The 71755-nt window shown below is 40.7% G+C and overlaps 2 protein-coding genes across 5 annotated transcripts; both read left to right on the top strand.

Moving 5' to 3' along the window:
• The first annotated feature begins 15015 nt into the window (after positions 1 to 15015).
• SKIL (SKI like proto-oncogene) lies at positions 15016 to 41785 on the top strand. 4 transcript variants are annotated; one of them, XM_016202995.2, is made up of 7 exons: positions 15016 to 15033; positions 17600 to 19396; positions 31612 to 31709; positions 33449 to 33681; positions 36037 to 36278; positions 36566 to 36790; positions 37435 to 41785. In XM_016202995.2, the coding sequence occupies exons 2-7, from the start codon at positions 18299 to 18301 to the stop codon at positions 37588 to 37590; spliced, it is 2052 nt and encodes a 683-aa protein (XP_016058481.2). In that variant the 5' UTR covers positions 15016 to 15033; positions 17600 to 18298; the 3' UTR covers positions 37591 to 41785. The 4 variants fall into 4 exon arrangements, with proteins under 4 accessions (XP_016058481.2, XP_087674455.1, XP_016058480.2 ...); XM_087818329.1 differs by lacking the exon at positions 15016 to 15033 and adding an exon at positions 15960 to 15998; XM_016202994.2 differs by lacking the exon at positions 15016 to 15033 and adding an exon at positions 16793 to 16874.
• A 10482-nt stretch (positions 41786 to 52267) lies between these two features.
• Positions 52268 to 66706, top strand: CLDN11 (claudin 11). The gene is made up of 3 exons (XM_016202977.2): positions 52268 to 52559; positions 55730 to 55894; positions 65476 to 66706. Exons 1-3 carry the CDS (start codon positions 52334 to 52336, stop codon positions 65706 to 65708), a joined length of 624 nt encoding a protein of 207 aa, XP_016058463.2. The 5' UTR covers positions 52268 to 52333; the 3' UTR covers positions 65709 to 66706.
• The last annotated feature ends 5049 nt before the right edge of the window (positions 66707 to 71755 follow it).

Genomic DNA, 71755 nt, shown 5'->3' with positions numbered 1-71755 from the left:
CATTACCTCACTCCTAGTTATATCACGATTTCATAATTTTGGTTGTTAACAGAGTACATTACTATAACTATGCCAATTTTATTCACAGCAGAGCCAGGTAATGTATTATGTTTTCTGTTCTTGAATAACTTTTTGTTTTCTAGAATTAGTACCTTAGAAACTTTGCTTAGTTTTCTATTTACCTACATATGACTCATTTATCTTCAAACTTTCTCACTACACAGTGGCTCTCTCACATGTTCACGTGTTAGGAAATGCGTCACTTTTCTGTCGTCTCTCATCCTCTGCACTAATCTGGACTGGAACATGCTTGTCACCCGGGGGCGTCCCTTTACCAGCGGTCTCGCATTTCCCTTTGGCCGCATCTCTTGCAATTTTTTTTTTTGCTCTTGTGGATTTATTCACTTACTTCCCTTTTTATGAGGGTTAAGAAAAGTACAGATATTATTTTTTCAGGAGGGTTGCTCATTGGATAGTGGGAACATGACATTTTCCAACCTCGGCCTCACGGAGTAAAAGTCACAGCCGCCTCATGGGAACAGCAGCATCTGAAAGCCACGCCGGCGCAGCGCTGGGGACACCCCGGGGAGAAATGCCTCTGCCACCTGGAGCTCCTCCAGCCATCTGTGTGACACTTGGGCTTCATGGTCGAATGTAGTCCTCTTAAGTGTTAGTAACACACTAATTTTGTTCTATAAATACCAGATTTAAGTAACTCAGATCAAATCATTTTGTAAGTTCTGGAAAGTAGCTCTTAGTCATATGAGAAAGTAAACATGTTAATTGTGGATCATTCATTCCAAGACCGACAGCAACTCCTATGGCCCAAAGTGGAACAATCTGAGCAAAGCCAGGCTCTAATGGACTTGGATATGTAAAATATGCTTCAATTCCTGGGTTCACAGGACATACAAAATAATCAAAACCCAAAAAACTCCTTGGCCTCTTTTGGAGGATGTTCATTATTCTGAAAACTGGTAAATAAAAGGAAAAAAAAAAATCAACATCTTGCCTTTTCTGAAAGACAAACAAACAAGCTATACCCAAAGTAACCAATAGATGGTAAGAGAGAGAGAGTTCTTAGAAAACATTTCCAGCTAATAGAAGAGTATGGAGCAAATGACATTCCAGCCCCTACTGAAACGATGGATCTGGGCAACGGTCATCCACTGCTGCTGAGCACTGACAGGGCACTTTATAATGGATGGGTCAGGCTGACACCTGAAAACACTGATTAATCTTAATATTACAAAAAAAAGAGGCAAACACATTATGTGAAGTAAGTAGGAAGTATACAACACTGCCAATAAAACATTCTTGCCAACAAATCACAAGTAATCCAACCAAGTCTCTAGATTTTACTACCACCCAAAACAAAATAGAAGGAGCAGGGACATGACACATTGACATTATAGGGATGTAGTCAACAAAATCATCAAAAATCAGAATATAGGAAACTCTACAGGACAAATGACACAGTTTCTTCCACAAATAAATTGCAAAGAAAAAGAAGTACCTACGGATTAATAGACTCAAGAAACATTCAACTGTAGGATGTGGATCTTGATTAAACACATCAACTATACAAACAAGCAAAGCTTTATGAGACAACCAGGGAAATGTGAACACTGACTAAATATTTGATACTATCAGGGAATGATTGTTACTTGTTTAAGGTATGACACTGGTATTGTGATTGTGTTTTAAAAGAACTTCTTGTTGTTTATAGATACATTCCACAGTGAAGAGGCTTATTTCACTGGCCTTCTCTGTCCCACTAACTGTTATGCCATAGGGTTGACTCTCTTTACAACAGTCAGAAAGCTAGTGTAGGTGCCCAGGCCCCCTCTGGCTTGTCACAGAGCCTGCTCTGTGTGGGCCCTTGGAGTCAGTCTAGGTCTTCAGAGGCAAATAAGATCCAGGGTAGCTGGCCACTGTGAATGTGTGTAATTGCTGAGTGTAAAAATGTGTGTCAGGGCCAGCAATAGGGAGTGGTGGGGCCACTCCCTATTAAATGATACATGTTCTATCTGAAGGCACTAAAATTCAGTGTCTGGGGGTGGGGAAGAAGCCAGTGAACCCTGGAGATCAAAAAGAGCTCAGCTCCAGGCTATATCCTTTAGCCAAATTCATGATCCCCGCAGTAGACCTAAACCTATACTTGAGCTGAATCTTGATTTTTCTTGGAAGTACAACTTTTGGACATATCTGTGTCTCTGACTATCAGAAAACTCTAGCACCCAGTCATAGTGGATTTAAAAATATTATGCTGATCAAACTGACAAAGCAGGAATGTGTAGGAAATGCACTACCAGGAAAAACGCGGTCCCTTGGGGAGCCTGACTGTGTTGACTTAATGATAAGAATCTGAACACCAAGGGTGTCAGCCAGCACAGGAAATCCATCCTGCTGGAGAGTCAGAAGTGCCCCAGTCAGGACTGTGGCCACATTGATCGGCTCCAAAGGGCATACTTGATACATACAGGCAAAGGGCATAACTAGACTTCCCAGTCATCAGAAAGTTTCCTGGACACTAAAAGGGAGTAAAGGGGGTGGGGTATTGAGGGGCTAAGAAAGAGGCCGGAAGCCTACTTCTATTTTCCTTGTGACTGGCTGGGTTTTATTCAGTTTAAAAATAATTCTGAGATTCTTCCTAAATACTAGAGAAAATATCAGAATGTGCTAGGAAACTATTACAAAACAACAGCAACAACACACACAGGATTTTTGGTGTGTTTCAGTATCTCACTCACCAGATAGGATTGTAATTTATTTGGTGGGTTATCAGGAAGGCTGACTGTATCAGCTTCTGCATTGTCGAGAACAAATGCTTACTGAGAGTTCCATATTAAGGAACTATACCAAGCCCTGTGGGGGATACAGAGAAACAGAAGATGCCCTACCAGATTTTACTATATAGATGAAGACCTTAAGGCTCTAAAATTACATTCTAAGATATAATGTAAAAAAACATAAATGGTTTGACATTAGGAAAGACTGAGGCGGACAGACACAGCTTCTCAGAAGATCTGGGAATTGACTCCAGCTTTGAAGGGTGGGTCAAGTTTCAGTTGGTGTTAAGGGAAGAGAGAGCCCCCTGCCTGTCTAATTCTTTCATGGTGTACTAGAAGTTTCCAGTGCCTGCTTCTCTGTACTCCCTCCAAAGAAGCTGCCTTGACCAAAGGCTCTCCTAGGCAGTCATGTTTTAATGTCCACGTTAACCCCTGTTCCAGCAGGTTAGGCAAGAGGTGGTTGCCTGACCCAGGACTGTCACTCCCAGGTGTGGCCTGACCAGCATAGCCTGGCTTAGAAAGCTATTTTGAGATCATGACAGGATTCTTCTTTAAATGCAGAAATGTGGGAAGAGCTCATGTGAAAGGATGCCACATGTAGGTCAAAGTAAGAAGAAAAAAGGTGGTACCAGGCTACCTAGAAACCTGAGGACTTCCTGGTTCCAGTTACAGGTCTCCTTGTAATCCTCCACCTCTAAGTGACTGAAAGTAAACGAAATGGATATATGTTTCTTAACCAAATGATCTGACTAAATTATATGGACACGATGAGAATGGAAGTAGCAACAGGTTCTTTTCTCTCTCAGCTCTGAGACTCTTTGTACAAATACCTTGAAAGTCACCTTAGTGTTTATAAGTTGTGGTCATTGCCCTTATATTGGTATATGAAAGTAATCAACAAATGCCATAGGTTAACCAGAACTTCTGGTTTCTCTTTCTCTTACCTCCAACTTCCCTCCCTCCCTCCCTCTCTCCCTCCTTCCTTGTGTCCTGGATGAAATGAGAGCAATGAGAAATAAAGGTGGGAAATAAAATCAAACTAGGCATAGAGTCAACACAAAACTGTGGCTAGAGGTAGCCTACAAATTAGATTCCAACTCCTAAGGAGCTGGGGGAAAGCATGGTTAATAACAACCTTTTTAGTATTTGTAGGGTAGAAGCAGCACAGTTGTGGCCCAACGGAAATTTCTCACTGGGGTCTTCATAAAGTGAACCCCACGGCACCCTTAACCAACAAAGGGTTTTCTTCCTCAGACAGTCTCTTATGTAAATGAAGGGCAAATCTCTTATCCAGAATCCTAAGGAAAGGAACTCTCCTTGTTGTAAGGATAAACATTTCTGATGGGTTTGTTATTGTCGTAATTAGCTAGCTAATATTAATATGGGAAGAGAACAAGGGGAGGCCAGACATTATAAGCAGACATTACAGGCAGCTTCATCAGGAAGCTACACTCCACACTCCCCAGGGAACCACCAATCCCTTCCTTGCAGATCACTGGGGGAAGAAATCAAACAAAGGGGGAGATGGGTGCACGTGCAATGAAGTCGGGGTGATGTAGGGAAGGTTCTTGCCTAACAGTCTAACCTGGGAAAAAGATCATAGACTAGGGGTGCGGAGCCACTGTAAACTTGAAAAATCCTGACGAGTTAATTAGTTAAGCTCCTAGTTATAATCCCCATGAAAAAGAATCTCTCTCTTGCTTTGTTCTTGCTCCATGACCTGCATTCACCCACCATGTGGCCTTAAGCAGTTGCATGGCCCATGGCCATTCAAACCGCACATGCAATGGACTGCAGCTGGGAACACAAGCTAAGCTAGCCAGATGCTGGGCTAAACTGTGCCTTAATATGGAGCAGAGACTCGGGGCAGTGGCTTTACACCTAGACCTGCTGAAGGCAAGATTGGACTTTTTCCATGGCAAGACAGAGATGGGACCTTGGAAGGGAACACCCTTAATTTTACATCATTAATAAAGGTTTCCATGATACCTCATCCTCTCATGGGGGGGCCTCAGGAAATTCCTTTCTCCACAGCACCCCAATGTTTCTACTTCCTCGGGTAACAGGTGGGGACAGAGGGCACCCCGCTGATAACAGATTGATTTGATCCAAGGAAAATGGGGGAAGACTATAGCATGCCTGTGAGAGTGGATGGCGTTCCAGCCCTCTAGGCAATCATTGATGAATAGCAGGCCTCACAATTGTGCTTTGACAAGAATTAAAGAGCCGAGAGGTTATATCCTGAAGGGCAGGAATTGGATACAGTCGATTAGCAGCAGATGCATATTTCTGACCCTTTGATATGTGGAAAATCAATGGAGCAGGTGTTAATGGTGTTAATGGTTGGCATCATTTTCTGGAAGCAAAGAGCCAAACCAGTAGAGGTGACACTACATCTTCCGGTTTAGGTAGCAGTCTCAACTGCACGTCCGAGCAGGTGTGGCTGCTGGTGGGGTTACAGAGGCCTGTGGGAGGCTGGACTTCTATTTCCTGTTTATTTTGGCCCACCATGATCATCTCTGTAGTCTATGTTTCATGGAGGGTCTTAGGAGTCTACGTTAATGTGGATGATTGTTGACAATTAAGTAATTTTGTAACATTTATTGGCTAGTTGTTCTCCATTTTCCTAAAGGTATGGTAATGCAGTGCTTATTTTATTTATTTTTAAATGTGTAAAACATACTGAATTCTTGGCACTTGTCCATCCAGGAGTAAGTGACTAAAGCACATGAGGAAAGTATTATATAGAGCTTTATTTGACAAGCTGATTTATTTAAAATCAACAAAGTGGCTAATGCAACTTGAGGGCAGTAATTTCACATTTATATTAACATTTAATGAGCCCATGTGGTTTCTTTAAAATCTATATCACCTGCGTAAAGAAAATCTATTCATTAGAAATACAGTCTCTGATTTTGGTAACAGAGCCAATATTCATATCCCACAGAAGCCAATTCTAGTGAGCTTTGAATTGCAAGTTATTTACCTTTGTGAATATAAGGCTTTATTATCAAGAGTTATTTGCCATGCTGTCAATTGAAAGAATATGTTGACCACCTACTGTAACTAATTTAACTGTTAAATGGTTGAGACAGTAATGGATAAAACAACAGTGTTGTTAGTATTTTTCTTAGGTATATTTGCAAATAATCATTTTACTTCCTGAGGTTTTAATATACAACTTTTTAATTAATTTATTTAAAAATGTATATGTCAATTCCAATTGGCCAATTCTGTGTTTTTCTGTTAAATTGTAAAAGGAGAAAAATCTTATTGGCCTAATTAATTAGTATCAACCCCTCTGGACCAGGCTTTTGGGGTCAGGCTAAGTCTAGGTGTTGGCTAGCATGTGGTTCACTTCCCCACTCCCAATCCATTCCATGACTACCCTTTGCTCAAAGAAAAGTCTAAGGCCACAGGAAGGGGCTGTGAGCAGGGTGGGTTCTATTAGAAGACGGTGAACAAGTTTCATGCATCATGATTGGTGTGTTTCATGTCAGAAGTTTTTAATTTTTCTGTATTGTAAACAACACTGATATATATCCTTGTTATATATATTTTTGCAAATGTCCACTAACTTTGTTAGGATGGAATTATAGAAGAGTGATTGTTGAGTCAAAGGGTATGAAAAAATTTAATTTTGCTACTTATATTGACATATTTTTACATTTCTCTTAGTTTCTTTTTTTTAAAAAAAATCTTTATTGACTTCAGAGAGAGGAAGGGAGAGGGGGAGGGAGAGATAGAAACATCAATGATAAGAGTCACTGATCAGCTGCCTCCTGCACGCCCCCGACTGGGGATGGAGCCTGCAACCCGGGCATGTGTCCTGACCGGGAATCGAACTGCGATCTCCTGGATCCTAGGTTGATGCTCAATCGCGGAGCCACGCCTGGCTGGGCTGCTAGTTCTCTTATATAAATGGCCCAGCCAGGCCATTTCTCTTAGTTTCTTAATATTTCACTTACTGAACACCAAGAATATATTACTCACTCTCCATATATATAAACATATAAGAAATAAAAAGTTTCATTTCTGTAATCAGCTCACAAAAATAGTTAAGCCTTACAACCTTGCTTTTCCCCCCCTTTTTTTTTTATGACACTATTTATGAAAGAATTTAAATATTATTTTGGAAAATATTCATATCTCTAGAATGTTTTTTACTTCAAGAAAAGGTTAGGGTGGCTCAACTGCTGTTAGGGAAGCTAGAATCCAGGAGAGAGAGAGATAAAATTCCAGGTGCTCTTTTTCATTAATTTTGTAAAGATGTTAAAAAAAACACACAAACTGCCCTCAGGGTGGTGGAACAGCTGACAGTTTGGAAAGTTGGGCCTGGTTGTTCTCTTGGGAAAGTCTGCATTGTCCTCTGTCCTGCCTGCCCTAGTGGCTGGTCTAAGTCATCCGGCTGCAGTAGGTTATCCCTTGTCTTACTCAGGTAGAAGAAATTATTTTTTCTTTATACGTCCCTTGCTGTAGAGCTTCAGCAAGTGGGTAAAGAAGCTCCTGGGGTATATTCAAAGTTCAGATTCCTGCACTCCAACCCCTGAGATTCTAACTTGGTAGTTCTGGGGCCCAAGAATCTATATTTTTAACAAGATCTTCAGATAACTCTGGTGCAGGTACTTGGTAAATCCCACTTTGAGAAAATTTGCTTTGGGGACTTCATGGGGACTTTTTGGATGGGAGGAAATAAAACTTAAAATTTTTCTATTTAAAAAACTTCTTTAAATAAAAAAAAATTGTTTCAATATGTCAATTCTGGGTGTCACCAACAACTTTCTTATAGAAGATATTGAACTCTCTCCCTGATACTTCCCAACAAGAATGCTGCTGGCCCTAACTTTCCCCTACTATTCCATCCTGTTAAATGAACTCCATCTGGCTCAGAGTCTTCCATTCCTAACCCTGCAGGTTCTTCTGTTCTTATTGGGCCATGCCAGGATCCATCGAGGAGCCCTAGAGCTTCTCCTGATCCTACTTTAGGAACTAATATTTTGAAGAAAAGTTCCTGGGACAGGTCCGGGAGTGTAGAGAGGTCATTTGACTGCCAATTCTGACCAGCTGCTGTTATCTGACTTAGAACCTGGCTCTTTGCCTAGAAGATTTTGATACTTGATTTTGTCAACAAACAAGACTGGATCTGGTCTGTGAGCAGATTCACTCTAATCAAACTGAAAGAGCCTGGTGCACACTACCAGCAACCATGCATCTATTTACAGCTAGAAAGGACCTGGAACATTTGCACTGGCACGGACCTCCCACATGCGAGTGGCTTTGGTAGACCAATTATAATCAGAAGTTTGCTTCATGGGTAAAAAAATCAGAATAAAGGAGGTTAAATACATAATTTGCTTTCTGGATACCTTGAGGCTGATGCATTCATCGTCACAGTGGAGATGGCCTTGCTAACCTTGCTGACTGCTTATGCCTTCTGAGGGATACACGTATTTTGTGGATTTGTTAATGCAACCAGTTAAATTTTACTTTGACCAGAGAACCATTTTATCTCTTCAAAGTGACTTTGCCTCTCTCTGCTTCCTTCCTTTCTTCCTTCCCTTCTTTGTTCCTTTCTTTTTGTTTGTTTTACAGTTAATTCTTATTATTCTTTATCCATCTTAATATCCTTTCCCCAAGTTATTGCACAGAGTGGGAGGTAGGGATGTAGTTTGCAATCACTGGGTCAGGCACATCATAGTTGTCCCCTAGTGTTTCTGCACTACTCCCACTTTCCTTGTGATTCTTGTCTTTACACTGCAAACCAACTTTACTATTTGCATCTTGTTACAGAAGAAAATCTATTTTCAATAGTTAGAGAGCTGCACTATCTGATATGGTAGCCACTAGCCACATATGGTGGCTATTTAAAACTATTAAAATTAAATAAAATAAAAATTCAGTTTCTTAGTTGCACTAGCTACACATTTCAAGTGCTCAACAGCCACATGTAGCTAGGGGCTCTTTATTGGACAACATAGACATAGAACATATCCATCATTATAGGAAGGCCTAGAGGCCCCTACATTTAAAAGAAGCCAGAGGATCCTTAAATATTTTGCATGCCATAGGCAAAAAAAAAAGTGGAGTATTTGTTTGATTTGGGGGGGTGTATTGAAATATCTCACACTAGTGAGATTTGTCAGTTATAACAAAGTCCAATGATGCATAAAACTGAAGTGGACAGGTCTTTCTGCTACTACCTTACTTTCCATTTCTTCCTGACTCTTTTGGTTGCAAGTAACAGAATTCCACTCTAACTCAAGAAAAAAAAGAGAATTCAGTTCAAGATTGCAGGAGCATCCAAACACAGGAATACAGCTCAGCCTGGGAACAAACTGGAACCTAAGACTTGAGTCTTATCAGCACTCTATCTGCCCCTCTCTTTGCACCTGCCTTATTTGGGTTTCTCTCTGCAGACTGGCTTACAATGCTTTTCCACTCCAAGAAACAGCAAGTGTGACCATGAATAGCTCCTGAGATTATATATTTTTTCCATTCAATACACTAGCCAGGCTGAGGCTAGACTCAGTGCTCATTGCAAACATCTCTAGGAAGGTGCTCATGGGCCTAGCTTGGCTCAGGTGTCTATTCCTGGCCCAACTGGCTGTGACTGGGGCAAGGTCAACCATTGCTGCATGGCCACTGTGGTTCAGAGGGTGGGGCTGGAGCCAGGAAGAGACACGGAGCAGGGCACCCAATCAACCCCATGGGAGTCCACTACAATTTCCATTCTACCTTCTGGTGGCTCAGGACAGCCCACTGTGATCCTTTACCTGAGTTTCCCTCTCTGAGTCATACAATGAATGCATTCTATTTCTGCATTCTTTTCTAATCAGTTTCTTTATTTTGTGTACGATTACAATAGGCTTCTGCTACATGACCGATTAATGTTATAGACAGCAAACTGTAGCAAAGATTTCAGATTAACTCAGAATATCAGTTTTCTCATCTAATAAGAGGAGATAATATTGCCGAACTTGAAGCAACATCGTAAGGTTTACAGATAATAATAATAATAATAATAATAATAATAAAGAAATGCTTATTCCTTTCTAAGTAATACATTATCAGTTTAACTTGGATAGTAATGGATTTTTTTTAGGATCCTCTATACTGTTTTCCATAGCAGCTCTACCAATTTACATTCCCACCAACATAAGGGGTCCCTTTACTCTACATTCATGTACCTTTTGTCTTTTTGATAGTCATTCTAACAGGCATGAGGTGGTATCTCATTGTGGTTTTAATTTGCATTTCCCTAATGATGGTGATACTGAGCATCGTTTTATGTACTGTTGGCCTTTCGTATATCTTCTTTGGAGAAAATGTCTATTCAGGTCCTTTGCCCATTTTTCAGTTGGGATATTTGTTTTATAGTTACTGTGTTGTATAAGTTCTTCATATGTTTTGGAGATATATCAGATATATGATTTGCAAATATTTTTTCTGTTCTGTAGCTTATTTTACTTTGTTGATGCTTTTATTTTTCAGCCCCACTTGTGTTTATCTTTTATTTTGTTGCTCATGCTTTAGGCATCACCCCCGCCCCCAAATTATTATCAAAACCAATGTCAAAGAGCTTTGTTCTTCTGTTTTCTTCTAGGAGTTTCATGGTTTCAGATCTTTAATGCATTTTGAGTTATTTTTGTGAGTGGTGTAAGACACGGGACCAGTTTCATTCTTTTACATGTGAAGATCCAATTATTCCAACACTACTTATTTGAAGAGACTAGCTTCAAATTCTTGGCTCCCTTGTCAAAAATTAGTTGACTGTATGTTTATAGATTGATTTCTGGGCTCTCTGTTCTGTTCCATTAGACTATGTGTCTGTTTTTATGCCAGTACCACACTGTTTTGATGACCATAGTTTTATAATATAGCTTGAAATCAGGAAGTGTGATACCTATATGGTCTACTTTCTCAGAATTTCTTTGGCTATTTGGGACCTTTCATAACATGAACTTTAATCCTATTTTTTTTATATCCAGATTGAGCCTACATAGAACTCAGGTTTGAAAATCATGTATAATCTTTTTCACAATCCAAGTGGATGCATTTATCTAGCTATGTGATCTTAAGCACAACTCTGCCAGTTTCTTCATCTATAAAATGGGGTCCTAACAGTCACTACTTTATAGGGTTGTTGTGAAGACTAAATAAGTTATTATCTGTGAAGTGCTCAGGGTAGAGCCTAGCAACAGTAAACACTATGTAAGTGTTAACATTATTATTCTTTCATACATTGTTTCTTAGTTGCAGTGCATTAGTAGTGAATTGAAATACAAAGAAACAGAATACAGCAGAATAAAATATCAGAGAGCCGTTGCACATAGTGAGGGTTAAATATTGTTATAAATACGTATACCGCAATGCTTGGTGCTACCTATCCTGTAAGTTTCAATATTTGCTCTGTTTCGGCAAACTGGAATCAGTCCTTATATCTTATTTGAATGAACACCAAGAGGAATGAGGAAACAAAGAACAGAAACTCCACTGATGTGGGTCAAATGCTTTGGGTTCTAACCCTTGTTCTGCCCCCACCAGCAAAGTGGTTTGGCACGTGACCTAAACCCTGCCTAGACTTCTCCTTTGTTAAAAAGGGAATTTCTCATTAATGGCTCATAGGAAAGCGTGAAGCGCTTTGAGCTTCTTATAGTCCAGCCCTTACATATTAGGCAAGACCTCTCAACTTGCGGGTTTTGAATTATTGCTTGGTAACATCAGAGCTAATTATGACTCCTCCCATTTCTTGGGAGGGGGAACCCACAGAGGAAAGGTCTTTGATTTGCAATAAATCAAACTTTGCCAAACTTTCTAAACACTCATGAAATTCCTAGAATTGACAATGCAATACACTTAATGTGTCGGTTACATTGATTTTACTTCATTGCAATTTAAACCTTGAAAAGTCAAAGATCTCTAACATTCTCTTTCTCTGTTTTACCATTTCTGGCTATTCCATTTTGCTTTCTTCCTCTCACTTCCCTTCCAGTTTCACAGAGGCCAAGTTAAAACCTGAAAAAAAGCTGTGTGACACTGTTCAGGAAGAGGAGGTTAATAGTTTTTAAGCATCTGGTTCTCATCTTATTTAAAACATGAAAATGGGAATTGGGATCTTGCACACCCAGTATTGACTTGGCAGAGGAGAGAGTAGCCCCGAGGAGAAAGCCTAGTCAGTGACGGGGGGACTTTGCACTGGCAGGAACAGCAGCATTAAACTAACACGGGGAGTAAAGTGCACAGGGAAGGCAATAGGTAGGAAAAAGATTAAAGCGCGGTGAGAAAGTTAAAGAGCATCATCATCATTCTGACAAGTAGAAATAAATGAAAAGCTACAGAAAAAAATGAGATGGAAAAGGAAAGAGTTGAGATTCTTCCGTGAAACTGAAGGACTTTGTATCATCTGATTTGCTGCTAAAAATGTTCTTCAAATTTTTTTTTTCTTTGTTGAGGATCAAGGAAGGGGAGAAGGGAAGTACTAGAACCATCACGCTGCACTGATTTCTCTTCTTTGGAAAAGAGCAAAAGGTGTAAACAAAACACACGCCGGTGTTTGTACCCCCCCCCACACTAACATTTACTTGACTTTTCTTCCCCCTTCTTCATAAACATAAAATGACTTCACATGGAATGTTTGCACTTTACCCTACCTTTTTTGTTTTCATAGACTTCATAATTAATATTAGTAGGTCTTCAGTGAAAGAAGCCAGTTGGAGAAAGACAAATACCACATGATTTCCCTCATTTGTGGAATCTAATGAACACAACAAAGTAACAAACAATAAAGAAACAGACTCATAGAAAAAGAACAGACTGACAGCTGTCAGAGGGGAGGGGTGTTGTGGGGCTGGGTGAAAAAGGTGAAGAGATTAAGCAAAAAAACCCCCCAAAAAACACACAGACACACAAAACCGCAAAAACCAACAAAACACACACACACGCACAAAACCGCACAGACACAGGCAACGGTATGGTGATTACCAGAGGGAAAGTGGAGTCGCGGGAGGTAGAAGAGGAAAGGGGGGGATAGTGGTGGAAGGAGACTTGAGTTGGGGTGAACACATAATACAAGATGCAGATGATGTGTTATAGAACTGTACACCTGGAGCCTATATAATTTTATTAACCAATGTTGCCCCAATAAATTAAAAAAAAATTAGGTCAGTATCAGTAGATCCGTAAATAGGGACAAGAGGGAAGCATTTGCCCCAAACCATTTCTCAGGTCACAGGGCAGAACTGGTCTTGAAGTTTATAACCTCTAAATTCTTGGTTTCTATTATTACCAGATGGCCATAACTACTGAAGAAGAAATTTTAGACTACCTAGTCTAAACTACCTACCAGTTAATTTGGATCTTTCATTGGTACTGCTTGATGGAACATGAGACAATGGGTAAGGTCCCCCCACCCCTCACTCATTTGGAATTCTTACACGCACACAGGCCCACGACTCACACAGTGGCCTTGCTCAGCATCTGCGGGCAGCCAAGTCCATGGCAAACCCGTCTGATAGTCATGTACTAACCAATACTTGAGTTGACTTTTCAACACCAGTGACAATAAGACCATCAATATGCAGGAATTACAATATTCATTACATCACAGTGCTTATTTTTTCTAAGGCCTATATTCTCTGTGTCCATTCAATTCTGTTTCTGAGATAAAGAACCACTGTCATTTGTTTCGGTGTTTTAAAAATTCATACTGTACAATCAGTTTTACTGAAAATTTCTGAAAATGCTTAAGAAGGCCTGCAAACGTGGCTTAGTGTGAGCCTCCCCACCTGCATCAGATTTGGGTAAAATAAACCGTGCTTCGCGGCATTCAAACCAGTACCTTTGAGGCTAAGACCCTGGGCATTCAAGGGCAAACTGAATTTTTACCTTGCTACATTTTGTACTTTGATGAAATTTTCAGTAAAATTGATTGTACAGTATGAATTTTTAAAACACCGAAACAAATTCAGAAACAGAATTGAATGGACACAGAGAATATAGGCCTTAGAAAAAATAAGAAAAAATGCCCTCAAATCTTAGTTCTTGCCACATTTGCCTGTCATTATTTCTCAAACCACTGTACATAAAATCACTGGCACAAAGGATACTTCCCTCAAAAAAAAAAACACAGATTCCTGGGGAAAGCAAATCAAAAGAGCAGGGAGGAGATAATGTGCTTGATTTCTTAACAGTCTATTTACGTCCAATTTATTCTGGTCCTTAGGCCTTTGGACATGTTAGCAAGTGATTATTTTTATGGCTGATAAAATGAGTACAAAACAGGTATCTTTTTATTTTTTTAAATGTCAGTTTGGTTTCTAAAAATTGTTTCTTCTCGCTAGACACAATCCAGATGCCGGGAGCTGAGCGGGCGCCGGGTCTCAGGACTGTCCCGTCTTCCACATCAGCTCTTCCGCGGCGCCTTCTGAATATTCTCGTGCTTAGAAAAAGCGAGCCCCCAGCCTCGCAGATGCCGTTCTCCCCCCACCGGCTCCGCACAGAACATTATCATCTTTGCCGAGCTTCTGTCTCTATGGCAATAACAGATGGGAAGTGCTGCGGCATTATTCATGCGCAGGAAAGGAGGCAGCCTCGGAGGAGGGGAAGGTGGCGGGTGGGCGAGGGGGCGCGACCCGGGGCCCCGCGACGGGGGCGTCAGGGCAGGAACTCGGGAGCGGGGAGAACGAGAGGCTTGTGAGCCTGCGGTAGGCCCGCTGGGAGGAAAAGGGGGGGGATCTACGGCAGGCTCCAAAGGTGGACCCCATAGGAGCCACCTAGAAGCAGTAAAACCAGGAGAAATTGTTCGAAAATGGGCAAAAGGAAAGAAAGGGTTAAAGCCGGAGTCCTCCGAATTCTGTGCGCTGCGACTCGGTGGACTCTTTCTGTTCCTGGTCTTGCGGTGGGGTGAAGAAAAGGGGATTTCTTGGTGTTTCCACATGTGCCCAGCCCCCCCGCCGGATTCTGCATGCTAATGGTTAACCCTGGGAGCCCGGCCCAGGGGGACCACCCGAGGGCCACAGCCGGAGGCTCTGAAGTCGTGTCCTTTCCAAGGCTCCTCTCCAGTTTCCCTCCAAAACAAAAAACAACCCCCCCAGTATACACCGTAGAAACATGTAATTTCTACCTCCGTTTTGGAACCGAGAGGACAGTCTGGTGGGGGCAGGAAGGCTGAGCAGTAGGGGCAACACTGCTCGCTCCCGGCTCCGGAGAAACTTGAGCCCGCACTGGCCCCACGCGGGCGGAGGTCAGCCCGGGGAAGGCGTCGGGGCGGAGGCCGCCGGGGAGGGGCGAAGCGCCGGCAGCTGGCGGGGTGGCCGGAGGCGGGAGGCCCCGCGGGGGCGGAGAGCAGCGCCGGCGCGCCCGGGGAGCCGGGCCCACACAGGGGGCGCCGCAGGGGGGCCGCCACCCGGCTGCCTCCGGGGCGGGGCGGGGCGGGGCGGCCCAGCTGCGGCCCGCGGGGGGAGGGTCGCCCGTGCCTGACCTCGGGCAGCGGCGCTCGGCCCGACCGCTCCGCCTCCGCCCGGCGGGCTGCTGGGGTCGCGCACAGTGCACCGCGCGGCCGCCCTGCCCCCTCCGTCCCTCCGCGCAGGGGCCGAGCGGCCCGGGCGCCCCCGGGTCTGGACAGTCACCAGAGAGCAGCGGGTGGGGCGGGGGCGGGGCGGTGGCGGCCCCAGACAGCCGGCTGGGCGACTCGAGGAAGGAAGGAGGGCGGGCGGCGGTGGGGGTGGGGCGGGGAGGGAACATCCTGTCTGCGCCGAGTGCACCGCAGACAGCGCCGCGCGCCAGCCGCCCAGACGGCGCGCGGAGCCAGGAGCGCCGAGTGCGCGCCTGGGGGGGAGGAGGGGCGCGCGCGCGGCGACGGGGCGGGGGAGCCCTGAGGAGCCACAATAGGCCGACGGCGTGCGCGTCCCCGAGGGGCTGGGAGCCGCGAGGCAGCGGGGAGGGCGGCGGGCCCGCGCGCGCGGTGCCGCCGCTGGCTCCGTTCCCCGCCCTCCCCTCCCCCTCCCCGCCGCCCTCGCTCTCCCCCGGGCGGCCGGAGACGGCGGCGGCGTCTGCGGGAAGCCGTGTGTCTCCGCAGTGACGTGGGCGGGCCGAGGGCTCGGTGACGTCAGAGGGCTGTGTGTAGCGATGTGTGTGGGGTTCGGAGCGGCGCCGGCACAGCTGAAGGGAGCGGGAGAGCGGCGGCGGCGGTGGCGGCGGCGGGCACAGGTGCGGCCCCGGCTCTCTGGGGAGGACGCGACGGGAGGCTGGGGGCACGGGACCCCCGGGGAGCCTGCGGCGGCGGCGGGGGTACCGGGGAGTTAACAAAGCTCGTCGAGCTTTCCTGGGGCGTGGAGGCCGGGGTCGGGGGTCCGGATGCGCGAGTCCCGGGTGGGGTCGGGGCCAAGGGGGCGCGGGGCCGCTGACCTACGGCGGATCGTGCCTCGCTGACCCCGGCAGTGGGCGTGGGCAGGGCAAGGGCGCTGCACTTGACCCGAGCCGTCGGAACCCGGGAGACTGGGACACCCGTCACCGTCCCCCCTCCCCGCGTCGCCCGTCTGCGCTCCGCGGGGATGCCCGGGGCTCAACCCAGTCTGTCGGCGCCGGGCGGCGCGGGGATCCCGGCTCGGCGCCCCACCCGCTCGCTGACCCTTCTCTCTCTGGCCCCGGGCGGGCGTAGGTACAGCCTTAGGGGTGCTGGGGTGACACCCGAGAACTTCCCGGGGAGAGGGTGCGCGGGGGATTTCCACAGTCCTCCGCGCGGCCTCCGCAGTGGGGCCGGGTTAGGAGGGCACTTGGGGTTGTCCCGAGACCGCGGGTGGGGGTTGGGGGACTCCTTTCCCTCCACTTCCCCCACCCCCTTTCACGCCCAGGGCTCTGGGTTCCTCGGCCTCCAGTCCTCCACTCCTCCTCCCCCTCGGGGTTGAGATGGGTGGGTGGCTTTGCGCGGGTGGAGGATTTCAGGGTTTCGGGGACTCCCCGGTTCTAGGTCTTGCCTCCTGCCGCCTTCCTTGGTTTGCGTTGGCTTAGGTGTTCCTGTGGTGGGCGAAAGTCAGTACGTTGGCTAGTGGCCTTGGTCTTTTAACCCTTTGGGTCTGTTTTACGGTAAATTGCTAGGAGTTTGGGAGACAAAATTTTCTTCATATTGGACTTCTTTTGGGTTTTCTCTTTGGAAGGAAGTGGAGGAAGAATATTTTCTTTTTCCCTCTTCCTCCATTTGCATTCTTTGTGAGGTCTGTCTGCCTTGTGCTTTTTGTCCTGGACTAATCTTCTTCAAGGATGGAGGTTCCCAGGCATGGAGGCCATAGCATTTTGGCTTCCATTAAGCAAATTCTCTAACCTATTAAAGGAAAGTTAATTTTTGCCTACAGTCATTCCAGAAAAATAGCATACACTGACTAAATGAATTAATGCACTTAAGATTGTAACTTTGTAACATGTGGTAGATATGCTAACTTGTATCCGATCTTTTGGATGAAACTGGGTGTTTCTTTTTCTTTCTAATGGATTGTTTTAGTTAAAATGGCACAATTGAGAAGCCTCTGGTACTGAGTTTTGGGTGAGATGATCTTTTTCAGTTCCTTCCTATTCTGAATTGGAGTAGCCCTCCCTTTTGAGGGATATTATTTCCCTTTACCCGTTCTCCAGATTGCTTTCCTATTTAATTGAATGTTCTTCTAGTTAAATGGTGTTACAGGTAAAGAAATCACTCAGGTGTCACCTTTGGTAAGGTGAACTCAGTTTAAGATTAAGAAACTGGTTTCAAACTGACCCTTTGGCCTCTGGAGCAAATTCAAATGTAACTCTCTCCCATCCCCCTTCTCTTCCAGATTAATTAAAAGAAGAATGAACAGCAGTTCTTGAAGATAACGGGGCAATTTTTCTTTAAATCATCTTTAATTGTAGAAGTTCAAGTGGAGTCAGAGGCTCTTTTTACTGGTGTGAGGATTTATACAAGCCTTCAGTTTGTCAACACAGACTAACAGATTATCATTTTTAGAGAAGATACTTTTTTCCTTTTTTGGTGTCTTGCTGCCAAAATTTAAATTTGGATGCATCATTTTGACTTGTGTCTGTGTCTAGGTTTTATGACACAAGTAATTTCATAAACTTTTGACTTGTTTCGCTTGAAACCAAACCAAACCATTGCGTTGAACCTGGAAATCTTGAATTGAGAGAATTGGTAGCTTTATTTTAATACATATATCTGAAGAATTAAAAATACAAAGGCTTCCCCAGAGGTGTGCCCCTTAAAATTCTTTATTATTGGAGACAAATTTTATAGCACTTGCAGTGAAATTATGCTAGAGCATAAGCAGAGCAAAAACAGTTGCAAAATCTATTGAGTAATTTAGGGAGATCTCTCTTTGGAAACCTAAATTTTCTCTGAGTTACCATAGAAATTTTCTATAATTTACCGTATGTAAGTTGCCATATGTTTTGGTATACTCTACTTTTCTCTCTTCACATAAGCAGCTGATAACAATGCAAGTGTCAGACTTACTTATTTAACACAATAGTTTTTAGCAATGGAAAACCTACAGAAAAATTTCTCCTTGGTTCAGGGCTCAAATAAGAAAATGAATGGGATGGCAGATGACGGCAGCCCTCCAGTGAAAAAAATGATGACAGACATTCATACAAATGGAAAAATGATGATAAACAAGATGCCAGCAGTAAAGAAGGAACACTTGGATGACTATGAAGCGCCAATGGAAACTGATGGAGAGCTTGTCAAGCGAACCTGTACCTCGGTGCCTGAACCTTTACATTTAAATCCCAGTTTGAAGCACACTTTGGCACAATTCCATTTAAGTAGCCAGAGCTCTCTGGGTGGACCAGCAGCATTTTCCGCGCGGTATTCCCAAGAAAGCATGTCACCAACTGTATTTCTGCCTCTTCCATCTCCTCAGGTTCTTCCTGGTCCACTGCTCATCCCTTCTGATAGCTCCACAGAACTCACCCAGACTGTGTTGGAAGGGGAATCTATTTCTTGTTTTCAGGTTGGAGGAGAAAAGAGACTCTGTTTGCCCCAAGTCTTAAATTCTGTTCTTCGAGAATTTTCACTCCAGCAAATAAATACAGTGTGTGATGAATTGTACATCTATTGTTCAAGGTGTACGTCAGACCAACTTCATATCTTAAAGGTCCTGGGAATACTTCCATTCAATGCCCCGTCCTGTGGGCTGATTACATTAACTGATGCACAGAGACTATGTAACGCTTTATTGCGGCCACGCACTTTTCCTCAAAATGGTAGCATACTTCCTGCTAAAAACTCATTGGCTCAGTTAAAGGAAACTGGCAGTGCCTTTGAAGTGGAACATGAATGCTTGGGCAAATGTCAGGGTCTGTTTGCACCCCAGTTTTATGTTCAGCCTGATGCTCCATGTATTCAGTGTCTGGAGTGCTGTGGAATGTTTGCGCCCCAGACGTTTGTGATGCATTCTCACAGATCACCTGACAAAAGGACTTGCCACTGGGGCTTTGAATCAGCCAAATGGCATTGCTATCTTCATGTGAACCAAAAATACTTGGGGACACCTGAAGAAAAGAAACTGAAGGTAGTTCTAGAAGAAATGAAGGAGAAGTTTAGCATGAGAAATGGAAAGAGAACACAATCTAAGGCAAGTTTTTTTAAAACTAGCAATTTTGAATAGTAGTAACGCTTTACTTTGAGATCAGAAGTTTATAATATAATGTGTGTTAAGGAACTGTTAATGCTCATGCAATAACAAAAAGTAGTGATGTATGTAATATGTTTGTATCACACATTTTAGGCTTTATTATAAAAGTACTTACCTGTGTGTGCACTCATTTGAGCTTCCAAATAACCTAGTGAGTAAGATTATTCCCATTGTACAGATAAAGAGACCGAGGCTCAGATTAAGTGGTGGCTTTCCCAAGATTGTGTAGCCAGGGAGTGGAGGTTTGGGGCTTCTTTCTCCAGTCATGTCTTCTCTCTTTAACACATCCTGCTTTTTGATGTCTAAATCTGTTGTTTTCCTAGGATTCAAGATAATTTACACTTTGGTGTTATCTCCATTTGCAAATGGTGTAATAGCTAGTCAAAACAGTTCTGGTGATGGGCCCCAAACAGCATTTTTCTAAGGTAGATCTAGGATTTCTGACATTGCTAATATAGTTGGATATTTAGGCTTGATCTTAATTGGAAACAAGTGGAATTGAAAGATTTGCCTGAAGAATTTGTGATTCTAGTAACAAAGATTTTTTTTTGAAGAAAGGAATAATTTTAAAAATTGTGTCAGAATAAATAAAAGACTGTTAACATAAAAGCCTATCAGTCAAAAGATCTTAAGTTTATTTGTCCCACTGCATTATCTTGTGGGCTAAACTAATATATTCATTCTAAGAGTTTGAATGCCTGGGTAATAGACAGGATTTGGGTTATTAAATACTTGGTTTGTTGGTGTGGTTTTAAATAGATTTTTCTACTTGGTCAAAATCAGTGTAATAGCTAATACTAGGTGTTTAAGATGTAGCAAGCATTGTTCTTGAGCAGTTTTACATGTGTGATTTTTATTTGATTTATACAACAAAAGGTTAACCATGCTTCATTTTAAGAATCTCATTTTTCCAGTTAGTTTTTATTCCTTGAAACAATCTCTGCCCTTTCTATTTCACAGAAGAAATGTATGAAGCATATTAAATGCCAAGGTTATTCACAGCAACATGAGAACTTGGGCTAGAATCTAAGATTTGGTGTCTTGTGCTTTATTATGGTGCCATTAAGATTTTAAGGGAAATTTAATTGCAGTGTAGTTTTGAGACAGTTAATTTGCTTCTAAGGCCCCATGAAGATATGATTTTAAACTCTAATTCAGGGTAGTTTGCTACTTGCTGCTTTCAAAGGGTTCAGCATGCCTTCAGAATTCCTTGTCTGTGTCTACTAGATAAGTTCATGTTAAAAAAAATTACTGATTGATTTGGGGGGGTTGGTTGAGACATCGATTTGTTGTTCTACCTATTTATGCATTCATTGGTTGATTCTTGTATGTGCCCTGACAGGGGGATTGAACCCAGATCCTTGGCATATAGGGACGACGCTCTAACCAGCTGAACTACCCGGCCAGGGCTAGATAAGTTCATATTGTTCAGGTGCAGTTATAACTTAATTTTGAAGCAGAATTGAATTCAAGCCAGTTCTCAAATTGCTGGACTTGCTTACAGCTGCACTGGTCCCATGCTGACGCTTCTGCTTACATATTTTCTATTCTCAAAATGTGGATTGCCCCTTTCGATATTTGTGATGTCTTGCTATTTAGGGGCTCTGCCTTTACAGGTCATAGGTGGTCACATTATTTGCCAGATATTCTTGCTCCAGTTTTTGTTGCTCTGACATAAGCATTTTGGGATAAATTACTTTGCGTAGTTTACCTGATCTGTGTTTGAGAAAAATATCTGAGAACCATGATGAAGGTTAAAAAAAAAAAGAGAATGAATTTACTTAACTGAAACTGAATGTGCTAGGGTTTGGTTAAAATAGAAACCATCCTTCATTTGGATGTAGCCCTTTATTGTCTCAGAACTTAATAATTTGAATTCATTTTTTATTTGGGGAAGGTGTGAGTTTTTTCCATCTTTTTGCTGTTATTATTTTTTGCAGTATTTCCTACTGGTGTATTTTGGTATTGTTTCCAATTTTATATAAATTTTAAGCCATTTAAGGGAACTTAAAATTTCTAGCAAACCTTTTTAAGAAAGGAGATTTATGGGGGGGTTCATGTGTAATACATACTTGAGTGGTGGTTTTGTTATGCTTGCCACTTTGTATTTTAAATATTTACTCCTCAAAACTTTGTGAGGTGTTCTTTTTGAAGGTCTGTTGAGCAGGGTTTCTTAGATGAACCAATCCCAGATGAGTCACATGCTCCTGGTTGTATAACTGGTAGGTGGTAGAACCAGGAGTTGAATGCAGGTCTTCTTGACTTGAAGCCCTAGTAATTTGAACTCTTTCCCCCTGAAGTTAATTTAGTAGCAGAAACTTAATTTTGAGAAACATTATCTATAAAAAAAAAATAACTTAGCTCTGTATAATGGTTCTTAAACTCTGTATTAACTTGCATATAGAGTCAGATGTTTAACTGGGAAGGGGGCAAGGAGATAGTCCTTGACTGGGGAACATTTTTCACTGACTTCTGTGAATTAGTGAGCTAGTTGCCAAACAAACCAAATTAAATGTAGAAGAAGCTCATTTTAATAAGTTGACAGGCTTTTCTTTTTTTTTTAAATAAAAGAATATACTGAATATATTAGCTTCACATAAAGGACTCTGTTTAGTGTGAATACTAGTGTAATTTTATATGTTTATGTAGTTTGTGTCGTCAAAGTATTGTTTTGGATTAAAAAAAACCCTGAAACTCAATAGGCAATTATTCGAAATGTAGCAACTGTTAAATTATTTCTAAGAATGGAAATTATATTAGTAATTATCACCAAGCTATTTGCATAACTAATAGCTATATTTAGATGGGAGAAGTAAGTGGTGTAAGGTCAGTGTTCTAGGTGAAGAACTGACTGTATTCTTCGTAGAAACTTAAGTTATATTTTGACCTTTCTTACTCCGATCACCACCACAAGAGATATACTTGATTTTAGATCTGCCTAGGTTGCTTTGCAAAATAGTGTTATAAACTATTTATTTCTTCATATCATTTGAGCTTTCTGTACTGTTTTGTTAGCAAAGTGGTTATTGTATTTAAAAGTGCACAAATATATGCAAGAATATAATATTCTGGATTTTTTTCAAATCCTCAGTGGGTATTATTTATTTGTCCTAATTCTAATTTTGTTGACTCTTACAGTTTTGTCTATGGGAAAAGGTTGTGAAGCAAATTGATAATTTGTAAATAACATTTGAAGGGTGATATTTATTAAGATTATTTTCAAGCACATTAGAAAAGCCTATTTGTAGTAGATTGATAGATAATTATAGTTGATTCTTTACAGTTACAGCATGTAACTGACAATCTTCACTAAGTTATAATGGTGTATGTTCTTATAAGTATATATATTTTTAAATTAAAATTTAGATTTCTAGTGTTTAGACTTGAGTATTAGGTTAAGTAAAATAATACAGTTTTTACTCTGCTTAGGGAAAAAACTATAGATTATCTGTGATGCAAATAGATGACCTAAAGATATCAACTTAAACATTTTTCTCTTAAAGCTTATTTAAGAGAAAGCTTATTTCTCTTATAGTTAAATATTTCACTGTTTTTAGTTTTGCATTTTTAAGTTCACTTCTGCAGAGGTCATTGGAATAATGGTACAAAAAATTTCTCCCCTCTTGTAAGCTATTACATTTTTGTTTAGGAAGTAAATACACTTCCTTGTTTAGGAGGTAAGGAAATATACTGGAGAGAATGGGCAACTGTAAAGGGTAGTGTCAGGACAAAATGTGTTCCTGTAATAATTGTGGTAGATTTGATGATAATTTGTTTTATCAGAGATATAGTTTGCATTTTGTTATTAGCATAAAATTTGATTAAGTGGGGTTAGGTCAGAATCAAATGAATTATTTGTGCTCATATGAGGGACCAGTATGAATATTTTTGTCTAACTTTCTAAAATTAAAAATTATCTTCATGGCTTTAGAGAGTATCTTTTCCTGTTTTCCCAGAACATAGTTTGGTGCATGGCATGTCAGAGGCACTCAGTGAAAAAAAATTTTTTTTAACTTAATACATTTTTTAAAAACACCACCACATTTTATTTTAGAATATTTGGAATTTACTGGAAAAATTATGTTTTAACTTTTAATAAATATAATCTGAGAATAAACTGTTGGATAAAATAACTGTGATCAAATGAAGGAATGGATATGAAGCATTTTGGACATTAAGAGTCTAGAAATGCAGGATAGTACTTCCAACTATTATTGAAATATTGACTAGTATGTATTTGGGGATTTTTTCTTTCCCCAAACATCTTGACTTATCTAGAATTGTGTGAAGATTATTTCTAAGACATATGATGACTGAGTATTGGGTTCAAATGTGTCTCACTCGTAGTTGTTTGTACACAGTAATTACACTAGTTGGATATTTGCTTACTTAATTAAAATGAAGTGTGCAAGAAGAAAGTGCAAAACAGGTTATGAGAATTATTTATAGGAAGGAACCGTTCAATGAAATCTTTAGAATGGCTTTGGGAATAGTGCCCCCTTATGGTTTGGGAAATACAAAGTCTACATTTATATTCATTTACCATTAAAAATGGTAAAACGTTTAAAAATGTTAATGTTAATGTTTTTAAAAAGGTCTACGATTTAAAAAAACTTAGAAATTTATTGTTTTGGTTTGAAAAATTAAGAAACTTCAACAAAGTGGGGGGGAAAGGGGATAGACCTGAATCAGTTATAGTCAGCCAATGTGTTCTCATAGCTATGCATACATTATAATATGCCACTGGGAAAGTAAGGAAGTAATCAAGAATTGGGTTAATTTCAAACCCTTTAGAATTCTGGGAATGGAAAGTGATTGTGGAGCCAGAACTCAATTTGTTCAAGTAAAGAGGTAAAACTAGTTTGGGAATAGCTTTAGTACTGGCTTGAAACCTGAATTTTGTCCACATGTAGAATTTTGGTCTATTGAGGATTCAAATACATAAAATAATTTAAGGATTTTATTAGACTACAAAAAGCAAAAAGAATATGTAATTAAACTATAAACCTTTTTAAAGGTGTAGTTTGCATCAATCACTAAATAAGTATTGCAGTACCATGGTAGGCAGAAAGAGGAATGATTGGGAAAGATATACAATTAATTTAAAAGTCATTTTGATTTCTAGACTTAGAAGTGGGTCACGGAAACATGTCCTTTAAGACTACATGGAGGTGCCGCACCTAAGGCAGGAATTCATCTAGTTTCTTAATCCGAAATGTAGTAAATGCTAAATAAAGGATTGGATAACTGAATGAAAAAATGTTAGCAGCTCTATAAATTTACCAGTGATTTTCAAGGAGGAAAGTAGGATTAGTTTTAAAGCAAAGCTAACCTTTTGTTTTTATTTGTGATAATGAATTAATTTTGAGATTCCAGATAATACTAAAAGTACGTATTTTGTTTATTTTATGGGGACAGGGAATAAAAAATGTTTAAGAAACTTACTAAAGACCATTTGGTAAATAGTACTAGGGGTTTTATTTAATGTTAAAAATGGAGTGACACTTTTGGAATTCATTCCTTTTGCAAAAGCAACTACAGAACGCACAAATGTTATTAATACAGGACTAGTTGTTGAAATAGTAATATTTTGGGACCAATTTTAAGACAGTTCATTTAGAACAGCGTTTTTCAAATTGCATTTGTCAGCCATGCAGCCTTTCTCATCTGGGGTTCCCTGAGAGGAGAATTGAGCCCTACAGAAAATGCCTTGAGTGATGGTTTGTGATTTCTCCCAAGGATGGTATATAGTACCATTCTAAATGCTTTGGAGAGAAGTTAATTCATTGTATACAGTAGATATTTTGGGGCATTTGGGCTTAATTCTCTTGAGAACCTCAGTTGAGAAAGAGCCAGGAGGCTCATGAAATCAATTTAGTTGGGTCACCAGCATTTATTAAAAAACAACAACACATGACATAGAATAAAAAATCGAGCACATTGCACATAGTAAAATTAGTTAATCTACATTTTGCTGTTGGCAATTTACATTACTTTAAGGCCAAAATAATCTGAGATCATAATTTTTTTAAAAGCATATGCTGAAATGGGATAGCTAACCCTTAGCTTTATACAGATTGAAACTTGACAACAGATATTTTAGTGAAAGGTATGTATGACATGGAGATTTCCAGGTATTTGCAGTGTTAAATGGATTGGGCGCCACATCATTTCAGTATAAAAAATTTATTTTTAATAAGCTGACAAAATAGAAACAGGCATGGATACATGGAACAGACTGACCGCTGTCAGGGGCGAGAGAGGCAGGGGTGGAGGAGACTGAAAGAAGGTGATGGGATTAACTACAGAACATGTATGTGTGACCCATAGACACAAACAACAGCATGGTGATGACCAGAGGGAAGGGGCTGTGGGGCTGAGCGGGGATGGGCAAAGGGGGGAAAATGGGGACGTGTGTAATAGTGTCAACAATAAAAATTAAGTTTAAAAACTTATTTTTAAAAGTCCCAGGAGCTAACAGGATTTTTTTATCAGTTCTTTTTTCCCCTCCAAATTGTAAAGGTAGTGATATTGTACTGCTGACTTCATGTGGCTTTTTTCCACGAAGGATTTAAGATAACAGTTGCACGTGTGTAAGAATGTGAGCCTTTGCTTATTCTGTGAACATTTTAAGCACTGTAAACCTAAAACTGGGTTTGTGAGGTAGGTGGTATGATCTTTCAGTGGGCGGGAACAGCAGACATTGCTCTAACTCCTGAAGATCTGTCTGATAAGTCAGTGGAGATGCTTAGATCATATTGTTCCAGTTTTGCATTAGGTTGATAAATTCTATTAATTACAATGAAGTGAGACACAGGACTAAGTCTTACAATCTCTTAAGTAGCTATTTGCTACCTTGTAACACTATTCCCATTTCAGTTGTTGAAAACACTCATTCACAAGATGTTGGAAGTATTGAGGAAACTTGATCCTGTATTGAAAGATTCTATTTCTTTCAGTAAGAGTTGTTGGCAGCTGTCTGGTAGAGTGTCTTTTGTGTCCTTCTGAAATCATTGACCACTTGAATGTCTTACTATTACACACAGTAAAAAGACCCTTACAGGTATATTCACTTTATACCTAAAGAGTTGTTGCTTAACTATGTTTTCAGTCATGTGTTTAGTAAGGTTGCTAATGATTTATGTTGTAATGTGTGTTTAATACGCATTATATTTTATTTCTTGTGTAATCACACTATAAGGGGGATAGGCTGTTAAATTTGGCAATCTATTAGTCCTAATACCAAAATGTATGGTCTTTATCTTTTATATTCTTAAAAATATTTCCACATATTTTTAAAAAATGTAATTCTGGTTAAGTTTTGGGAGGATTTTAGAAATCCCACCGATATTTTGAAGCATTGTCTTGATTTCTTTAGTTCATCAATGTTTGTCATTAGACTTAATGAAAGGTCATAAATATTAACTTAATTAAAGGTCATAAAAATGTTACTGTATTAAAAACTAGAGTGCCACCTAAAAGCAAAGTTTGTTATTGAAGATAAACTAGGAATTTTAAAGGGTTTTGGTTTTTTTTTTTTTATTACATATTGGAATGTTTGTATATGAATAATGCTGAGTGGGTGAAATTGCTTTTGTATTTCTAAAAGTGGTGGCAAAAATGCCTATTGGGTTTTTTTGTAAATGAAATCAAGTTCTCTAAATTATTTCATTGTGAGACTAATAAGCATTGTACTACCAAAATACAACGGTTCTTTATTAGAAAGTCTATTTATCAAAGGGTCACGTATACATAACACAGTGAGTTGAAACTTAGAGAATCTTTCATTAAACATTTCCTAAGTTTTACTTATTTAAAATGACCTCTTCCATACATTTTGGGATTGCTTAATTTTGCTTTCATAGATATTATTGATTGTTTTATGACTTAGAGAAAGAACCTTTAGAATGAAATAAATTGTCTAAAATTTTTCTTAGGTGTTTCAGTTGATGCCATCTGTTCATTTTGTGGTAGATAATGGTGGTGAAGTTGGGTGATAAAAGCATTTAAAAATGTTAGGGCTCTAACTTAAGCTACTAAATAATCTCCTCTCCTTTGCCAAGTAATGTAATGTTCTCTATTTTAATATTTAAATGCACAAAGGGAGTACATTATTCCCATATTGAGAGGTAAGATAAACGGCAGTAGTTGCTCATCTCTTGGTATCTTAATTTTTATTCCTAATCAGTAGTAGCATTTCTGCTGTGCCATTTAATTGTATTGTTCTTTTTTGGAAGACCTAATTTGTATGTTGAAACAAATGCAGAATAGATGAAAAAATCTGGCATGCCTGTGAATGTTCTGTTGTATAATATGTGCTTTTCTTAATTATTTTTAAAACACAGTTAGGATAATTTATTATAAATGTGTTTATGGCTTATTACATCATATTAGGTAAAATTAACTCCCAGCATTTTATTATGGTTATTAGTGTGGTCCATTTCCCCATCATTTATATTATTTAATTTGTAGATCTGATCTCTAAAAATACATCCCAAAGACCTTTGGCTTCTTTGGTCCTTCATGGAGTAGGATATGGAATGTGAAAGAGACTGTGAATTTCTTGGTAGCAGAGTAACCTTATGAAAAGCCACCCTAGGAGTTAATGAGCTACGTTGTCATCCAGAATTCAGTCGACAAATATTTGCTGAATCCCTACTACATGCCAGGCATGGTGCTAGGTACTGAAAATATAAAAGTAAGTAAGACAGTCCTTGGCCTCAAGCTGCTGTTCAAGCAGAAACTGGATAGCCCCTTGTCAGGGATTTTGAAGAGGGAATTCAAACATAGGCTAGGGGACTGCACTAGGTGGTCTTTAGGGAAGATTTCTTTAGAACTCCTACTTTGTGACTGTTAGTGGGATTGTGTGAGAAGAGAAAATAAAATAAAGGACAGCAAGTACAAAGGGATGGATGTTTAAAAATAGAGGGTAGGGCAAAAGGAGGTTAAAAATACAGGGTAGGGCAAAAAGTTGTGAGTCTGTGAAAGTTTATTCTTATATTATTATTTATGAATTACTGTATTATTTTCCACAGAAACAACTGTAAACCTACTTTTGCTCCACCCTGTATACAGATGCACTAACAGTTACTTAAGGCGGCATCTGAAGTGTAGAGACATCATACAAATAAAGATAAAGCGAGTTTGGGTCATGAATAAAAATAAAACTTATACAAATCAAGCTGTAGAGTTTTGAAATGATCAAAATTGAGTTAGATTTCAAGTCAAGATCTTTGGTTGAAGAAGTTTAGAATTTGCTTTTCTGAAGATTTGAGATTCCAGATATCCATAATAGGGAAAACTTTTGAATATGTAAATCAATTTTAATTTTAAAAATCTGGTAGCGGTTGATTTCTTGAGCAGTACATCCAGGATTGTGTCAAATATAAAAGTGGAGCTTGCTTTACTTTCTAAATAATGGGCTTAACAAGTGACTTCTACAAAAGAAATTCTCATTTCATTAAAGTGAATCTTATATTTCATCGATTTGTTAGCATGAGCTTATTCATGCTAATTAACACCTTTTATCAGTGTTGGGGTGACAAATGTTCTGCACTAAGTGAATTTTCTAGATAATGAAGCTACATTTTTCAGCATTAACTGTGCTTTTTAAAACCTTAACTTTTTTCAGGAATTTTAAAAAGTCAAATAGTTTTCTATTTTTTTCACATGGCATGTGATATGTTATATATGTATGTGGTATACTATTTATATATAGTATAGTATAGAGTATAGTTTATGTCATATTGATTCAAGACTTCTTAAATATCAGTTACTGTACTCGTGATGAGGGCAAGGGAGAGTTGAGATACATTAAATTATTTGCCCTGGCTTATGTAAAGCCCTCAAATTGTATTGTTTTTTGAATAGTTTTTAGGTTTGTGTCCTATAATTCACCTCTTTAGGCAGTCAGCTGTCACCAGGCATCTATCACTTAGTATTTCTGTTTCCAGCAGTCAGTTCCCTTTCTAACTTACTGGTAGAACTCAGCTGTAGGCTGAGAAACTATGTAAACAAGTGATTGGTTTATTTTATTAATAAGCAGTTGATTTTGCCTCAGATTTTGAACTTTTTTAGAATATTTGATCAGGATTAGGGTTTTAAAAAAATTCTACTCTTATATAGAGTCTAGAGGCCCTCATCGAATATGTAACTCTTAAATCCTTTCAATATATAATTCTTTTCCCTATAATCTTACAGTCTTGTTAGTCTTTCAAATTCCTTGCCCGGTAATTTTTTTTTTTTAAGATTTTTAAATTGATTTTTAGAGAGAGAGAGGAATGGAGATGGGGAGAGAGAGAGAGAAACATCGATGTGAGAATGAATCATCGATCGGCTGCCTCCTGCATGTCCCCCCACTGGGAATTGAGCCTGAAACCGGGGCATGTGCCCCGACCAGGAATCAAACCAGCAACCTTTTGGTACACAGGGCGATGCCCAACCAACTGAGTCACACTGGCCAGGGCTTGCCCAGTAATTCTTAACAAAAATGTTGATCTCCTACCATTACAAATTCTCATACTTTTGTTTTTGGCTTTTAATTGGCCTTAAATCATCTCCTTATTGGTCAGGTTGTGTAATGTGCGCTCCAGAAGCTGTTTACCTTTTGCTTTCAGCACGTTTTGTTGGAGCAGTGGGTTACTTGTCAGGCCTTTCCTTTTCTGAGTCTCTTCAAGCCAAATTGGTTTCTTCCATTAGCAGTACCTCCCTAACCAAACCATGGACAGTTTATGAATTAGGTTTTGCTTTAATCACAACCCCTTAGCATTTAGAGATGTTTCCATTCCATTTTACTTAGTTTCTTGGTTCTGAACTGGAATATTAGGATGTCAGGCAAAACAGCTTTTCTAATCCTTGGTATTTAGTGGTTGTCCCCGGAGTGCAGCGTTTACGCATTATGAAAGGAGGATGTCATTCTTCACGCACCTTGCTTAGTTGAATAGGGAGTGGAGCCTCTCAGAGGCAGGGGCAGAATATCCAGCTCTCCTTGTTGCTTCATCCATTCTTTATCTCATCCCCAATTCCCTTTTCCCTCACTCCACTAGGTTTGTCTGTTAACCTCCTGTCTTCATTGCTCACCTGAACCAGGCCTTCTTTCAGCTCCTTTCCCCCTCCTCCATTAGTGAGTCTTGCTCCCTTTTAAGATACCCTTTTCCTGAAAGAGCAGGTAATTACTATAATATGAAATAGGTATGTGTGTAGGTAGGGGAGACAAAGTATAAAGCAAACCAAAATAGGAGAGAAATTAGTAACATTAAATTAGTAAAATTATTTATTCTTTTCTTTCTCAGTTTTCTAATCTGTGAAGTAGAGATACTGATATCTACTTAATGAGGTATTTGTTAGAATTAAGCAGGATATATATATATATATATATATATATATATATATATATATATATATAGTTCTTATCAGGAAGATGCTCAGTAAGTAGTCAGTTACCTTTTTCTGTATCTACAAGTACAATTTATGAGGAAATACAGTTTACTGATCAGTGTTAGCAGACAAAGTAGTTTCACATTTAGTTCGGCAAGGTATTTATTGCTATAAAATGTTCCCTGTATGCTAACAAATGCTGTGTGGGTGGGTCGTATTCTAGCTGATGCAGCAGAATGCAGAAGAATCAGAACTTAGCAGTTCTGTACATTTGCAGAGTAGTAGTATTTAAAATGGATTTTTAAAGTTTGCTGTTTTTTTAAATCCTCACCAGAGGATATGTTAATTGATTTTAGAGAGAGAAACATTGATTGGTTGCCTCCTGTACACAGTCGACCGGAGGTCAAAACTCACAACCTTTTGGGGTATGAGGCGACGCTCCAGCCAACAGAGCTCCCTGGCCAGGGCTAAAATGGATTTAAAAAATAGATTTTGTAAGTATGAAATTGGATGAAATCCCTCCTGGTAGTCCCTGTTAACATGCATACTGAAACTCTTTTGTGATGGCATAGTTCACATAGCAGTGTCTTTGAGTTTCAAGCAACCAGACAATCTTCAAAGGAAAGATTGCCTTATTAGAAGATGACTCTTAATGAATGTAACTCTTCTTTCTCAGGGTTCTCCAGAGACACCGTATGGCCCCGTCAAGTTGACACATTAAAATTTTACCCATCACACCTTCTCTCAATAAACTTCTTTCCTTCTACATTTTTCTACAGATAGATACACCATCAGGAATGGAATTATCGTCATGGTATCCTGTTATAAAGCAGGAAAGTGACCATATTTCTCAGACACGTTCATTTTTACACCCTAGGTGAGTGGGTATTGTCTCATTGGTTTATTCATTTGTTCATTCATCCAGCATCTATATGTAGGATACTGTTCTAGGCCCTGGGAATTCATTATGTAGCTTTAGGCTTTCTTGTTAATCAATGAAATGAATTGTAAATTGTGTTAAACATTTACAGTAACCTTCCTTTTTTAAAAATTTTATTGATTGATTTTAGAGAGAGGGAGGAAGAGAGAGAGAAAGAGAGAAAGAAGCATTGGTTTGTTATTCCACTTACTTATGCATTCGATTGCTTCTTGCACGTGCCCTGACCCGGGGATTGAACCCTCAGCCTTGGCGAATCCAGATGATGCTCTAACCAGCTGAGCTACCCAGCCAGAGCCAAAATAACCTTTCTTGTGTTTCTGTGATTTTCCTAGAAATAGGTCATTACATAGGCCCTGAAGTAAAAATGAAAGTTTCCTTTTAATTTCCTTACCTCCCTGCAAGAGGTAAACCACTGTTCAGAAGTTTGGTGTGCAACTTTGATATTTTAAAAATAAATCTTTTTGAAATGTAGATGCTTTCATAGTAACCGCACTCCTCAAAGTAAAGTTTTCATATTTTCAATAAGAATGTACCTTAGATTATAAACTATTTATTCAGTCCTAAAGTTTTAACTGCTGCTGTAAATATATATTTTCCCCAAGCATGGTGATGAAGAATCTCAGTCTTATTTACATTTGTACAATTCCTTCGTTCTTACTGTGTTTGACATCTTCGGGTGGTATTAAACCTGTCAGTTTTCTTAGTAGAATACTAAGTTTTCATCCTCAGAATTCATGTAATTGGTAAAAAGGAACAAAATAGATGTGTCCCATACAAAGAAAATGAGATATAAAAGGAGATTATTTAGAGTTTAGGGAATAAAATATTATGTCAGTTAAATGGTTGCATCTTTTGGCTAAAGGTTATACAGAATATAGTTAATAATATGGTACTTAAATATCTAGCTCAAATCTGTTCCATGAATCTCTCCGTGTACTGAACAATTTTACGTGAACTTTGAGCAAAATTGGTAGATATTCCTTTGATCCTAGTTTTGCACAATTTACTATTGCTGTTTTATCAAATACATAGGAAGTACTAAAGTTAGGAAGATTGCTTTGTGGGGCTTGATACAAGGAGGGCTGCCCAGTAGCTGGGCAGCATTCAGAATGCCTGTTCTCTCCCTAGCTATTTAAGAAGGAAGGGCCCTGGGAGCTCCTCCTTGAGCCCGTGGTGAAACAGGCCATAGCCATGCAGTGTGGGGCTGACTCAGCCTCACCATAACAGAAAGCAAGGATTTGTTGCTTAGAGGGGTGATGGACAAGAAAACAGTCCTCCAAAGTAGCATATATAGTGTTTTTTTCCTGAATAAACCTTACCTATTTAGGGCTGTTAAATAGCTCTGTAAAAGTGCCGCATGCTTTTAGTTCTTAGGTGGTTTTGAGGGAAGGAGAAGAAACTGATTTTCTTTCCTAGTGAGTATCCTTTTAGTGCTTAGAAATACGTTTTGCAGAATAAAAAAAAAATTTCTCATGAATTTGCTTCTACTGCGTAAAATACTGACTTTCAAGAATTCTTTTCTATGACCCTTATTTTCTTAGTTGTTCTATTGTCAGTTTTGGTAAAAAAAAAAAAAAAAAAAAAATTTTTTTGTTTAACCATAGAAATAGATGTAACACATTTTGTTTTTTAACTAAATGTAATATGTGTCTTATTATGCCCTTCTTTATTTTCAGCTACTACTTATACATGTGTGATAAAGTGGTTGCCCCAAATGTGTCACTCACTTCTGCTGTATCCCAGTCTAAAGAGGTCACGAAGACAGAGGCAGGTAGATCCATACCAAGACAGTCAGAGAAGCCTCACAGTAGTGGGAAACATCAAAAAACAGTGTCTTATCCAGATGTCTCACTGGAGGAACAGGAGAAAATGGACTTAAAAACAAGTAGAGAATTATGTAGCCGTTTAGGTAAGTATTCCTATATTTAAAATTCGTATTAAAAAAAGTATTAGTTACTTGATTTTTCATAGAGGATTTCTATTTAAGATAATTTTTCAGATAATTGAAGTTTTTATTGAAAAAGTGCTGAGTGACTACTTAGAACATCAATTGCTATACTTTTCTAGGATGGCGATAGCTGTAGAGGCAAATGAGATAGATATATAGGCCTCATAGCTTCATAGTGCAAGTAATTTTTTTTGTCTGATTATTTTTTCCCCTCCTTCTTGCCTTTTCTTTGCTGTCAGGTTTCTTCAAAAGGTCCTTATTTTTCTTTTTAATTTGCTGTAAACTGAGAAACCATTAACTTATCACGCTAAGAAGTATATTTAAGTGTAGTTAGGTATAGGACTTAGGGAAACTTAGTTCTGAAATAAGGAAGGATTGAAAACTCATAGATGTGGGAGCCGGGCAGATGGCACAAAGGCAGAATGCTGTCTGGACATCTAAAAAAAAGCTCCCTAGTTACAGTGCCTTTTATAATTCTGTGGACCAAACAAGATATGTTTGCTCAAATGCTGCCTTGTTACCCTCCAGAACTTTAGGGAATTGTGACAGTTATTTCAGCTTTGTGGGAGCAGTTGAAGAGTCTCCAGTCATTTAACTATTTTCATAGATAATTGGAATTCTTGAGGGGGTGTTCTGTACTTTAATTTTGAGAATTTTAAAACTCAGGTTTTTTTGGATTTAAATATGGTACCTAATTTTACTAGTGTACCATTATGCCCTATTTGCATTATATTTTATTTCCCAAATTAGCGAATTCTAGTGGCTTTTAAAAAAGAGAGATATAATTCATTTACCTTAAAATTTATACTTTTAACATGTACAGTTCAGTGTTTTGTGTTTTTTTTTAAATATACATATATACGTTTTTATTGATTTCAGAGAGAAGGAGGGAGAGGGAGAAAGAGAAACATTGATTGACTGCTTGGCCCCTACTGTGGATCGAGCCAGCAACCTAGGCATGTGCCCTGACCGGCAATGGAACCGGGGACCTCCTGGTGTATGGGACAGTGCTTAACCAACTGAGCCATATGAGCCGGGCCAATTCAGGGGTTTTTAGTAAATTCATGAAGTTGTGCAATGATCACAGCGATTTAATTTGGAACATTTCATCTCCCCAGAAGAAACTATAATCCATTAGCAGTTACTCTCTATTCTCCCCTCTGTCAACCACTAATCTGTTTTCTGTCTCTGGATTTGCCTATCCTGGACATTTCATATAAAAAGGATGATACAATATGTGCCCTTTTGTTTTCTGACTTCTTTTGCAGTCTTAATTTCTACAGTTCTGTAAGAAGCTTTGATATTGGGGATTGTTAGTCCCCAACTTTGTTACTCTTTTTTAAGATTATTTTGGCTATTTTGGATTTTTTGCATTTCCATATGAATTTTAGAATCAGCTTGTCAATTTCTGCCACAAAGCCAGTTGGGATTTTGATAGGTATTGTGTTGGAAAGTAGATTAATTTGGTATAACCAGCTATCTTAGTCCATTTGGGCTGCTATAATAAAAATACTATAGTCTGGGTGGTTTATACCATAAACATTTTTTTTTCATGGTTCTGGAGGCTGGGAAGTCCAAGGTCAAGAAATCAGCAGATTTGATGTCTCACAAGGTCCTGCTTTCTGGTTCATAGATAGCCATCTTCTTCCTGGGTTCTTACATGGTGGAAAGGATAGGAGAACTATCTGGAGTCCTTATGAGGGCATAAATCCCATCATCACAGCTCCACCCTTATGACTTAATTACCTCCCAAAGGCCCCACCTCCTAATACCATCACATCAGGGGTTAGGATTTCAGCATGGAATGCCAGGGGGTGCTGTGAGGGGAGTGCGGTCACTAACATTCAGTTCATGGCACTATCTTAACGATATTAGCCCTTTGCGGTCGTTTGTCTACTCTCAGCCACCAAAGCTTTTTTACCGTTCCGGTCGTATGTCTGCTCTCAGCCACCACAACAAGGAACTGTACGAATCTTAACTCTGTTCATTCATGTATCAGTTCATAATTTCTCTGAAAGCTCTTAATTCCGACCAGTATGACACCCATGTCCAAATTTAATACGACCGCAGAGGGTTAAGTCTTCCAATTCATGAACATGGGATGCCTTTCCATCTGTTTAGGTCTTTAATTTCAATGTTTTGTAGTTTTCATTGTTCACGTCTTGTACTACTTTTGTTAAATTTATTCCTAAGTACTTTTTTCATTTTTATTTCATTTATAATTGGATTTATTTTCTTAATTTTATTTATGGATTGTTTTACTGACTTTTTGACAGTGATATTCATACTTTGTTACTTTATTTTTGCCTCTTAAAGATCCATCAATCTCAAATAATTCTGTAAGTAAAAAGAAACCTGAGTCTACCCCTTGCAACTTAATCAGAGACACAAGCAAGGCGGGAATTGACCATGATGCTGCAGCTTCATCTCCACTTCTTGTCAAAGATGCCATTTGTGAGGATGATAAGGGAAACATCATGGAAGAAGTAATGAGAACTTATGTAAAACAACAGGAAAGACTGAATTCAATTTTGCAGAAGAAGCAACAACTTGAGATGGTAAATTGTTATCTAACTAATATCCCATTATGAAAAGATGCTTTTACATATTCTTAAGAAAAGTCAAAATGCTACAAATTTATTTAAGATTATTCAGTTTTACATTCATAAGAAATTTTACTATACTTCTAAATTTTTAGAGAAAAGTTTTTCAAGATGATTACCTCTACATAGAATTGATATGACAGCTGAATTTTAGATATTTTATGTAGTATTTTTTCCTGAATTGAAATTTTTAACATGATGGAAATAAAGTACAAATTATAATGTAATTCTGTATATTACAGGAAGTTGAAATGTTGAGTAGTTCAAAAGCAATGAAGGAACTCACTGAAGAACAGCAGAACTTACAAAAAGAGCTTGAATCTTTGCAGAATGAGCATGCTCAAAAAATGGAAGAATTTTATGTTGAACAGAAAGACTTAGAGAAAAAATTAGAGCAGGTAATGAAGCAAAAATGTACCTGTGACTCAAATTTAGAAAAAGACAAAGAGGCTGAATATGCGGCACAGGTAAGAATTACTCAGTTTGTGTAATGTTGCCCTTTCAAAGTGGGAATTGGAGCTGTTACTTTCTCTTAAAGAAATTAATTTTTGTCAAGCTCATTTCATTAGGCAAGATTTCAAAACACATAATTCTGTTTAGCACAACTTTATGCCATATCATCTAGGATGATTTTTTGACCTTGATTTATTACTTGAAACTTTTATTGGGTTTCTGTAGTTTAGTTGCCCAAATTGCTACTTTCTAGCTATCTGAATATCAAGTGTTGTTTTATAGTATATTGGCTTTCAGATCAACCAATTAACAAACATGAACTGTTGTCCACTATGTTCAAAAGCACTGGAGCAAAAATGGAGAGTAGCTCACTACTTAGGGAAGATGAACAATAGCGTTTAACGTGGCGGGCTGTGATGAGAGGGCACGCTCAAGTGTAGGGCGTAATGAAGGTATGCTGGATGTTTCGCTCTCTCGCCCCTTTGTTTTCCCCTCATTCAGTGTCAGATCAATAGTATTAGATATTCAAGGGATTGTATATGCATGAAATAGTTCATTTTGTAAAGAGTAATTTGAAGGTAAATCTTTGCCATGATGTGAGGATTAAATGGAAACACAAAACTGAATGAAAACTGACCCAGTCTTTTCAATCACACAGTTGGCAGAACTAAGACAGAGATTGGACCATGCAGAGGCTGATAGGCAAGAACTCCAAGATCAACTCAGACAGGAACGGGAGGCAAGACAGAAGTTAGAGATGATGATAAAAGAGCTAAAGCTACAAATTTTGAAATCAAAGACTGCTAAAGTATAGAAACCTGTAAAGAGATTCATCTGGGTGTTTGTGACAGAGTTTATTTTTGTTTGTTTGCTTTGCTGATTGAAATCTGAACAGCTTGTCTGCATGAAGATAACTAGGCATCTATCCATTTGTAGATCAGAGAAAGTGAAGAGATTATATATTAGTACATAAATTTTTACATTTCCAAATGAATGAAAATGTATGTTTCTTTGTACTTTTCCCCCCAAACAGCTTAGTAACAATACTCTATGGTTTCAGCTATTAGATAATCTGCCTATATTTCTAATGCAAATTTAACAGTTGTATACTTTTTAAAAGCTGCATTGTGTGATGAAAAATAGTTGTGAGTTTTGTTATCCATATTTCAGACTCAATTTTAGATACATTGGTGGTGTCATATTTCAGATATATGGAGATATTGGTTGCATTTCCATTTTTTTTTTCAGTAACACAATCTCCTTTCTAAGTTGATATACTGTACTCATTATATACAAAATTTGCTTTTATTTTGTTCATATTGTGGAATGAATTTTCTTCATTTCTTAATGTCTCCTGAGAGACATTTTGTCAAAAGAGTAATATCATCAATGAGGTTATAGCACACCCCATGGGCATAATGGGGAAGGATAATATGCTTGGTTATAATCCTGCTGCTAAACATAAGAAGCAGTTATAATTGGGTTTTTATGGTTTAAATATGGTTATATTTAGTTTTTTTGTTTGTTTTTTTAAATGCAGCTATTTCAGGAGAGGGAATAAAATGTAAAAATTTCTGAACTTTTGTTTATGTTGTTGATAGTGGTGTTGAAATGTTACTGTTCTTGAGAAAAACTGATACCATTGATGTACATCGGTTTCTATACAATCCATAATCTTCCTGTACAGTTTTTATATGTAGTTATGGGGCTTACTGAAATTTATATAATGGATTTGTTTTCCTTAATGCCTTTGTTTTCCTTTAAGTTGTAAAATATTAAACACCTTGATGGTTATTTTGGACTTTTTGTATGTTTAAATGTTACGTCTTATCAGAATTTGCACAAATGGACCATTTCAATTACTACTTAATATCAAAATCATGAATCTACAGTCAACTGTTATATGGTAGATTAATATAGGGATGTTTAGTTATCTGCTACTAAAAGATTTTTAGATAATTTTTAGGAGACAGGAATCCCATAGTTTGGGAGAGGGGCAACATCTGCACTTTTTTTTCCCTTTTTGCACAGAAAAGTGTCATTCTTTAATGGCAAAGTTCATATTAGTTAAATCTTGGCTTAGAAGATATTAAGTAAAATTTTTAGTATGCATTTTTTAAAGGAAGTTTCCTGAAGCTACTATTAATTGACATTATCCCATGAATTTTATGTTTGTTATGTTTTTGCCTAAGGTACTGAATGAAATTACTTGAGAGCTAAATCTATTTTTAAAATAAATTAGCTAGGGTTATGTGCTATTCCCAGCATAGACGATAGGTACTCTAATGGTATTGGACTTCAAAAACCAGTTATTTTCATACTTTGCTTAATGGTACTAATGTATCCTAAAAGAATTTTGTACTTCTCAAAGTATAGTTTTTTCACTAGAATGTGATCTAAATGTGTATTTTCTATTTATCACTTAAATTTTACTGTATTAATCCTGCAATTTGTTGATTTTTGGAATCTCTTCAAGGAGGAACAAATGTTAAAAAATGACACACAGGGACAATGTTAAAAATGACATACCCTCCTAATACCTAACAGAGACATTCTATGATTCAGTTTCGTTTTAGTTGTGAATTAGTTGTGTCATAGCTAAGCTTTTTCAGAGACAAACTTAAGCCCCTATAATTTCATTTATTTTTCTAATTCACTCAAAATCTTTTTACTCATGTTATTTAGTAAATTATAAGCTTGCTTAAGTTTCAACCCAAAACTTCTAAAGTAAGTTGCTTAACCTTTGACATGTTACTTTAAAATTCTAAGTAGTGCTTAAAGACCTTTAAATTATCGTAAACTCAATTTAGAATTGAGTGAAATATTTTTTCTAGTCCTTCACATAATGAAAACTTGTCACGTGAAATTGTATAATCTTCATTTTTTCCAAGATACATTGATGTTACCATAGGTTTCTGTCTAACTTCCTTGAAAATAGTTTTTTAGTCAATTGTAAATATTATACCTATTCTGGTTAAAAGTAATTTTAAGTTAAACTGCACCCCATAGCTTGAAAATACAGAGATTTTGTAATACTTTAAAAGTGGCCTCTGCTAAATGATCTTACCCATATAAACTTGCTCTTCTATTCTTTGCATGCTCATTTTGTGTGTTGATTGCTATCTTAAAGTTTGTTTTGGTGGTATTTTTGTGTGCGAATTCATTAGGCAAGCCAATTTTTCCTCAGATTTTATAATACTCTTTTTAGGAAAAAAATAAAAATATTGACTAAAAAGCTGCATTAAAGGAACAGCCTATCAAAAGTGCTAAAGTGTCTTTAGATGAAAGGAAACAGAATATTAGCTTACTGGGTGATAGGTGGTGTTTAATTTGGGTGATGATAGTTTCCGTACTGTACTTTATGAGGAAGAGGTAGTAAATTCTATAAAGGCAGTAAATGTAAAATCTGCTGTCATTGAGGAAGTTTGAAATCACCCTAATTTCACCAATTAACTTGTAACACTATAAACGAATTTGACCGACAATGTAAGTTTGGCTTGTGCTTTATTTTTGTAAAGCATATTCTTTTGCTTAAATTTCTGTGTCCATGAGAATTAGGATGTTTCATGCTTCTTGAACTAATTTTTTAGCATATTTAATGTATTACCAGTTGGAATATAAAATCATTTGTACATATTGAATTAAAAACCAGTTACTAAAGTAGGTGAAATAGACTGAGTAAAATATTTCCAGGTTATCCATTTATTAGAAGTCATGACAGAACAACCAATTTATTTGCACATTTGTGGCCTCTGTTTGAAGGAAAGTAAAAGATAAATGAGTAATCTGAAACGTGCTCAAGGTAGTTCCCTAAAATTAATTGTAAAGCTGGTGCTGAAGGTTTTGGATCAGCTTCTAAAATTTTCTTCTCAATGAAAAGACTGACGTTGTGATTGCTTAGGGAAGAATCCTCATTTTTATTTGCTTTTATGCATTTAATCTGCACGACAGGACATTAAAAGTTAATATAATGAAAAGCTGTGCTCATACTGTACATCTATTTCTGTGCTTGGAACTACTTGTTAATAGTTTTTATTGAAGCTGTCAGCAATAAGGGACACATTACTGCTGTATTATATATTGTGGGATTGAATAATTTAAATAGCTTAATTTTTTCTAGTATAGAATACTTATCCATTTCCATTGGAAAAATTTATATAGGTATTCTATATTGCATCTTGTTTATAAAAGGACAGTCTGTTTTGGTAAAAATCTTTCCATTTTAAATGGCTTTAAACTACATAATGCAATTGGGGCCTGGTTTTTAGTAATAGAATTAAATGTCATATAGTGCTAGGTACTGTTTTTGAATTAGAAAGTGATAAAATGTAAAAAGTGAAATTTAAAAGTTAAGCCCAGAAAACAAAAGTGTTTTAAATTAGTTGAATGTAAAATTTCTAAGATTTTCTTCAATATAGATACCTCACTTGAAAATAAAGCACAGCGTACTTAAAGTAGTTCTAGTGAAAAAGTCCTACTAAATTGCTAAATCTAGGATTATAGTTTGGGAGAAATAAGATATACTTGCTTTTAACCATCCTGTTAGAAGTATTTCTTTATCCTGATAATTGTAAGCCAACACTGTAGTCTTAAATTATTTCTGAATTTTTGATCTGTCAAGGCAGTAAACGAAATACCTGTTCCGCAACTGTTGAAACAAATTGTTGACTACATTAACCATAATTCAATATAAAATTTTGCCAATGATGTACAGTTTTATGGTTAAAATTGCTGTGGTTGGTTGTATTACATGACACAAAACTGTCCTCTACCTCACGTGAAATAAATATTTTATATGGTTTTACTATAAAACAAGACTCATCTATCTGGTCACTTAGTTTACAAATTTTGAATTATATTTATTGAAACATGACATACTGTGCTCTTAGCTTATACCTCAATTGTATTTTGTGCTGTTTTCCATTTTCATGCCTTGTAAATAACTTGTATAGATTGTGGATTAAATTCCAAATAAGAACTTTTAATGCCAATAAAATTGTTTCAAGCCATCTTAGTATCCTGCTCAAGCTTATTCCTTAAAATGGACATTTTCTTTTTTTTTTTACTCCAAAGTCTATTCATTAAGTTAAGCAACCTTTTTGAAAAATATAAATGTGAAACTTTATGCAGTATTTCAGGGGATGAACGTACTAGGTTTTATTCTTTCATGATGCTTGGACTCTTGCTTTAACGTTTTTCCCATGTCCTCTACCCCCACTTCTGGTATTAGGTATCTGTTATTGTATAACAAAATCGAGCAGCTTGAAAGGACAAATGTCTCACACTGTCTCAGGGCAGAGATCCAGGAGCAGGTGAGCCATGGCTCAGGAGCTCCTACAAGCGCGTCACAATGTTACCTGGAGCCGAAGTCACCTGAGAGCCAGGCGCCGGGGATCTGCTTCTAAGCTCACACGTGGCTATTGACAGGCTTCGCTCCTCACTGTATGGACCTGTCCGAGGAGCTCTTCATAACAGTGGGTGGCTTCCCCCAAGTGAGGGATACCGAGGAGAGAAAGTGATGCCACAGTCTGATGACCGAGACTGTTGAGCTACATACTCTTTCATCCTATCCTACTTAGAAGTGTCATTAAGTCCGGCCTGGACTCGATTGGAGGGGTTTACACAAGTGTGTGAACACCAGGAGGCAGGGATCCTTGGGATCATTGGGGGCCATCTTAAAGCCTGGTTCCCAGACCCTCCAGTCCCCCCCCACCCCGGTGGCAAAATAACTATAATTCAGTGGCAGTAAGTACATTCACAATGTGTTGTAACTATCACCACAATTTCCAGAACTTTTTCATTATCTGAAATAAGTTCCCTATTCACCTTTACCCGCCCCCCCCCCCCCCCCCCCCAGCTTTTGATAGTTTTTATTTTGTTTTCTGTCCCTGAATTTGCCTATTCTAGATGCCTCTATAAGTGGAATTGTGAAATATTTTTCCTTTTGTCTGACTGCTTTCTGGGCTGCTTATCCCACTGATCTAGATATCTGTCCTTATGCCAGTACCACACTATTTTGACTATGGTAGCTTTGTAATATTTTGAAATGAAATGTGAGTCTTCCAAATTTGTTCTTTTAAAATATTGTTTTGGCTATTTGAGGGTTTCTTGAGAGTCCGTATAAATTTTAGTATGGGTTTTTCTACTTTTACAAAGATACCGGTGGGATTCTGATAAGGATTGCGCTGAATCTGTGGATCACTTTGTGTAGAATTTTCTTTTTTCCTTTTTTAAATCCTCACCCAAGGATAAACTTTTATTGATTCTAGAGAGACAGGAGGGGAGAGGGAGAGAAAGAAAAACATTGATCGGCTGCCTCCTGCACTCACCCTGATTGGGTGTCAACCCACAACTTGGGTGTGTGTCCTGACCAGTAATCAAACCCAAGACTGCTCTGGTTCACGGGACAATGCTCCAACCAACAGAGCCACGCAGGTCAGGGCTAGAATTGTCATCTTAACAATATTGCTTTCCAATCTATGAGCATGAGAGGCCTACTTACGTCTTTTTAAATTTCTTTCAGCAGTGTTCTGTAGTTTTTCCTGTACAAATCTTTCTTCTGGTCAGATTTATTCTTAAGTATTTATTGTTTGTTAGATGTATTGTGAATGGAATTGTTTTCTTAATTCCCATTTTGGATTGTTCATTGCTAGTATGTAGCAAATGCAGTTGATTTTTGCGTGTTGATTTTGTGTCCTGGAAATTTGCTGAATTCATTTATTAGCTCTACCAGTTTCTTTTTAGTGTGTGTGGAATCTTTAAGGTTTTCTGTATTTATAGGATCACATCATCTGCAAACAGATCATTTTAGTTCATTTCAACTTGAATGCTTTTCATTTCATTTTGCCTGATTGCTCGAGCTAATACTATGTTGTATAGAAGTGGTGAAAGTGGACATTCTTCTTTTGTTCTGTTCTTAGAGGGAAAGCTTTCAAATTTTCACCATTGATATCAACTATGGGTTTTCCATATGTGACCTATTTATCATGCTGAAGGAGTGTTTTTACAATTAAAGGGTATTGAATTTTGTCAGATGTTATTGTTTAATTGAAATATATTTGACATATAACATTTATATATTGCATAATATGCTGTTGAATTCGGTTTGTTAGGTTTTTGTTGAGGTTTTTTGCACCAATAGTCATAAGGAATATTAGTCTGTAGTTTTGTCGTGTCTTTGGTCTTGGTATTAGGATAATCCTGACCTCATAGAATGAGTTAGGAAGTATTCTCTTTGCTTTGATTATTGGAAGAGTTTGAGAAAGATGGGTGTTAATTATTCCTTAAGTGTTTGGTAGAACTAACCAGTGAAGCCATCTGGTCCTAGGCTTTTTTTTGTTGGGAGGTTTTTGATTATTGATGTAATCTCCTTACTAGTTATAGGTTTATTCAGATTTTCTTCCTAAATTGCTTTTGATAGATTCTGTGTTTTAAAGAATTTTTCATCAAAGTTATCTAACCTAATGGCATATAATTGCTTATAGTATTTTCTTAAAGCTCTCTTTATTTCTCTACAATAGGTAGAAATATACCTATTTTTATTCTGATTTTAGAATTTGAGTCTTATTTTTCTTAGTCAATTTAAATAAAATTTGGTCAATTTTGTTCATTTTCCTTTTTTTCTTAGTTTTCTCGTTTTAAAAAAATTCTTTTAATTTTAATTTTTAAATTTCTTTTAATCTTTGCGTGGAGGGCTGACTTTCAGTAGAGGGCAGTGAGGGAGCTGCTCCACAGCTACCCCACCCCCCGCGGATCTTCTCGGAATGCTTTAGCACCAGGTTCCCACCAACATGCCTTGCTCCAAGAGTGGGGGGCGGCTCCCTCTCCAGCTGCACCGTGTCCAGGGCCTATGGGCTCTGTACCAGACCAGGCCCAGAGACTTAGACATTCAAGCTAGAACTTTAGTTTGGCAAGCTTCAAGGGAAGGTGTTCAGCTCCAAGAACAATGATTACTGTTTGCCCTGGCCTGACACTGACCCTGCTAGAAACTGGACCTACCAGAATGTCAGGCCCGGCTTCTGTTGTTGAAAACTCCTAGACACCTGAACAGATTATTTCAAAGCCGTGTGGCTTCGTTCTTCACAGAGGGCGAGGGGAACAGGAGGAGTCCACCGAGCTCAACTTGGAGGGGGAGGAGTGTTTCTGTCCCAAATGACACCTGGACAGAACCTGGAGAGGCGGGGGGCGGGAGGGGAGAGCTGTGGCTGCCTCGGAAGCACCGGTGGAAGGAACAGCATGAGGAGACAGGCTGGAGGCTAGCAGCGAATGCAACATGCTTTCCGAGAAAACAATTCTCACAGTTACATGAGAAACTAAACAGTACAATATGGGTAATTCATGGTTTGAGAAAAGCATGCCCGGGACACCATGGGAACTCTTCAGAACTTCATAGGAAGATACAGGAAAGTCCTGTCATGGGAGCTTCTTAGGTAATTAATTTTGGGTGACTGGGAGGTTGCTGGGTGGAGATAGTCATTTCCTGCAGGATGAAGGGCAGACGGAAAGCATAGGGAATGAAAGAGTGAGGCATTTTCCTACGAGGAGCTACCGAGAAGTTCATTATGACTGCTGTGGACATGAGGGGGCCGCACAGTGGAGGGGAGGGTTGCCGTGAGAGCTGGGTCACAGAAGGCCGGAGTGATCTTGTATCCTAAAGGGTTGGAACTATGTTGAAGGTGCAGAGGACTGCCAATGAGATGGTGATGTAATCATCAGGATGGCCATACAGTATATAGGGGCACGAGTACTCTTTAGAGACACTTATAATAAAATATTTTAAAATATGAAAAAAATTTTAAATTAAAAAAAAATTAAAAAATTTTAAATTCTAAAATTAACTCATGTTCATTATGGAAAATTGGAAAATGACTAAAGAACAAAAGAGAGAAAAAGCCTCAATCTCATTACTCAAAGGAACTGCTTATTAACATTTCAGTGAATATTTTCCAAATATGCTTATATATATTTAAAAACCAGTCTCCAACTGTACAGATCTTTTGAAATAAAATTTAGCAATTTGCATTTTGAAACTCATCTTTTATAACGTATCATCTACTTAATTGAATACTTAATCGAAATGTAAATTGAAAAATTTGAACACTTTAATAATGTTTTCTTAGGCTTTTAGAAGCTGGATAAAAGAATATACCTATTTTAAATTATTTTGCTGTGTATTGCTGATTACTTTAGAAAAGGAGTGCATAAGTTGTACTATTGGTATTTTGTAAGGTTCATTATTTGTGTAATTTTTAGCAAATCATTTTTACATAGCATTAATAAGAGGCTGTGAGAGCCCTCCAGTGGCCAAGCAAATTTCTGCAAAAATAGTATCAGTGAAATTAAAAACGAATTGTATCTAGTTGTTAAATCTTAATGGCAAAAACAGGGGAGTGGCTAGAAATACCTTATCCTGTAGTTAGAGAAGAGATAACCATTTGCTTTTCTTTCAAATCCTTGTTCATCTGGTACCAGATTACAAAATGTCTTGAATTTCATTGCTGTGTAGCAGGAAGGATAAGATGATGTTGGTTTCAAACAGGTTTACAACCAACTGATTAATGATTTTTTGGTATAAAAGCTGATATTTTTTGAGTACTCACTATGTGTTAGGCACTTGTCCAAGCATTTTGCATATAGCAATGCATTCAATTCACATAGCTATTATGAAATAATTACTATCATTTAATATCATTTAATATTTAATATTTTACTGGCAGAAAATAGAATATTAGTTACTAGACAGAGTTACTGAAGAAAAAGGTCAAATAACTTGCCCAAGGTAACACAACTAGTAAGTAATGGAGCCAGGATTTCAACCCAGTGCCCTAATCACCTGCTCTAATATCTCCCTTGGATGTTGGTGTCCAAGAATGTTCCCATTCAGGATCATTTCATAAGGTAGAAACAAACCAACAAACAAACAAAAGAAAATAATTGGTTCGATTGAGACATAGGCTTCTCTTCAAGCCATTTTCTAATCTAGCAGTATAGTGTTAATAACATAATTTATGATTTTATATTTTGTATTGAATGAATAACAAGAGGACATATGATAGTTTCGATCACTTTATAATTTACATTTTCAGTAAAAGACTTAAAGTTGGACAAATTGCTCTGTATTTTGATGTTCTAGGTAGCTGAATGGAAATAGCTGCTCTTAATTTCTAAGAGAATTTAATGGTGTGGCTTTCTAGTAAATTTTCTTATTTTTCCTTACAGTACATACATACTTCATTAATATTATATTTTTAGAAAATGTGATCTCCAGTTTAAGCTAAAAATAAGGACTTTTACAGTTCTTCAGAAAGTATGACCTCATAGGTTGAATTAGACATGATATCACCCAGTGTATTCTGAAACCGATACATAGACTTGGCTATTTGAAGGCAGAAGAGAGAAAGTATTCTGGAAAGGACTCCAGGTACAAGGTTTACATTTTACTTCAGCTCCAAGTTGAAGGAGGGGAAATTTGGAATAAAATGGCTTCTAGAGGAATGGTATTATAATTGCACCATGAAAGCCAAGAAATGGGACCCCAAAAAGGCAATTCTCCCCACCCCCTAGTGGCTGAATTTGAAATTTGAGATAGAAGTCGTTTGTAAAGGCGCTGCTGCTCTTCTCTTGATGGAGATTCTGTGACTGAGGCCAGCTTCCCAGGCGATCAGACTTCTCTGCGTGAGACCTGAGCACCACGCATCCCTTCTATTGGAGACAGCACCACTGTCCCAAGGACAGCAGGGGGGTACCTGAGACCACAGAGGACCTTTATTTTGTCTCTTTGTCACCCCAAGACCAGTTCTAACCCCCCACCTCCTGATGTATTCTGCCCTTTGTCTTCAGACTCCCATCTGCTATGAACTGAATATTTGTGTCTCCTCCCAAATTCCTATGTTGAAACCTAATCTTCAGTGTGATGGTGTCTGGAGGTGGGGCCTTTGGGAGGTGATTGGGTCTTGAGGATGGAACCCTCATGAATGGGATTAGTACCCTTAGAAAGAGACTCCAGAGAACTCCCTTGTCCTTCCACCACGTAAGGACACAGAAAGAAGTTGCTGCCTACGATCCAGGAGGAGGGCTCTCGCCAGACACAGAACCTGCCAGTTGGGGCCTTGGCCTTGGACTTTCAGCCTCCGAAACTGTGAGAAATAAGTTTCTGTTGTCTATAAACCACCCAATCTGTGGTATTCTGTTACTGCAGCCCCAACTGAGACAGCATCCCAGTGAAACTTGGAGGCTTGCAAGTTCAATCTCTCTCTCTCTCTCCCCCCCCCTCCTTCAACTCAGCTCCATTGAACGGACGTGCGTCAAGTGCCTCTATGCTTGCTGGGCACTGTGTCACACTAGGGTTTCAGTGGTCGGCAAAACAGACAAACCCCCAAGACTTTCATTTTTTAGATCTGTGTTGGATACATTTGTTTACAATATTGTACTACAATATTTCTAAAAAATGTGTGTGTATGTGGAATTTTTGTATTATCCAATATTAAAATTCACCAGAGGAATTTATCCTTCCAATGGGGGGGGTCTTATTAAAAGTACTTTATTTTTACATGAATAATTTCACCTAAGTAATTTCATATGTGTCCCCTCTTTTCATATGTGTGGTTTCCTAAAGAGATGCATCTTTTTTTAATACAGGAAGAAAGTTTTCACAGAGAAGTGTACACTTTATTTGGGTCTAATAATTGCACATTTGGAATGTGGGAAGTTGCCATTAATCTTGTTTCTTTTACACAGAAAATGCCTTACCAACCGTGCAATGACAAAAGACAACCACGAGTAGTCACTGTGAGCCCACTCCTTCGGCCCAAGCTTTGCTTTTAACGTGGGCTTGTCGCGCTTGCCAGCAAACGCATTTGCCCGCACGACGTGAATCACACATTAGTCTGATTGACCATTTTTAGATAATTTTTAGGTAAATGGTAGAACATTTAACCAGGCCTTTTCCTTTGTTTAGTACACATCTTGGTTAAGTTAAGGGCATTAACTGGCTCTCTAATTCTCCGCTTTAGAGATCTTCAAATAAAGAGTAAGATTAAGGAATTTATGCTCAAGCCATAGGAAAGACGCTTACATTTTTCATATGGAAAGACTTAGGTCCACTTTTTCATATGCACCTAAGGTTGGAAGACCTGGAATTGTGTCTCAGGTGTATCTTACTAGTCCTGTTATATGCTGTAGAAATGTGAAGACGTGGCATAGCAAAGTTTTCTGAGAGAAAATGCCTGGAAAGACCTTGTTTCTGAAAGGTCTGGGGACTCACTGTTTACACTTACCTGGGATGACTGGACCCTGAGAGACTGACTCTCACAATTAACAGGGCGTCTGGGACGGTGGTAGACCTGGGATGTCAGTTTGTTAAGTTATACTGTGTGGGAAGTGAGATTCTAATCACAAGGAGGGCTTGGGAAGTAGAGTTACAGCCAAGGAATGTGGGTGATTTTAGGGAAAGTCTCTCAGTTAGGATAGCTTGAGGGACTTCCCTGCTATACAGGGAGCCTTGCCAAAGGCACCACATCCTTGGAGTCTGGGCCACCATACCGATTCCTGAGGATAGCAGAGGCTTCTCATGGCCTCTGCCTGCTGCTGGCTCCCAGGTCCCTGTGCTTCCCTGGATGCCCCGCTTACTCTTCAGTGGACATACTCTCTCTCTCCTTACGGCTAATTCATTGAAAAGGTTATGCTTTGCTGGCCTCCTTTGAGTGGCCATTTGTATATCTGTGCTGGGATCATTTAGATATTCATTTTATGGTTTCTCTCCCATTAATAGATAATTATTGATAGTTATTTTTGCTTTAGTCTCTATCAAAGGCAACATATATTTCCAACTGCTCTATATTGCTTATGAATAATATTAACTGTAGCTAAATATTTTTAGTGTCCATCAGTGCCGGTACTGTGCTATGTACTTTTTATATGTTATCTCACTTAATTCTCACAGTAATCATTTAGGAGCATCTGCTATTCCCACTTTATAGATGAAGAACCTGAGAGTCGCAAAGGTTAAGGGATAGTCTAAGTGATGAAGTCAGAATATGAACTCAGGGGTTTCCATTCCAAGATCTTAACCGTGTGACAGACAACTCCTTCTACCACTGAGCACTTGAGTTCTAAAATATGGCTTCACAAATGCCTCTGTGTGTGTGACCTGTGGGTGATCTGGGCATTGTTGAATTTTTATTGGTTGAATTTTTATCATTAGAATATAAAATGCTAATGGAGTTACAAGAGTGCAGATTTTATAACTGCTCTTTCAATGGAATGGTGTTGCTTGGGTTTTATATTTTGTGTTGTACTTAATACAAAAGCTGTTTTTTCTTTCTTTTTTAAAAAATATGTTTTTATTGATTTCAGAGAGAGGAAGGGAGAGGGAGAGAGAAACATCAGTGATGAGAGGGAGCCATTGATCAGCTGCCTCCTGCACGCCCCCTACTTGGGATGGAGCCTGCAACGCAGGCATGTGCCCTGATGTGGAATCAAATCGTGAGCTCCTGGTTCATGGGTGGAAGTTCAACCACTGAGTCATGCTGGCTGGGCAAAAGCCATATATATACATTTATGTTGTAAGGAAATATCTGAAAACATCCAGGTCAATAGACCCTGGTGATGAAATACTCCCAAACACCATGAATGGCTCACTAATAAAAGAGATATATTCCTATAAAATAGTTTCCACAGTCAAACTTGTATGAATGCAGGAAGAACACAGCAAAAGCAAGAGTTCTGAGTCATCATATTATAATAACACTAGCCCAGCTTTTCTAAGCACTTACTTTGTGCCAGACATTGTGGTAAGCTCTATATGGATATTAACTCACATAACCAAGAACCTATGAGGCAGGCACTATATTAACCCTCATTTTACAACTGAGAAAATTGAGGCCCAGAAAGGTGAAGTAACTTGGTCCCACAGCTAGTTTAGTGGAGGAGCCAGGGTTTGAACTCAGGCACCCTGGTCCTCCTTCTTGACCCCTGCGCTCTCCCTAGTGATCATGGCGGCCCTTGTATTTGACACTCTGTCATCTATTATAGAGCCTTTTCTTTTTGTGCACTTGATTTCTCTGGGGTCTCCTCCAGGCCAGTCTTCCCTAGAAGATATGGTGATTTGCCCTGACCCCCAGCATTAGGGATAGCTATGGGAAAGCTCAGTATCTGTGATTTAGGACCCATAGTTTAGAGTGCTGGGTAGGAAGTTTTTGTGCTTGACGAAATCCTTCACGTCTTTAAATCTCATGATTGGTGAAAGAGAGACATAATAAGATAAGGGATTTGTTCCAAAGGGAGTTAAAACTTTAATATAAATGTAGCCTAAGGAGGTCTTCTCTACAAGACATATAATGGGTCCCATTTGAATTACTGGCGAGAAGGCGGATTCGTGTTGATGATGATAACACCCGCATTTGTAGAGCACTCTGGTCCAGGCTGTACACTCCGTTAATGCAGATATTAACGTTTACAGTGAGCCCAGAGCAGTCAGCTTAGCTTTTAATGTGTCAAATAAGGGACATGCGAACCCTTTAGGAATTCTCAGGAAGTGGTGATCAGGACAGGTTCCCAGGGACGGTTAGTGGGAGGGTGGGTGGGAAACGGGCCCTTGGAGTCCACCCCTTCCTGCTGTGCCAAGTGGGCAGCTTAACCTCTCTCCTGCTGACTCTTCATGCGCATTATGGGTCAACAATTATTCCCACCACCGAGGGTTTTTAGGAGAATTATTTAACGAGATATTTTACGAGACAGCCCATAAATACGAATGCATGCACACAGGGCATGGCACCGCTGCACACATGGGAGTCGCTCTTATCACCAGGATGGCCATGGCCGCCTCTGAGGCTTTTTGACTGAGAAAGTACCGTTTTCTTTCTACTCCTAACTATGGTATCATGCTTTGCGTCTGTCCCTTAGGGCAGTTCCCAGCTCATCAGTCACAATCCAGCGGGGGAACCGAAGCGGGCGCCCTGGGAGCACCCCCCCTCTCCGCCGGGAGGGGGCCGCGCGGCCGGGCAGCGCGGGGGAGGCCGGGGGCAGAGACGGGAGGGGCAGCGAGAGGAATGATCCCCAGCGGAGCAGAACCCGCGCCTGGGCGCTCGGCACACCGCGGACCTGGATAGAATTACTCACTTCACCTTCCAACCCCGGCCGCAGACGCCCGCGGGCCGCGCGGTGCGCTCACCGCCCCCCCTCGCCCCGCGCCCCCCACCCCGCGCCGGACCCCGCCCCGCGATTGGCCGGCTTGACCCAGGGCCATCGCCGATTGGCGCTCGCCGGCGGGCTACGGGGTTTAAAGAGGGGGCGGGGGCGCGCTGCCCAGCCGCGCCTCTGTCCCTGCGCCGCGCGCGTTTAGTCCCCGCCGTGCGCTCCCGGCCGTGCGCTCGTCGCGCCTTCGGAGCTGCGCTCGCCGCCTCTCGGGTCCCCACGCCGCCTCCGGCGCCGGGCAACGGGCCCTCGTCCGCCAGCGGCTCGGGCGCGCGGGGCAGGCAGGACCGGGGTAGGCGCCGTCCAGCCCGGCGCCCGGGCACAGCTGGTGAGCCGCGAGGCTCGAGGACACCAGGACGGCGACCATGGTGGCCACGTGCCTGCAGGTAGTGGGCTTCGTGACGAGCTTCGTGGGTTGGATCGGCATCATCGTCACCACCTCCACCAACGACTGGGTGGTGACTTGCGGCTACACCATCCCGACGTGCCGCAAGCTGGACGAGCTGGGCTCCAAGGGGCTGTGGGCCGACTGCGTCATGGCCACGGGGCTGTACCACTGCAAGCCGCTGGTGGACATTCTCATTCTGCCGGGTAAGCACCCCGCTCGCAGGCGCTGCCCCTCCCCTCCCCTCGGGCGGCTGCGAGGGGGAACTGGACGAAACGCGCCGAGGGCTCGAAGCCCGCTGGCCGTCGTTGACACCTCGAGTCCCACCTTGTAGGCGAATGAGGCGGAGGCGAACTGAACCCCTCTGGGCCTCAGCCCTCTTTTCTGGAATTTGGAAAGATCGTGGTGGCCACTGGCCGAGTCACCCCGAGAAGTTAATGACCTGAGCCTTAGGCACTTAGTAGGAACTCAGCCCGTGTTCGTTACCGGCTCCTCACCCGCCCCGTGCTCCGCTGGCACTGAGCAGAAGGCCTTGTTCCCTGGCCGCCTCCCGCAGGGGCCCTGCCTTCCCGTTAGATTCCATCCTCGGAGGCGCGGTGCAGAGAGAGGCGAGCGTCCCTGCGCCTTCCCCTGCCCTCGTGGGACTTGGGACGGGCGACGCATCCTGGCAAGTTAGAGCCCACCTAGCTTCCCCAGGCCCGTTCCCGCGGGCCCGGAGCCCGTCTTCTTCCCCCACGCGTGCCCCGCCGTGGGGGCGTCCGTCTGCTCCGCGCCGCTCGGGGCGGTGGGTGGGAGCGCGCGCCCCTGCGGGGCTGCCCCCCTCCCGGCGAAGGCGCGCGGCCCGCGGGCGCCCCCTCCAGGCCCGCTGTGCCTCGGAGCGGCGCGAGGAGGGAGCGACCGGCTTCCACCTCCCCGGAGCCGCCCGGGGCCCCATCTTCATTTGCTGCCCGGTTGGCAGCGTCTGGGCCAGCAGCTCCGACTCAGGTTTAACACCTCGAGCCAGTTGGGCGATTGGCGAGGTCGCAGGTGCCCCCCGGGTTTTCTGCTGGGGTTCTCTGTGCTGCCGGCAGGTATATCAGCGCTGGCCAGGAGCGGTACACGGGCCTTACGTCCCGCTGGCCTGTGCGCGGTCGTGCGCATTTAAGGCATAAGGCTTGTCCCAGTTTCCTTAACGAGCGAAGTAGCTCGCGCCCCGAGGCTGCCAGTCTGGGAGCCGTCCTTCTGGGTTTCCCCCCCTCTCGGATGAGCCTTTCTGATGCCGCTTTAAGCCTCCCCTTAAGAACCCGCCCGCCCGCCTCCTCCTCGCTGCTCTGCGCTCTGGCGCTGGTGCCCCCCATCGAGGCGCAGATCGACAGTTCGACTTGGTTTTTGCTCTTGTTCCTAAGTCCCCTTGTCCTACTGCACTGGGAATTCCTGAAGGTATAAGCGGCGTCCTACTTCCCTTGCACCCTCCTCTGGAACCAGCATTGCCGCTCGCACGCACGTGTGTCAGGCCTGCATCCGCTGGTCTCTCCGTTGGAACCTTTAGAATCACTGAGCTCCTGGGAACCCAGGTGTGCACCCAGCTTCGCTTCGTGCTGGTGTTGGTAGACCTCGGTCAGCCTCGATCCCGTGCTCACAATCTGGGTGATCTGAACAGGTTTCTAACCTCTATGAATCTGTTGTCTTCTTTTAAAAATTAAAATCAAACCAATCCCCTGTCTGTCAGGGTTGTTTTGGGGATTAAATGAGATAAGAAATGTAAAACTCTTTTGATGTAGGAGGTGCTCCGTAAAAGGTAGCTATAATTTTTTTGTTAAAAGCGGGGCAAGATATCTGTAGGAACCTTTGAAGCACAAAATTATTCTCTGCTTCCTTTTCCTGAAATTATGTTTACTAAGCGTTCAGCGCTGAGTGGTTTATTTTCAAAGAACAGGGACCATCTGACAGAGGGGAGTGCATTTTAGGGAGGGCCTTGTCCTTCCTACTCTCCCTGTCCCTTGCACTTTGGGTGGATACAGGGACAGATCTCAGTCTCCCATCTTTGATTTTCAGACATGGCCTTGACACCTAGCATGTGGACAGCCTGCGTCATAAATTTCAGAACCTCAGTTTCTGAACAGTTTGACTGTCCCCATTGTGTCAGCCCTGGCTCTCCTACAAGCTGGAGGGGCATAGGGCTTCGGTCAGAGGTTCTGCCTCAGACTTCCTGTGGGTCTTCTGGGGATGTTCAAGTCAATAGATACTTGATTGATTGGTTACCTTTAATTCTGAAGAAGCTGGGATGGGCAATGAACCCTTGTGGGGTCTGAATTCTGGCAGGGCATGTCCTGCTAAGAGACTGTGTGGCAACCCGTCCTGGTGCATGGGGCAGGCTGGCCAGATTTGGTATGAGGCTCCTGGCATGTGAGACAGAAGTTGGGGCTCATTTTTTGACTTTGTCATTAACCCTGCCTCCCTGAGGCCATGCCACTAGTTCTAATTCGCTCGGAGCCAAAAAGAGAGTAATAAATACAACTTTTTTTCCCCCTTGAGGAGGGAGAGTGTTTTAAGGAGAAACAATATATTTAAGTTTGTCAGCTTCTCCCAGTATCTTGTCAGACTTATTTTACATAAATATTGCATATATTGTAGTCTGTTTCTTAATAAAGTTGCTACCTGACATTTTATTTGACAGTATAAAATTCTGGTAGTTTTGCTCCTCTCTTGTTTTTCAACTCCGGTGTTCCTTCATTTATAATTGTATGTTTTACATCATCTGTTGTGGGCACTGTTAACTCCAGGTGTCTGCCCTCTAGGAATCGCTGAGGCTGGAGGAATGCCTTTAAAGTGATGCTAATGGAGTAATAACACCAATTAATCACAGCTAACCTTTTTAGAGTACTTAGCATGTGCTAAGCACTGTTCTAAGCACTGCATGAATTAATTTAATCTTAGTTGAAGTCTATTAGAGAGATGTAGGTACTATTATTATTTTTACTCTATAGATGAGGAAAGTTCAGTAACTTTCTCAAGGTCGCACAGGTAGAATGTATCAACAACTGGAACCAATAGTCCATCCATCACAGAAGACTTCTTGGAAGATTTGAGTTTTATTCTGAATCTTTCACAAGGTGATATGATAATTGGACTCTTGGGTCCTTCAACCTGGAAGCTTGGATAAGTGTCTAAACCAGGGATCCCCATTCAGCCTCTCCAGCCCTCAACCTCCCTTTTTTTTTTTTTTTGGTCACTTTAAAATTTGAACATGTGAAGTGATCATGGATAACATTTAACACCTTCTAAGTCCTGGAATGGGCAAGAGAGAGGAAGGCAAGTGGTACTGAATTCCGGTGAGGCAGGGTGCAGGACCCAAGGGGCCCTCGGTCTAACCCACCCTGTCTGCTCCTGCTTCCAGGCTACGTGCAGGCCTGCCGGGCCCTGATGATCGCAGCCTCAGTCCTGGGCCTGCCGGCCATTCTCCTGCTGCTGACGGTCCTCCCCTGCATCCGCATGGGCCACGAGCCCGGCGTGGCCAAGTACAGGCGAGCCCAGCTGGCTGGCGTTCTGCTCATTCTCCTGGGTAAGACAGCTTTCTACATGGCACCCAACTCTGAGAAAACGTGACGAATGCCACATCTTGCTGTTGCTTCATCCTGTTCGAGTCCTGATGAGTCCTCTTGGAATAGACCCTGCACAATGTGTATCCCTTTATGTGTCATGGGCGGTTGCACAGAGGGATGAGTCATATCTGTGGGGTTGGGGGAGGTCACTGAACATGAACATAAATTAACAAACAAAAGGCAAGAAAGGATTTTGAGGGTAGGAAATACCCAAGGGAGAGTCCAGAAGCACAGAAAAGAGTTACACAGTGGCTCTTCACTTAGACTTCACCACGGAATTCCTTTTTGAAAACACTTGTGCCCAAGTCCCACAGCAGGTGAATTGAGTCAGAATTTCTGGGTATAAAGCCAGACAAAGATATTTTATGAAAGCTTCCCAGACTTTTATGTGTAGTTAGGATTGAGAACTTCTGTTCATGTATAAAGAAGAACAGAGAAAGAGGAAGGCAATAGAAAAGTAAGATGTCGAGGGTGGTAGATCATTAGGTAGTAATTCAATCTTTTATTCCATAAGTATTCATTGTGCACCTGCTGAGTGTCAGGCCCCACAGTAGACACTGGGGATATTGGAAGAAATGTCAGTCTCTGCTTTGAGAGCACTTGGACATCTTGATAGAGTGTAGTATGTGCTCATATTAAAAAGCTGCACACACATAGGAAAGCACTTCAGCCAGATCAGAGGCGTTTCCAGAGCAGAGGACCCCAGCAATGAGTTGGAGAGAAAGTGGTCGGGTCATGGACTGGAGGGAGGGACAGTTCTCGACCAGGAAATGGCATGTGCTTGGTCAGTTTTTCTGGCTACTCCCTCACACAGAGGGCTTGATTTAGCCACCTAGGGAGGGTCTTTCTAGCTCCATTCTCTTTAGTGATTTCATTTCTATTTTTTCTTGAATGCTAATTTAATTAACACATTCTAAATCCTAATGGAAGACATGAATTTTGAGAACTCTTGTAAAGTGCACCGATACATCATTGAGGAGTAGCTGGCGTGCATATGGGTTAGATACAAAGTCAAGTTCTCTTGGGACAAGAATTCCCATGGTATCAGGCCATGGGCATGAAAATAAGAGATCATAGTTCTGTGTGGATCATTGCTACTTAGTGATGGTCACCCATAGTGACACCGGTGAGGCGAAGGGACATGAGAGGTGGGGACACCATTTTGCAGGATGGCAAAGGGATGGAGGTTTTCAGGGGCTTGTGAAGCCATAGAGAACCCAGAGGAGGGGCTCGTGTGTGTGTGTGTATGTGTGTGTGTGCGTGTTAACAGGAGTGAAAGACCAGAATACCACTGTGATTTCCCAAGAAGAATCTGAGTATGGACATTTTGGTTCCAGCCACAGAGAATTTTTGTAGGAGTGACACATTAAAGACACAATCAGCATCAACTGCTTCGTCTAACTGACGGGGGAACTTTCTGATCGTCAGATCTTTGTATCTGAATTCCCTCTCCAACAGTAGACCACAGAAAGTTGGACAAGTAAACTGGTTTGTAGAATCTAGAAGAAACCTTCTCATCCTAGACATTTGCCTGTGTCTGTGACTTTCTTCATATTCTCACAGAAGCTCCAGAAGGCTCTCTCTTGGCTCTGGGGATCCTAAGCCAAAGATGGGTCCATTGTGTTAGGGGTTCATCTTTAGAAATTCTGGCCTTCCGTATGAATGTCGCAGAATATCCACAAGTAAGGGAATATATTCCCCCCTCCCCAGGCCAAACTCAAACACTGTGGAAAATAAAGACATAAAAGCAAAGCACATATACACAGATTAGTATTTTTAATCCTCATCTGAGGATATTTTTTTCTATTGCTTTTCAGAGAGAGTGGAAAGGAGAGAGAGAGAGAGAGAGAGAGATATCGATGTGAGAGAGATACATCAACTGGTTGCCTCCCACACAAACCCCAACCAGGGCCAGGGATCGAGCCTGCAACCGAGGTGCGTGCCCTTGGCTGGAATCCAACCCGGGAGCCTTCAGTCCACAGGCCGATGCTCTAACCACTGAGCCAAACCGGCCAGGGCCACACATTGGTATTTTTAAAAACCCCTGAAAATAACTGAATCATCCAGTTGAAAAAGGAGGGTTATTTGAAAAAATAACAACCAGTTTTTGAAACTTCCTGGCTGAATTAAATAAAGCTTTTCTTTACTGTTTTCAAATGGGTTGGTGGATGTAGATAGAACTGTAGAAAGGAAGGTGAGGTGAGGTTGGGTAGTGATGTGAGTTCCTCAGTCTGTTTGCTGCTGAGTGAAAGGATGGGGGGGTGTTGAGCCATCTGAACCTCAGGGAGGCTGCACCTTTTTCTGGAAGGACTGGAGAGAGGGCCACTCCTTGCCCTCTTGTAGCCTTGCATGTCCAGTGTTACCTGCTTCCTCTTTGATTGCCCCGACCACATTTATTTCTCAGGGGGTGGCCACTTGCCTTTGGGTTGGATGTTGTTTTGACTGGAACAAGCTAGCTCTGGAAATGTAAAGCTCATTGTCTCAAGTGTGGCACCTGCTGGTCTCCTCTAGGTCTTCTCCCCATGAAGCCCAAGTGCCTTGTTTTCCCTCTTGGCAGAGGGTGGGAGGAGCAGGGGACAGTGAAGGCTCCCTTTGTGTGGCTCTGGATTGGCTTGGGTTGCCCTTCCTGCGGGGAGAAGCCAGTGCTGGGTCCTAGGGGTCACCCTTGGTCCACCAGCTGAGGTGTGGCCGCTGACCAAAGGGGACCAGGAGGAACTGGAAACAGTGTCAACGTTAATCTTGGTATGGACACTCTAAGCACTGTCAGTTAAAATCAGTTCTTCCTGCCCCTGAAGGTCTTCAATTATTTTTCCAAAAGCGTAAAACATCATGCCTGTTGTAGGACAGCTTTGTCTCCTCGGCAGTCTAAGTTGAATGAAGTGAGGATTTGGGTCCCGCTGCGGGGGAAGGAGCGGGAGCTGATGCTGCTGGGCTTCGAAAGCCAGAGGAGCAGCTCAGGAGCAGCGGGCTCCTCAGATCACAACGGATCTGAGGCGAAGCTAATCTGTGGTTTTTCACAAGCGCCTGCCGAGGCAGGAGGCGCCTCTGCTTTATCTTATTAGGAGTCAGACCAACTGCACTCAATCTCGGACTTCCCATTTTCCAGCTGTGTGCGCTGGGGCAGTTACTTAGGATCTCTGAGCCTTTGTATAAAATGGGGACAGCAATGCCTTCTTCTGAGGTTAGTTAAGAATAGTGAAATGACATATGCAAGCGTTTTTAAATTGAATTTATTGGGGTGACAGAGATTCACAGAACCATACCAGTTTCAAGTGTATAGCTCAACAAAACAATATCTGCACACTACCTTCTGCGCCCATCACCCAAAGCAAAGTCTCTTTGCCCCCGTTTATGTCCCCTTTGCCCACCTCTACCTACCCCTGCCCCCTTTCCTTCTGTTGTCTGTATCTATGGTTAATATATATACATACATATTTTTTGCTTAATCCCTTCATCTTTTTTCATCCAGCCTGCCAAATCCCCTCCCCTCTGACAGCTGTCAGTCTGTTCCATGTATCCGTGCCTCTGTTTCTATGTTGTTCATCAGATTCTACGTATAAGTTAGATCATGTGGTATTTGTCTCTCTCTGACTGGCTTATTTCACTTAGCATAATTATCTCCATCCAGACATGTGCAAGTTCTTTAGCAGAGTGTTGGCACATAGTATATGCTCAACAAATGGTTGCTATTGTTATTGCTGTTGTTGGTTAGAGGAACTAGAGAGCTAACCCACGGGGCAATTGGGTATTCTTTCAGTCATGTCTAACTTCTGCAGGGTACTCTCGGGACTGGTAAGGAGAGACCATGAACTGTTTCTGGAAACACTAGGTCTCATCCTGGTCTAACAGAAATAGTTCCTTTGTTTACTTTGTAGAGACCAGAGTGTAGGGATCAGTAGCTGGAGCATTTTTGCTTATCCCATTATAAAAAGCCATATTAAGCTACCCAACTGCAAACGCTCAAGCTCAGTTCTGATTCAGTCTAATGCTCATCTCACTATAAGTTAGAGAGCACTTGATTTGGGGGTTTCCTGGGGAGATAGGGTAGGAATGGAAGGAAAGAAAATGTATTTTCCTTCTTAATGGGATCCTTTCATCTTCTCTCCTTCTTTATAAAAATATGGTCCCAGGAATCCTATTTGTCTTGGAGAAAAGTTGTTTTAACTTGGAACTTACAGGTTAGTAATGAAATTGTAGATAAATGGTGTGTGTAAATGTGGGACAAATTGAGCTTGTCATGCACACTGAATCAGATTCTTACTGGAATTGGAATTCCTGGGTGTTGCCCTTAATTGTGGGGTCTTAAGAGAATTGTTAGAAAAAGTCTCCCTCCAAGCTCATTAGCTTTATACAAATAAATCCCTAATCTAAATCAAATTCCATCTGGGTAATGGAAAGGATGTAGCATCTTAGTATGGTTGTGGCTTAAAATGACCTTATCAGTAAAATTGGAGGAATTCACTGCTTTATGAAATCTCTCCTGTCTCTAAATTCTGTGATTAAAAAAAAAATTTAACAAATAACCATGAAAGTGACTTTTTAAAAAGGTTATAGGAAAAAAGAGATAATGATGTGTTGAATAGAAATAAAGGGGGGAAAATGCTGAAAGCAGGCCAGGAAAATAATGTACTCAAATATTCCATTGACTTGATGATTGTTGTAAAAATTAGATATTCATAAAAGTCTATATAAGAGGAATATGTCCTTTGACATCTATGCTTTCTTAAGTCAAAATTTAGAGAATGATAAATGGAAAAAAGAAAAGCAATTGTTTTTCTAGATTCAAATGATAAGGAAACAACTAATAAATATGACTCCAACCAAGAGTTTGTTAGAAATCTCTTTCTTGTTGCCTTGACTTAACTGGCATCTTTGTGTAAAGCTGAAGCTGGTTGCTATTTAGATCCTATGTAATAATAGTATGGATTATAGAAGACAGTGTTCAATCATACATTGTGAAATATTAAATGGAGGGGGATTTAGAAAAGTTTTTATTATGGAAAATTTCAAACTTCCACAAAGTAGGAAGAATAGTCTAATAAACCTTTGTGAACCCAAACTCATTCTCAGTAATGATCAACCACGGCCAACCTGCTTCATCGATGTACTTCCCCTTTTCTTCCATTCCCCAGATGTTTTGGAAGCAAATCTCAGATATAATATCAAGGAAGATTTTTTCCAGTATTACAAATATAAGTCAGATTAATTTAAGTGATATTAGTGAAAATACTGCTCTGTGTTAGAAATGGTGCTTTCAGTCTTCCAGTGTTTCATACAGAAAGTGACAAAGCCCAAGAACAGAGGTGTTCATGGAGGAAGGAAGAAACATCAGGGGCTGGTGTTCTTCTGTCTTTCTGGGCCTCTTTGTCTGTCTACTGTGTGTCTCTCTAAGTTGTTACCTCCAAACACACATGTACCAAGTTTGTTTAACTTCATTACATTTATTTGTCATCTAATTCCTAAAGGGATTAAAAATTACACTTACATTTCATTGCTCTAAAATGGCCTTTTCAAATATTTTCTGTGTTTGGCTACATCAAAATCACGGCTAACTTTTAATAAGGTTGCGTTCTATCAATTAAAGAGCACCACTGTATCACATTATTTGAAACTTATCAAGAGAGGCAAACAATTTTATTCAATGAAGAGCAAGGAATTTTACTTGTAGAGGACCAAGTCCAAAAGAATTTATGTCTACATAAGGAAGTTTTCTTCTCCCTGCTCTCCTTTTGTTTTTGAAAATAAGAATATCCCCAATTTTCACTTTTTACTCCCCCCACAAATGGCAGGTTTTTTCCCCCTTGCGCAGTTAACTATTGCATTTCCTGAAGGTAGAAAAGAGAAACAGATAAAAAAATCAGTGTTAAAACTCCCCTGTCCTGTTTTTAGAGACTTAATTTAAAAACAAATTCTGTTGACATAAAAGAAAAGCAATGAAAATTCTCTTTATATTTTTTCAATTTTCTTTACCTTATAAGTAACTGTGACTTTTTAAGAAAATCATTTAAAAATTTTTTCTTTAATAATCAAGACTGTTACAATTTCCCTCCCTCTCTCTCTTTTTCTCTCTCTTTTTTCCCCTCTCTTTTCCCCCCTCTCCCCTCTCTCCAAATACAAATAAATCTAGCAGGTCTTATATGTTTTTAAGAGAGTTAAAAATTATTGCCAGTTCTGTTGGTTCACATCTTTTAGTTGAGTAATGGTTTGACTTGGATTTTTAACTTTATCAATTAAAACATATCCCCCTTTCCCTTCAAACCACTGCTGAAATTGAGTAAATTCTCTTGTTTTAGTTTGTAAACATTCTTCATTGTGAGTTCAATGGAAGGTCACTGTTTCCAGTGAACCTTTCATTTCCTTTCATGTTGTGTGGCAGTCTGTCATCTTTTAGTGGTTTTGATGTGGTTCATCTTTGAGAGCCACAGGAATTCCACCCAGAGTTCATTTATCTGCTAGGAAATAAAGAGCCTGCCGGTGCTCATTTGCCTTGTTTTGCTTGGATTATAAAAGAAGACAATCTTTTTTAAAAATATTTTTTTATTGATTTTATTTTATTTAAAAAAATTTTTTTTTTGTGGTTCAAAATATTACAGATGTCCCTTTTTCTCCCCAATGACCCATTCCACCTCGCCCTACCCCCCGCCCCAGTCCCTCTCCGCACCATTGTCCATACCCTTGGGTTGTGCATATATGCATATAAGTAAAGGCAGGCAATCTTTAATGAGGTAAATCATGAGTAAGGTATAATGATTTGGGAAGTCAGTTTTGGTGTACAAAGTGGAAAGTAGACTTGAAATGAGACCACCTCTCATTCATCTGTCTCTCTGTCCATCCATTCAGCCATTCACTCATCCAGTCCTATAGATTCATCATTTAAATGTTTAGACATTTTTAAAATTTTATCTTTTTTAAGTTAATTATGTTGGAATAAAATATAACAAAATCTCTTAAACACTCAAAGTCAAGATTGATACTTACTTTTGGAATATTTATTGAGCCTGATTCTTTCCTATATGAAAATTACCTTGTTTTATTAGTTTGCTTAGGAAGAATTAAATTAAAGGTAATTTCTAATCTTATTCTATAAAATCTAAACCAAATCTGAAAGTTAAGTGAGGTTTACATGAAATGTGGGGAATGCTTATGTGTGTGTGTGTGGTATGTTTAAATATAAAGAATCAAAAGAATATAAAAGTTAATTTAACCATAGCTGTTTGGAAACCCAGTTAACTTTATAGGAAATACTGGTTGGATTGAGCCACATCAGTTGTTTGGGATTCAAATTGTTTTTTCCTGTGGAATTCAGCTTTACACTCCCTACCTTTTCCCTCTAATCAAGCTTGGGTGTTTGCTGTTTTTGCCCATAGCAGATGAATTCTTACTTTTGGGGCCTAGGGCTCTGTAGCTGGATTGTGTATTGATACAAAGACTAGAGCAGTTCTCTCTGGCTGAAACACTCTAGAAGATTCTGTCCTTTGTCCTGATAAAGAAAAAGGCTTTTCTCTGTGCTTCACTGAAAATATGACTATGACAGTAGCCAAGCAGTTCTCCAAGAGTGTCAGATTTAGAATTGTGGCCAGAGGAAGAGACAGAAAAAGACTTTTCCCTGTATCTCAGGTGTTTAAAGTCCTGGGCTGGAAAGGGAAGATTTGATTAATGCTGGTTTTCTTGAGAACATTCTAGTCACAGAAGGAAAATACGTCTTCTCATGGTGTCTTACACAAAAATATTACAAAAGTTGGCATGATTGCTCTCACTCTATAGGAAAAATGCATTCATTAGTATATGGATAGATTTTAGCTTTTTAGATAGTCTATATAAACTCCTTATATATGTGAATAGTTCACAATTAATGGAGTGAATTTAGGCTGTTAGAGAACCAATTTGAGCAATTCAAACCCAAATTTACTTTCTTCCTTTGACTTCTACTTGGGATCCATACTTTATGAGGATACGAATCGCATCTATTTAGGTATATCTAAACCCAGCTTGGGGGGGTGGAACTTAATCTGTTGTCAACAAAAACCTATGTTACAAGCTACACAAAAGGAAATGAGATAGTTTAAAAGGTCTTTGAAAATGGGTAAGACTTAAATCTTTTCTTCAGTTGAGAACTAATGTGCGGGGCTGTTAAATTTGAGTGCTTATGTTAAAGAAAACTTATATTTCTTCTCTGTGGGTATAAAGGGAAGCTAGAAAATCACTCAGAATGAGGAGAAATCAGAAGGAGCTTGCTGAGTTGAAAGTGACGGGGTACCCCAGGTAGCAAACATTGCAATGTCTGTCTTGAATTTATTGAAGGCTTTCTGGCTAACCATTGGCAGCCTGATTATTACTATTATTCTTTTGATCTGTCAACTTTCATAAACCATTCCAACTTAAAGCTTTAACTAAAATTTCTGTCCTGCTTGTACTTGTGAAAAATTAGATGATAACAAAGGAAGTTATGGAGTTACTTTGTCTGGAGCTGTGTTGTTCAGTACAGTAGCTACTAGCCACATGTGGTCATTTAAATTTAAATGAATTGAAATGCAGAATTTTCGTTTTCAGCCTCACTAGCTTCACGAGAAATGGTCAGTAGCCCACGTAGCATGCGGCTGTCCTATTTGACAGTGCTGGTCTAGAGGTTTAAAAATTTTTTAAGTCTTTATAGACTCCTGTCTGCCCTTGTTTTGCTACTTTGTTTAGGAGGAGAGGAAAATGAAAAGAGATAGAGGTGATTTCTTATTTTATTCTTTAAAAATCTAAACCAAATCTGAAAGTTAGACTGGTTGGTGCAAAACCATCCATTTCTACCGTTGTGATCTATCACAACAGATATCATTACCATAAAATCCTTGAATGGGGAAACTCTTTTGCTCCAAGGACGGTTCATTTGTGTGTTGAGATGTTTGTGATTGTGAACAGCGTAACACAAACACAGGCCCCTAGCTGGTACTCCCCTGGTGTCTAGCGATCCTTCACTACAGTAAAAGCATTTTCATAGCCTTTTTAGGTCTTCGCAATGTGAATGGACTAAATTGAAAAAACAGAGGGGAAAACTGAAGCGGGCACTGTCTTGTTTCTCACTTCCGAATAACTCAGCTCGTTGGGTCATGCCACGGGTACACACGGGGCACCTGCTGTGTGCTTCAGACTGAGCTAAGCGCCTTCCTTACGAAACTAAGATACGGTCCCTGCCGTCAAGGAACTCCGAACTCGGAATAGAGAACAGACGCGTAAGGAGGTATTTGTAATACAATTAGGTAAGTGTAATGATAGCATCATAACTAGCGATAGATACAGTCAGTATGTATAAGGAAATCCAAATGCGTATTTTTTGCATGTAAGGAATTTATTGCTAGCTTTTTACATTGGAGTTCTCTGTAGGAAAAGGAGGGACCTAGCAGGTTGACACATTCTGATCCGCTCGTTCTACAGACGCCAAGCCTCAGGCCGGGCTGGGCCGCAGGCCGCGCGGAGCTCTCGGCAGCTGGGCGGGGCCGAGGGGCGTGTGCGTGGGGCGGGCCGCCCACTCACAGCCTTGTCCGTGTCTCCGCAGCGCTCTGCGCCATCGTGGCCACCATCTGGTTCCCCGTGTGCGCGCACCAGGAGACCACCATCGTGAGCTTCGGCTACTCGCTGTACGCGGGCTGGATCGGCGCCGTGCTCTGCCTGGTGGGCGGCTGCGTCATCCTCTGCTGCGCCGGGGACGCGCAGGCCTTCGGCGAAAACCGCTTCTACTACTCGTCGGGCTCCAGCTCGCCCACCCACGCCAAGAGCGCCCACGTGTGAGCGCGCGGCGGGCGGGGCGCGGGGCTCCTGGCGTCGGGGCCGCTGCTCCGCCGGCCGCGCAGCCCGGGGCCTGGAGAGCGTCCTGCCTGACGCTGTGTGTTTGTAACCCTCCTGCCCGTTTTGTTGCCTTGAAATAAGCCTTTAGCGCAGATCATGAATGCCCACACGTTTTCCTCATGATTCGGCCCGCTGTTAGCTCTTGGGCGTTCCTTTGTTGTCCTTAAAAGTTATACACGCATCTATATTTTCTCTCTCTCCTCCTTAAGTTTTAAGTACCTTGCAAACATTGCTGAGTTGGGTACGGGGGAGAGAGAGAAAGGACACTTTTCGAACTGTTGTTACAGGGGACAGTGGGAGCCTCGTAAAGATGCCTCTCTGTCCCCCCTCCTCTGCGACCCCGAGGTCACTTAGCCATAAGCTAGAAAATACAGTATTGGGGACATGGGGTGGGAGAGGGAGGGGAGTCCTGGGACCTTCCCTCCATGGGAAAGTTTCCCTTTTGTAAGTTGAGGGCAAGGGGTGGGGATTTTTTTTTTTTTTAGTTTGTGATTTTACATTTCTCTGTACATATTTTTTCAAGATTGATCATTTTTATAACCACGGTTTTCCTGAAATTCTCAATTCAGTATGAAGGAAATGAACCAAATAGACTTTCATTATATGGTAAATAACAGCACAAGTGAGTATAACTCTAACTGGCGTTCCACAAAATGTTTTTGATTTCTAGTTTGTGTGATGTAGTTTTTAGTCCTACACGTGCATGTACTTCAACTTAACACATTTTAAAAGCTATTTTTCCCTTTCTCTGTTTTCATTTTGTTACCCATCTTGAAGTGATTATTGTTTAACATAAATTGTACTGTTGAATTTGGCTTTACGGGTGTAAACACTGACAGTGAATCAGTATCTGAGACCCCAGACTCTCCAAACATTGATGGTGCATTCTGTTCTTCAAGTGAAATCTGTGCAATAAAGTAACAGACTGTCTGCGAAACTGACCTTGAATATTCTGTTGTGTCCAGTGGTATCGCATATTGATTTCAAACAATTTCATTAGTCTCTAGTAATGTATAGGGAACCTGGTTAGTGGTGCAAGAATAAGCCATTCTGCACTGCCCTGAGTAATTAACAAGTTATTTTTTATTCGCTATGTCAGGGTGGTAATGTATGGTCATACAAGTGAAACCTAATGCTCTCTGGGTTTCCTAAGTGGAGTGACATGAGAGGCATCTTTAAGTCACATATAAATGGGCAACAATCAGAAACCAAGTGTCAAGCATTACTCAGTTAAGCTTTTTAAAAAAATATTTGTTATTGATTTTTAGAGAGAAAGAAACTTGATGCAAGAGTGAAGCATCCATCAGCTGCCTCTTGCACTAGGGGTGGAGCCCGCAACCCCGGCATGTGCCCTGACCAGGAATTGAACCAGCAACCGTTGGGTACACAGGACGACACCCAACCAACTGAGCCACATCAGCTGGGGCCTCAGTTAAAATTTTTACATCTACTTTGAACACTTAGTAAAGGAGTTGGGTAGGTATACATGGAAGTATAAAACAAACCCATTTTATTGGATCTTAGGTAATAATACTTAAGTGCATTTTGTTTATAGATGTTTGGAAATTTTGGACAAAGACACATTGAGTTGGGTTTTGTTTCTTTTCTATTCCAGAAACTGTCAAGTTATGATTCTGCTCTTAAAAAAAACAGATTACAGCCTATTTTGACAGTATTTTTCCAACAACACTAATTTCATTAGCTGATAGTATGATAATTGGCAAACATTTCCTCTTTGGAAATATCCACTTGGGCTAGTCATTTTTGTAGATATTTGTGTACATTAGGAGATTATAACCTGGTGGGAACTATTTCTAAATTCCTTATGCAAAAAAGATAGTCTTCATGTTGATCAAAATATTTGCTTGTTATGATACAGTTTTTTTTTTTTTTAACATGTTTTTATTGCTTTTGTAAAGAGAGGAAGGGAGAGGGAGAGATAGGAACATCAGTGATGGGAGAAAATCATTGATCAGCTGCCTCATGCATGCCCCTGCTGGGGATCGAGCCCGAAACCTGGGCATGTGCCCTGACTGGGAAACGAACTGGGAATTGAACCGTGACCTCCTGGTACATAGGTCCACTCTCAACTGCTGAGCCACATTGGCCTCGCTATGATACAGTTTTTGTAAGGACACAGTCATGTGATTATATGGAGGACCTTCCGTAGTTCAAAAACTCATCAGGGTATAACGACTGTGACCATGAATGGAGCAAAAGGCGTTGGGGAGGGATGGACATGTAAAGCTTTGTCCCCATGTCCTCTCTCCTTACAACCGCAGGCTTGAGTCAGGGTGTCAAGTTCTTTTCCTCTCCTCTTCTGGATGGATGTACCTACTCACCCACCTACTTCCCTGCGGCTGCTGCTTGCTTTCTCATGGGAAGGGTGTGCTACACGAGTCTCACTTTTTCCTGCTGCAGAAAAGACACCTCAGATCTCTCCTAGCTGACCAAATTAGGGAATTCCATTTTATAGGTCATAACCCCAGTGTGGGAAAGATAGGGAGGGGCAGCCGTTCCACTAAACAGCTCTCTTCAGTAGAAATATACTACGAGTCACATTTGTAATTTAAATTTTTCTAGGCGCCACCTTAAGAAAGCTAAAAAATGAACAAGTGAAATGATTTTAATATATTGCACTTAGTAGACTAAATATTTCATTAATGGATAAGCAATTATTAGTGGGTTATTTTACACCCTTCTTTTTGTATTAAGTCTTTGGAGTCCAGTGTGCATTTGACCTTCCAGCACATCTCTGTTGTACCAGCCACTCCTTGCGTGCTCAGTGGCCATGGGACTAGCGGCTATTGGATCGGACAGCACAGTATAGAACAGCAGGTCTGCCCTCAGTACCCATTAAGAGGGATTCAGTCTTGATCACCTTATCTGCTCTCACTAGAGCTCCATTAGAACCTGGCAATTACAGTGTCAATAATTGTCACTCAGGGGAAGACAATGACCCCAATCACAGGTAAAATGGCAGACCCGAAGTGTTTTACCTGAATAACAGGGAAAAGGGAATTCGTGCTCTTGAAACCTGTTTGTGCCAGGAACCTCACCCATTTTATCACCCCCACAGTTCCCAAGTATAGGTGAGGAAAATGAGATTTAGAGAGCTTGGACTGTCAGGGTCAAATAGCCACTAGTTAGACCTAAAATTTGATGTAAGTCTGTCTAACTCTAAAGCCCTAGTTCTCCAATTTAAGAATTAATACTGTGAAGACAGGTAAAATGCAGATTCACGCTCTTCACCTCCAGAGATGGACTCTGGGTGGGTACCCAAAAATCTACATTTTTATTGCGTACCCTCTGATTCTGACGAGGTGGTCCCCATGCCACACTTTGAGAAACAGTGAAGGGAAAGGCCTCTTTCTCATGCTTTTCTGTATTGGAGCTACTTTGTCCCTCTTTGATGGTCCCCAGAGGGGAGATGACTTTGAGATTCACATCCAGCGTCCCCCCACTCTTTGGCTTATTCTGAAGAGACCACATTCAGGGGATCTTCGGTTTGAAATGGATCACTTTAGCTCATGCTTTCCAAGAAATTTGATATGAACCAAGTTAGATTTCAAGGAAATCTCTGATCTAGGAATGCGAGTTACAAGACAGCAACAACAGCAAAAAGAGAAGATTGTGTGCTTAAGAATGCAGGTTACGTATTTGTGCTGGATTGGTGGTTTGGGATAACAATAGAACAAGGTTTGGTTGTATCTTCCCCTGTGTGTGTGGGTTTTTTTTAATTTCAATTTTGTGTGTCAGTGTTTCTCTATACAATGTACACAATGTGAACTGTAACGTCTTAAATGTTTGGCAGGACATTCATGCTCATGACATCACATGCTGGGAAGACAGGGAGGCCACTGTGGGGCTGGCCCCGGGAGAAGCAGCATCAGTGCTGCCATTGAGATGTCCCCACAAAAGAGTGTGTGACAGCCAGATGTGCAGCTTAATGGAGACTGAACCAGGATTGTGAGTGGAACATTGGCACATGCTGCTTGTGGCTTGAATAGCAGCTCTTGAGGAATCTATATTTCTCTACCTCAACGCAAAATCTGAGAGCTCAGGCTTTGTGGCCCTGAGGCTGGGGGAGGGAGTGGAGACGGAGGGACTTGTCACTGCTCCATGCCCCATTGTTGAAATGAAAAATGTGGAGATGGTAAACTATTTCCAGAGGATCGTGGAAGGTAAGAATCGCTTACGCTTCATATCAAAAGTACCTCCCAAATAGCAAGGAGCACCAGTTATCACAGTCTGGGGCTTTCTTTAACTAAAATGGTTATTTCTCTTATGTTGCGTTATATACAGATTTGCTTTTCAAACTGTAAAGTGCACACAGATCACCTGGGGATCTTGTTAAAATGCAGATTCTGATCCAGCCGATCTGGGGTTCTGCATTTCTAACAAGCTCTCGGGACGCTGATGCTGTTGATCTGGCCTCACAACTGGGAAAGCGAGGCCACATGCATAGGGAAGGAGAGGCGAAAGGACAGAGAAAGGGCTTTGTGGCACAGGGACCTGGTCCATCGTTTTTGGAGGCCAGCTTCACAAATGCGCTTCGGTTACACACTCATTCCTTTGCTTTTCCTAATCCAGTTCTGTCAGTTACAACCAGCACATTTCCGACGAGGCAGTGGCACAGATACAGGTCCCACAGTGTCCCTGTCAGTCTCCTCTTCCTTTGGGACATTAGTCTTTCTCTTTCACTAGCTGTGTGGTCTCAGCGGGACCATGGCCTTCCTCCTCTGCCACAGTGAGAGGTCCAGAAAATGGATGTGTGATCCAAGTCAGTTCCAATAAAATGATCCAATGAAGTTCTCCCCTGGCATTTTTCAATCTGAAATTAAGGAAGGAGACCTTTCTCTCCAGGTTGGAGAGCTTCCAGTATCCACGATGTCGGTCACCCTTGCGGGGAAGCTGGTCTGAAGGAAGGGAGAGAAAGGGCAGAAATGGGAGAAGGGTTGCAGGGAGCCCAACAGCATTCAGGTCTCTAGTTCTGTGTGACCCTGGAGCCAGTACCCTTGTTTCTGGTCAAAGCTATTCTGAGCTGGGGCACTGTGACTTTTAACCAAAAAGCCCCTTTTAATAGGGGGTCACTTGAACCATTTGGCTTAGACCTGAAGCCTGAGGCAGTGTTGTATTTGTGGTAAACTTATGCAGGGTAGAAGGCTAAGGTTTTTTTATTACTAATGTTTATCCTAACTGAAACCCATAGACACCTTCCCCCACCTCCACCATTTTTTACTCCACCCACCCACCCTACAAGCTCTTCAAACTTTGGGCATCTTAAAATGGGCTTTATGAACATCTGCTAAAATTGCATTATGTGTTTATTCATCCACTGATTCATTCGTTAATTAGTTTAGCAAATATTTAATGAGCATTTGCTTTGTGCTAGCCATGCATTAGCCACCAGATATAAAAAAGAAGCCCAAAGACAGTCCTAGCTTTCAAATAATTCAGTCTAGTGGTGTAGTCAGGCATATTTACAAGTAATGATGCTGCTAGCTTCTTATCACTGACATCTTTAATCTACTTTGGAAAGTTACACCCTGACCAAGAGGGGAAAATAAAATACCAACAGAAGCACATTATTGCACAGATTAAAGATAAGAGTTTACAGAATATTTAATGTATAAAAGACACATTGACTAGGCTTTCTCGCAAGGTTGCACCTTTTTTATGGGTGTTGAGAATCAGCCAGTCCCTAAGAAAGTTTATTGATTTAATCACGAATGAAACAGTGAGGAATTGGCAGAGAAGTGCCTCCTCCAGGCTTCTGCACAACATCCAGCTGAGACTTTCTGCAGAGGAATACGTTGTTTTTTCTTAAGGCTGAAATTTACTTGAAGGCATCAATCTTTTGCTTGTCTAAATGATTTAAAAAACTCCCTCTCCAGTTGTCAGTGGTCATCTTTTATCGTGATAGGTGCCACAGAAACGCAGCTGAGTCAGCCAGCACTGACATGTACATGGAATGTGTGGCCAGCAGA

This window comes from Miniopterus natalensis, chromosome 6 (genome assembly GCF_054644295.1).
Source record: "Miniopterus natalensis isolate mMinNat1 chromosome 6, mMinNat1.hap1, whole genome shotgun sequence".
NCBI lineage: Eukaryota > Metazoa > Chordata > Mammalia > Chiroptera > Miniopteridae > Miniopterus > Miniopterus natalensis.
Note: the sequence above shows the minus strand (reverse complement) of the source record. Positions and strands in the feature narration are given on the sequence as shown.

Excerpts from the sequence above, each read along its gene's own strand:
- SKIL (XM_016202995.2), top strand. The coding sequence starts at position 18,299 with ATGGAAAACCTACAGAAAAATTTCTCCTTGGTTCAGGGCTCAAATAAG. Across the intron at positions 19,397-31,611 it reads GAAAGAGAACACAATCTAAG|ATAGATACACCATCAGGAAT; the intron begins GCAAGTTTTTTT and ends ATTTTTCTACAG. Across the intron at positions 36,791-37,434 it reads AGGCTGAATATGCGGCACAG|TTGGCAGAACTAAGACAGAG; the intron begins GTAAGAATTACT and ends TCAATCACACAG.
- CLDN11 (XM_016202977.2), top strand. The coding sequence starts at position 52,334 with ATGGTGGCCACGTGCCTGCAGGTAGTGGGCTTCGTGACGAGCTTCGTG. Across the intron at positions 52,560-55,729 it reads GGACATTCTCATTCTGCCGG|GCTACGTGCAGGCCTGCCGG; the intron begins GTAAGCACCCCG and ends TCCTGCTTCCAG. Across the intron at positions 55,895-65,475 it reads CGTTCTGCTCATTCTCCTGG|CGCTCTGCGCCATCGTGGCC; the intron begins GTAAGACAGCTT and ends GTGTCTCCGCAG.